The sequence below is a fragment of the Peromyscus californicus genome, unplaced genomic scaffold, assembly GCF_007827085.1.
Source record: "Peromyscus californicus insignis strain IS unplaced genomic scaffold, ASM782708v3 Scaffold_15__1_contigs__length_86483966, whole genome shotgun sequence".
Lineage (NCBI taxonomy): Eukaryota > Metazoa > Chordata > Mammalia > Rodentia > Cricetidae > Peromyscus > Peromyscus californicus.
This window is the reverse complement of record NW_026294447.1, coordinates 85,157,691-85,229,779: the sequence shown is the minus strand read 5'-3', so window position 1 is coordinate 85,229,779 and position 72,089 is coordinate 85,157,691. Positions and strand designations below refer to the sequence as shown.

At 42.9% G+C, this 72,089-nt stretch overlaps 1 protein-coding gene and 1 pseudogene across 1 annotated transcript; one reads left to right on the top strand and one right to left on the bottom strand.

Annotated features, from left to right (window-relative positions):
• Positions 1 to 27,004: 27,004 nt before the first annotated feature.
• Positions 27,005 to 37,703, top strand: Tmx1 (thioredoxin related transmembrane protein 1). Its single transcript, XM_052739658.1, has 8 exons — positions 27,005 to 27,192; positions 29,982 to 30,097; positions 30,590 to 30,635; positions 32,214 to 32,342; positions 34,008 to 34,053; positions 34,139 to 34,240; positions 34,350 to 34,416; positions 36,023 to 37,703. The coding sequence occupies exons 1-8, from the start codon at positions 27,041 to 27,043 to the stop codon at positions 36,199 to 36,201; spliced, it is 837 nt and encodes a 278-aa protein (XP_052595618.1). The 5' UTR covers positions 27,005 to 27,040; the 3' UTR covers positions 36,202 to 37,703.
• A 24,124-nt stretch (positions 37,704 to 61,827) lies between these two features.
• LOC128110583 (10 kDa heat shock protein, mitochondrial-like) lies at positions 61,828 to 62,268 on the bottom strand (annotated as a pseudogene).
• Between the last annotated feature and the right edge of the window lie 9,821 nt (positions 62,269 to 72,089).

The following is a 72,089-nucleotide window of genomic DNA, read 5'->3' as shown; positions in this document are numbered from 1 at the left end:
TGGAAAATAAAGGAACAATGATAGTGTGTTTTGCATAAGATGGTAGCTATTATGGGTAAGAATGGAAAGAAAAGAAACTGAGTGAGGCTAGTGATGAATATTATAGCGACAAATAAAAAATACAAGAGAAGAAAGTTAATGGGAGGGGAATTACAAAGAAGAAGGGAAGAGTTAATACTGTTCTAGTTAAAGGGAGAATGCAAAGAGAAAAAGATAAAGAAGTACAATCAGATGACATGAAATCCCTGAAACTGGGAGGCTGTGACAAAGGGATCCCCAACCCTAGGCCGACTGTGTCCATTGGAGAGCTTATCTCAAAACAAAACAAAACACAAGGAGAGACAAGACGAAGTTATCATTAGATATTAAGTAGTCGATGTCTTGATGTGGTCACTTGCCCAAGCCCTGGGGCAAACCATCTCTATGAAGTCACTCACCTGAGTAAAGGCACAGTGTGTCTCTGTGCCATCACCTGCACACGTGCAGTGCAGATCTTGTCTCTACCCCACCTTGTTTCCCTTTCTCTAGCCATTTTGACTAGTGTCCTCTGATGACAGCTGTGGTATTGTACTTCCTGTGTGGATCACCCTGTAGCCAGAGGCTGTGGCTCATGGTCTGGGAGACTATTATAATCAGGTCTTTCTGCCTCTCGGTGCTGGGAAGGACAGACGGCAGGCTTTCCGCTGGTGTGCTAACGCTGGAGAAAAAAGAAATCCCTGTCAGTGAGAGACCAATGCTCTCATCCTCCCCCTGATGATTTCAGTCGGAAATTCCTTCCACTTTGTGGCCTTGGTCTAGTTAACACTGCCCTGGGACTACAAGTGAATCCCTTCCTCTCTGTTCTGTATATAATCACCCATATTTCACTAATTTTATTCCTGGCTTGCTTCCAGTGGCCTCTATTCTGTTCTGAGAGAGAATTCAGTGTAAACACTGGTCCTAAGGAATTTGAAATTCTAAAGCAGTTTGACATTTGCTTTTCAAAACCATCACCAGTCATGCTTTGGGTAGTAACTTATCTCTGTAAACTTAATGTGCTGTGTGTTAGAATGCAGAGCAGATAGAATATTTATCTCATAAAGGATTTTAGGTCTGCAGCTTCAACAGTTTCCCCCAAAGAGATTACAGGGCATACTTACCACAGCCTGTCTTAGTTAGCTGTCGATCTGCCCCAGCCAGCAAGGCTAAGTCTCCGCCTGCGATCGCAAGTTACGCCAACAACCTGCATGGGATAACCAGGGAACGCTAAGCATTTTGAGCTCAAAAGTAGGACAAACAAAACACTTCTCATTTTTATTATTAAAGGAAGTAAAACATGAGGTAGCATTAACAGCTTAAACAAATACAAGTACAGTAAGTGAATACAACTGGTTGGTGTTACGTCTGATCATCTTTGGTCATGTGAAAAACGTCAAGAATATTCCTCCCAGGCCCTTGCCTTTCCCACAGAGATAATGCAGACATGCCAGAGTATTCCCTTCATGCCCTTGCTTTCAAGTACATTCGTGTATCATGGTTTATGCAATTCTTTCTAGAAGGCTGCCTCGTAAGAACATCATGCTGCACCCTCTCCCAACCATACCTTATAGTAAGTTCACAGCTTTCTTACACAGGCTCTCACAGTTACTTTTTCAATTTTGCTATGATAAGACCCCATGACCAAGGCAACCAATAGAAGAAAGTGTTTAATCTGGGAACTTAAAAGTTTCACAAAGTGAGCCCATAGCCATCATGGTGGGCAAAATGGCAACAGGCAGGCATGGTGCTGGAGCAGTAGCTGAGAATTTACATCGTCATCTACAAGCAGGAGGCAGAAAGAGCCATCTGGGGATGGCATGGGCTTTTAAAACTTCAAAGCCCATCTCCCAGTGGTACACCTCCTCCAACAAGGCCACACCTCTGAATCCTTCCAAAACAGTTCTACCAACTGAAGGCCAAGTATTCGAACATATGAGCCTAGGACGGCCATTCTCATTCAAACCACTACAGTTCTCTTTACTTCATTATCCATCCATTCCTTTTAAACTTTTAAGTATATTTTAGGAAATAATCTTTTGGCAAACGAATGTACTAGATGAATACAAAATAAATTTGAATAAATTTAAGCCTGAGGAATGCAAGATATTCTTGCATATACAGACAAAAAGTTATTATTTTTCCCTATTGAATCTATTATCTTTGGGAAATGGACTGAAAGATGACTTATCTTGTTGTCCCAGAAGTCAGTTGGAATTAAAAAATGTGGGTTAATCAGCCTCCCAACATTTCACATTCAGAATATTTCTGTGAACGTGCTTATGTTGTATCAGCAATTTGAAAAGAGAGATGGGGCTGCGGCAGGGAAATAACTCAGTAATTGTTCGCTGTACAAGTGTGAGGATATGAGTTTGATCCCTGGTACCCACAGAACCTCCAATGCTCACCAAACAAGCTGTAATCCCCGGACTGGGAAGGTGGAGACAGGAGGTTCTCTGGAGCTTGTTCCCTACACAGTTCAGCCAAACAGGAGAGCTCCGGGTCAGTGAGAGACCCTGTCTCAAAAAGTACTGTGGAAAGTGACTGAGGAAGACAGCCAGTGTCAACCTCTGGCCTTCACACACCTGCATTCCCACATGATCTCATGTTCACGCCAACACCTTACGAAGCTGTCCTTAGCTAGCCACAAAGCGCTATAGAAACAAGTATCTGGGGGTGAGCTCGGAGCTGCACTCACCGCAAACCTGAGTTTTAGCACCGAGGATCCACATCCCCTACAGGAAACATTTTTGTATCCTGTAGTCATCAGCTGTGGCCTATAGGTAAACTGCTGTGGTTATGCAGGGTGAAAAAGGAGACCATCATATTTTTAATAAATAACCCCTAGATAATAACCAGCGCACAGGCGAGTTCTGGCCTTTATGAAATTCTTTGTATGTCTAGCTGGATTCAGTTGTGTAATCTTTTAACCCTTCCCCAGAGCCTTTTGGCACAATCTCTTCTAAAGAGCTCTTCAGAAGATGAGGCTGCATGGGACTCCGGTCAGTGCTATTGACTAGTTTACTGGCTGGCTTGAAACGGGCCAGATTTCTCTCTTATCCATTATTATCCCACAGGAGGCAAAGCAAACCTTATTAAGCAAGGCAGAACCCTCCAGGGAAAACAAAGGCTCAGAGGGGTGGATGTCCAGGGAGTTTGGTTTCATAAGAAGGCTTTGAATTTCCAAGGCTTCCCACCTTTAATCCCATACTCTCTCACAGCTAATAATATCTGGCTTTTTTTTTTTCATGTATTATTTGCAGAAAGAACATTGCCTTTAACGGTAAATACCTCCACGGTGTCAGAAGAAAGAATAAGTGTTAAAAAAAATGGCTAGTGGGTAAACGTGGAGTTCACTGGCTCACACATTAATCATCCCAGGTGAGGGGGAGAGTGAGCGAGCTTAACAAGCCTTTAAAATCTGAATCTCCAGTGACATACACTCACAGCCCTTCTGAACATATGCAACATAGGTATTACTTTCATTACATGGATTTTTAAGAAAAAAACATGTTTCAAGTGTGCAGTATAACTTATTGAACATAAGACACAAGACCCCTATTGTTCATTAAGCAAGTAAGAGCCCTTGCATGTACAGTACTTTAATTCAGGGTTCTAATTTAGTGGCATTTATCAGTGAGATAAAATAGTTTGTGGTTTCCCCTCCTCAAGATATTGAATCCTGATGTCTGCTGATCCTGCTGATAATTTTCATTAATTAGTAATTTCTTTTTCAGAAGCTACAAATAAAGTTTATGTGGGACTCCATGTTTGTTCCCAGAAAAAAAACATATACAGGTACAAAATTAGTGTAGTAAAAATGTTGATTATTTTAGCGTTAGGAGAGCCTAACTCATAGGCAACCTTGAAATTCTAAAGACTACCCAACTTGGGCATGTAAAATCTTATTTAACCTTTGTTTTTGAAAATTAAGTCTTGAAATAAGGGTAGATTTCTCCCTGCACATTTGGCTAGAAAACATTTATGCAAATATATTAATGAGTCATTTCCATACCTATATTTCTTTGATTAATTATTATTCATCACTGTTATTATTTTGTAATACTTACGAACACAGAATAGATTATTGCTTATTCCTTTCATTACATTTACATAAAGAAATAACCTCCATGCTGGGAGATGTTGGAGAATCTCCATAGTTAAGAGTATATATTTATCTGTATATAGATACATCTCACTCCTTTATGAAAATCGGAGAAAGAAGGAAATATCAATGAAAAACTGAATGCAATCTGTATACATTTCCTTCTTGTTTAAGAAAAACTAATGATTTAACCAATCTACACATTTATCACATTTGAAGCCTCATACTTTATAGTGAGGAAATACTCATTTTTTTTTTGCTAAGTCAATTTGCATAGAGGGTACATTTTTATTCAGAAATCCCTGGCTCTGAGGCATGGTGAGCATATTGGTGGTGAGCTGAAAGTTAGCTGGGTGTGTTCTTGGGTTTTAATAGTCCTCGAGCTTGGCAGTTCTCTCTTGTAAAAATGATGAAAATATGATCTCTCAAAGTCACGGTGAAAACAGTGGGCATCTCTTCTTGGAGTGAGTACCTTCCAGCATCTAGCACCCACAACCAAGTACTGGGAGGCCAACATCCCACCCATAGGTGCAGAAGACATGCCAGAAACAGGTAAAGACTAGGGACAGTTCTCTGGTGAAGAACCACCCCGTTCCCATCCCCCATTGGCACTGATTCTTTCTAGGTCTTCACTATTTCTTATGACATGTTAACAAATACTGCACAGTGTTCACGCGGGCGAGTGGTGGCAAGAAGGTAGCCATAACCAAAGAAGATGGGAGAGGCGAGAAGCGAAGAAGAGTTGCATCTCGTCGTAACCAGTGATCGCGCCACAGCATGGAAGGAGGGCTTGTTATACATAAGAAAGACTTCAAATCTCAATCATTTTCCCGGCTCTCACACTCACGGCTCATCACTTAATATTTCACTTGACACCAGATTTGTGGGATTTCCCCCACACTGAGCAAGTCTTGCACAGACACCAAATGGGCATCCTACACTTCAGTTCTAACATTGTCTACCTGGAGTTCAAGTCAAATTCCTACAGCTTGAGGTCTCAGCTTTAGGAGACTGTCTCCGACTTCAGAAGCCAATTATTGTCTGGGTCTCCAGAACTTCTGACCAGCTAGCTATATGTGGGACTTCCCAAGAGGCCCCATTTCAGTTCAGTTAATTTGCCGGAATAGCTCAGAAAATTCATGAAAACATTTACCTAACTTGGTAGTTTATAAGAAAGGACCCTTTCAAGGTTATCGCTGAACTGCCGCATGGAAGAGATTTATAACAGAAGGTGTAAGGGCAGAAGCATAGGAAAAGCATCCTACTCAGACAACCACATAGACAACAACCAGGAAATGCCCCAGGGATTTTGTGGTAGCTTCATCATATAGGCCTGACCAATAACTAACTCTATCTCAAATCCTTCTCTCCTCTGGAACGTGAATGTGGAAGTTAAAGTTCTAGGCTTATAATCCTGGTTTGATCTTTCTAATGGTCAGTTCCCATCCAGGAGCTCACTCAGAGTTACTTCCTTAGGGCAAAGGAGGCCCCTATCACCCAGGAAATTCTATACAGTTAGGAGCTCTGTATTAGGAAACAGGGACTAAACCGAATATTACACCAAAAGATGGGTCCAGCACTCCCTTCACCCTTTAGGAGTTCTGTGCCATGAAAGGGAGCACAGAATGTAATTCTTATTATTCCCCAGTCTGGACCACAGTTATGATGGGTCTGCATTTCCTACATTAAGTATCTGATGTGACTGTCAATTACAGACATGACTTGCATCACATCAGAGGTTACTGACAGCGGATGATCCCTCCTGGATTTCAGACCAGAGCTCCCAAACTAATTAAAATTATCACAACTTTAAAAGAACTGACATCTCTCTAAACTTAGTTAAGAGGACAGAGGTGTCCTTTCAGTGGGTGATTTTTCTCTCAGCTTTGAAATTGCTTCTTGTGTGCATTAAATACATAGGAGCCTAAAGCAACTCCAGTTTCCGGTCATGAACAAGTACAATTTATCTTCTTTGGAAAAATACAAGGAGTATGACTTGGTTATGGCTATTTCACTACAAAGAACATGAGTTGAATTTTGATCTGTGTATCTCCTGCTTCTGTTTCAATTTATATGGCTCCAGAATGTTCTTCCTGAATCTTAATAATCACTGTTTACAGCTACTCCATGGATTCCCTCTCATTTATTTCCCAGAAGTCAAGTTTTCTTTAAAAGGGCCCCATAAATCACATTCAGCCAGCCTCCTATTTGGGCAGGATGTGTTCTTTACTAATGATAAATGTGGTGGTACAACTTGTTCTAGATACAAATGACATAAAATTGGCTGTGAGCCACTGCTCAGATTTCTATTTTTGTATCTCTCCCTGCTTTTGTAAAAGATACCTCCTTAGAACACAACGCAGATTTCTGCTCCCCTTCATGAGCCGCGTACAACATCTTCAATTTATATTTTGCTTTTAGAAATCTTTTTTAGTTCATCTAATTATAATAATCCATGTCTTCATTGGAATCAGATTCTCTGTAGAGTCATGCCATCCAACAGCCACACAGCTAATAAATCCTCGGAATGTTCTTACACTACTCATGAATGACAGCAATTGTGTTATCATCGCGCATGCTTTAAGAGAAAGCCTGACTGAGCCGCTGGGAGACTGTTCCATTTTATGAAGAAGATCAGGGGAGTTGGGCTTCAGCGCCAATGTCCTTATGTAGATGTCACGTATGTGGGGCTTCTCCCAGGGCAAGACCAAGAACTCTTCTCTTTCCTGCTCCCCCTTAGCATAACAGCAGGCTCTTCCCATGGAAGCTTGGTCTATCTCTTCCTGTGTTTCCTCTTTTGTCTCTTCTTCCTCTCTCCTGGAGATCTGGTTCCACTCCGTGTTCTTTGTGAGGAGAAGCATAGCCTGGACTATAGTCTGAGCTTCTAGATGAAACTCGCGAACTAACACTAGGTTGCTAGTGATACTTCTGCTCTTGAAAAGTGTGAGGGCATAACTGTAGTCCATCTGCACAGTCACAGACCACAGGGCCAGTGACATACGGTGTACACAACGGTTGTCCCACAAGATTGTAAAGGAGCTGGAAAATTCCCGTCTAATGATGGCCTCGCCAGATTTGTGTTTCATTGTAGCACCTTATTCATTGACTTGTGTTTGTTGTGTGAACAAATCTACTGCCTGCCATATAGAAACACAGTGTGCATTACTATGGACAACACATAATATGTGATGCTACACTTTTTTAGAGTGGAGTACCACTTCTTAAAGAAACAGGACACCGTGTTATATGGACAACAGCTGTACTCATCTTGTCTCTAAGCACAATGTAGGTCTACTTAAATGCAGGCAGTGGTGATGTTGCCCCATGACATAGCCTCATCTTTTTTTTTTTTTTTTTAAGATTTATTTATTATGAATACAGTGTTCTGCCTGCAGGCCAGAAGAGGGCACCAGATCTCACTTTTAGATGGTTGTGAGCCACCATGTAGTTGCTGGGAATTGAACTCAGGACGTCTGGAAGAGCAACCAGTGCTCTTAACCTCTGAGGCATCTCTCCAGCCCATCTTTAAATGACTCATGACTGTAGTTCCTACAGAAACAGGAAGGACCTGGAAAAGAAGACAGAAAGCTATTCTCTATTTCTGACTTCTCGCATGGGAAAGAGACTTTCTGGTATCATTTGAAGCTACAAGTGAATGAATCTGTCCATTTATTCTGGACCCAGTTGCTCCTGCCGCTCAGTTGATATTCTCCAACATATTTCCTGTATCTAAATAGTGTGTTTCCTTTGGAAACGAAAATTATAATCCATTTATAATATTTCTCTGTAGTCAACTGCTTCCTCAGTTTCTGTTAGCTGTATTTCGTGGTGGAGAATCGGGACAGTAATTTACTATCTGAAAGATGTAAAAGCAATCAGCAGATCTCCCAGATAACACATAAAATACACTGTAGTGTAGATAATGGCTGCAGATGGCCCCACACTTATGTCCCTCAAAAATAGGAATAGAAACTAAGAGATAGAAGCCCCACTCAAAGAAAGTCAAAACAAAGTAAGGCACTACGGTCATATGCTCCATTCACGAAATACTTCATTTATGAAATCAAACCCTGAATTCTGGTAACACTACAAAATTCCGGGTTAAGGATGGAAGAATCTTTTGCTGAAGCGTCATATCTCTAAGAGATGTACTTTTGGGTAGCACATCGGTTGGTTATATAAAAATGTCCATTTTTTTTTATAGAGGAAGAGTTTTACATTTTGCAAGATTAATGTCATTGGAACTTTATAATATAACAGAGGGAAAGACGGGGTTCCTAGCTTTACTCAGTAGTGTTGAATGGAAAACACGGGCTCTCACATCAGGCCCCAACAAACACAGCAAGTAATTTATGGGCTTCTTTTCTTCATTTCAGCCCCATGCTATGCCAGACACGATGACCTACAAGCGTAGTGTTAATCTAGTTCATGTAATGTATTCATCAGGGACACCCCAATGTGTCAGCAGCCAGCTGTGACCAGCAGGTGGCTGTGACCTAGCAGATGGCCCACCATTCAAACACAGGGCAGCACCTGCTCTTGAGGGGAACCCTCTAACACAGGCCTTGTCCCTAAATTCAAAAATATCTTCAACAATTGTGCAAGTCATTCTCTTGTGTTTTGTTACACACAAGAAGAGAACTTTCATCTCAGTCTGCATTGGGAATTGGAGAGGCCGAGACAAAGGGACTGGGTTTGAGCCTACGGTAGTCAATAAGTGGAAATGAAACAAGTTCATGGACAGAGAGAAAGAGACAAAGAGATTATTGTAGCCTGTGAGCACAAGCCCAGGCTGCCCCCTGCAGCTGCTCCCTGCTCACTCAACTGTCTGCTCTGCAGCTGGGACACCACCAGAGGCTGTGATGGACAATTAAATTATCGCTGCAGATGGCCACTCCTGAGCCAGATGCTGAACCATCTTCCCAGAGGATGTGTTACTGACGATCTATTACCTATTGAAAAATGACTTAGGCAGTAAAAATCTTAAGATAAAAGATGTGGAAGTGGTTTTTAAGAGACTTAGGGACCGGGTCATTGAAAGGACCTTTCCATCTTGAAATTTCTTTTCTTTCAATTCTGATTATTTGAAGGTACAAGCTTGAGTATTTAGACAAATTATCCCCAGTGGCATAAATGAAAGAACTGAGTACAGATCTCTGAACTATTTTTTATCATAAAACACCTTGGGAAGATTAATGGGGATCAAGGCAAAAAAAAAAAATCACAGGCATACAAATCCCTTGAACTCTTTGCAGTTTAGGAGTTATAAATGACTCTGTCTGCCACAAGTGTGCAGTTGAACTACATCAGTTCACTCTTTCTATACACTCAACAGCAATACAAAATTCAGGTGCCCTTATTGATTAGAATTAGGACAGAATGGCAACCTATAATTTAAAATAGAATACATCCAAGACCAGTTGCACTAAAACCAAACCTCAAAGTCATTCATTAAAAAGAAAGTTAGCGAGTGTTGAATGAGGCCACGGGACCGAAGGAGCTCTGGTAAAGTGAACCGAAGCAGGTCATTGGGTTAATCCTTGACAGTAAATGCAGCTGAATGGCAAGCCTCTGGAACGAAGCTCTTAATGAGGCATCCACTGAGGAGGAGGGCAAAGAGGAAGAACTTCCTGATGGGGGCAAAGGAAAGTCTTAATGAGGTCATCCTGTGTGCACCCTTCTTCACCCAAGAGTGTGCCATTCACAGAACATTTTCTAACTCTTTCGGTGGGTCCTGGGAGTGGCTGGGGCAGCAATGCTGGGAAGCGGCAGTTCCTAACTCCAAGGTGGACTGTCGAGAATCAAATGGATGAGGAGAGGGCCAGAGTGAAGAGAAGACTCTTGCCTGCCCTTGGGTGGATGTAGAAAACAGGGATTCTTCAGAGGCTAATGTATGGTAGTGTGTTAGTGTGCGCTGGGGTTCCAGTGCTGAGTCAAGACAGATCTACCTCGCTCTAGTGGGATGCTGGACTTGTTACCAAGGCAGTAGAGGTTAGCAGGAAAGAAAGAAAGGCAGATTTGAGCAACTGTCCTGTTTCCCCATACCCATGCTCCGTGTTAGGAGTGAGGGAATGGGTAAAGGAAGAAAAGATACAGAACTGAAGGAGAGAAATGTTGTTATTGGTTTTTTACTCTTTGGTGGCCGGGGGGGGGGGGGGGACACCATCTAGCTCCCAAAGAAATCACACATGGAGGCTTATGCTTAATGATGAATGCCTGGCCTTAGCTTGGCTTAGTTTCTAGCCAGTTTTCCTTAACTTATCCTGTCTACCTCTGGGCTTTTTCCGTTCTCTTACTTCTGTAAATCTTACTCTTACTCCATGGCTTGCTGTGTAGCTGGGTGGCTGGCCCCTGAAGTCCTCTTTCTTCTCTGACTGCTAAGTCTCAGATCTCTAAGCCCTCTTCCCAGATTTCTCCCTCTATATATTTTCTTTCTGCCAGCCCTGCCCATCCTTTCTCCTGCCTTGCTATTGGCCAGTTCTTTATTAGACCATCAGGTGTTTTAGACAGGTGCAGTAACACAGCTTCACAGAGTTAAACAAATGCAACATAAACAAAAGTAACACACCTTAAAATAATATTCTACTAGAAGAAGAAAGAATACAGACTTTAAAAGTGAGCAAGTTGGGGTTGCAGTTAAGAACTGCAGTTGGGAACTCGCTCAGCTCTTCCAGAGGACCCACATGTGGTTCTCAGCCCTACCCCATCCCATCGCTGCTCAGAAGCTCTGTAACTCCAGTTCCAGGGAATCTGAATGCCCTCTGCTGGACTCCACAAGCACTGCATGCATATCGTGCGCTTAAATACCTGTAGGCAAAATATTTGTATACATAAAATAAAAATAAGCAAAATTTTTTAAAAAATCAGAAATAATTGTTGCTAATGTATTTTGATAATTAAAATAGACAACCATACTTGTTTAATAATATACACACACTAAACATTTATATAATAACAAATATCCATTGTATAATATTATATATTTTTCTTTTTTTTTAAGATTTATTTATTTTTATCTTATGTGCATTGTATTGTTTTGCCCGCATGTACGTCTGTGTGAGAGTACCAGTGTCTGTGGAACTGCAGTTACAGACAGTTGTGAGTTGTCATGTTGGTTCTGGGAATTGAACCCAGGTCCTCTGGAAGAGCAGCCAGTGCTCTTAACTGCTGAGCCATCTTTCCATCCTCTGTATATTATATACTTATATAACATACATTTTGTATTAAATATATTATGAAAATTAAATATGTTTAAAATATTTTAAGGATGTCAAATCCTAAAAATGCTATGTGCAGTAGTTTATTGGTTAAAATTTAACAACAGCTTTCAAAACAAACAAAAGTCTGAATTACAGTGTTCACTGATTTCTTCTGGCCTCCAACCTGAGATGCCACTGAAAGTGGAAGCAATGGGAGCCTCATAGTCAGCATTCCACCATTACGTGTTATTTGTCCATCTGGATACAAAAGATGGAAGCAACCTCGAAAACACAGATATTGGCAAAAATGGTCAAATATTCTTAAGGTAATGAGTTTTGAGCATTTATTTTAGATTTCACATAATTTGTTTATGAAATTACTTATTTCTGATAAGAGTGATGCTTAACAATGACTTGAGAATCCTAAAAATTCAGCAAGAACTTTTATAAATATAATAGATTAAGTCCTAAACCAATGCCTATGTAATAAGGGCTGTTAATATCTACATTTTACATGAAGAGAAAACTGCATAACGGAGTTCATGAAAGTCCGTAAGACTCTGGAACTTGTGTGTGGCTGAGCCAGTATAACAACGGCAGGCTCTAAACTTCAGACTCCAGAGCTTGCCTGCTTGGTTGACGGAAACACAAACTTAAATCAGTTCCGGTGGCCTCAGTTTACCTCCATTTGGGGGCTCACTGCTGATGTGGCTGGAACTATTTTAATAGATTCCTCAAGTGCAAAGCCTGCGTGAGGAAGGAGCGGCTGCTTCTCTAGCCTGTGTGAGGAGAAGCTGCTTAGAAGGAAAGGCCTCGAATACAGGGGACACTGTTTCCATTCTGTGTCCCAGTGGAAGTCTGCATGCCAATCAACCTCAGTGTGCAGGAGAGACCAGCAGTGTGGACTCACCTCATTCTTAAAGTTAGCATATGACATAATTTCTGGTTAAGACAGACAGACTGGTAGAAACAGAACAGTCACTGGGCTAAACACACATTTTTGCCAGTGCAAAGGAGTAAAAAATTTAAATTAAAAAGGCAATATTTTGGAAAGAAATGTTATCATTCACCCAAAGAGTCTTTGACAAGAGTTAACTAAATATTGCTGGTCCTAACTACTATTCACATCACTCAAGCAAACAGTAAGCTTTCTGTCATGGTTTTTAGTGAGTATGATTTTCTGTATATCTCTTGAAATAATTATTGTAAAACTTAGAATAAAATAAATGCATGCTACAGGATGTAGATTGTCTAGAACATTAATACGTGTGTGTGTGTGTGTGTGTGTGTGTGTGTGTGTGTGTGTGTGTGTATGTGTGTGTGTGTGTACAATGGACCTGTAGAATAAAAAGAGAAAAGGTAAAAAATGTTTTAGATAAAATTAAAACAATAGCAAACAAAATAACAAACAAACAAGCAAAAGGAAAGCCCCAACACAAGGAACCTCCAAAGATGCCTTTGAGTTCATTTTCTGTTGGCCATCCACTGCTGGGCGTGCAGCCTACCCTTAAGAGGAGTTTGTTTCCCTAGTGAGACTCCCTTGGAGAAAACTCAATTTTCATTTGTCGTTGGTTGTCAATTAGAGACAGCTTCCCCGAGTTAGGGATGGGGCGTGTGTTCACATCTCCTTTCAGCTCTAGGGCCCATTTATATTACTTTTTGGTTGTGGCATTTTGTGATTAATTAGTGAGTAACTCTAGACTCATAAATAACATTTCAATGAATTAATTGTATGTTTATAATCTATGAGCTTTGACTACATATTTTAAAACTCAAGTAATTACAAAAAAATCCATACTCATTTTTGACAAAAATTGTAAATTGGCATTCCAAAAAGTACTATAGTGAAAAGCTATATAAAAACATTAGTTGCTTGGAAGCCAATTTATTTGAGTTATTAATTTCGAGAGATGGCACCTGTGCTGGCTAGTTTTTAAAATCAACTTGTCACAGATTGTATTTATATATAATTGGTGCATACACATACATACATCCATCATATATACATACATACATGCATGTAACAGTAATAAAGAAAAGAGGGTATCAACTTGAAAGGGGGAAGATGGGAGGAGTTCAAGGCAGGGGAGCTGCGAGGAACTGGAGGGAGGAAAGAGAGGAAGAAAAGTTATTTCTTTTCATTTCAATTAAAATGTTTCTTCTTAATTTGCCTATAGACGAATCTATAGTGCATTTTCTTGATTGATGATTGATGTGAAGAGGCTCAGCTCTTTCTGGGGGCTTGCCACCCCTGGGGCTGGTGATCCTGGGTGCTATAAGAAAGCAAAATGAGCTGGCAGTGGCCTCAGCAGAGTCAGAGAAATCTGAAGTCTCACTTTGATCATGGTGTCCATTTTCCCTCCTTTATGCCCATACGCAACTCCTGTTGGCTTGAAAGCCTCCCAGAGCCCATTTCTCAGTGAGTGGTTTACTAAGATAATTTTCCCTTATCCGTGGCTTCACTGTGTGTGGTTTCAGTTACCTGCAGTTAGCTGTGTCCTCACACTATTTAAAAAAGAAGCTTTTAGCAATAAATAATGTGGAGGCCCACAAAGGTTTCCTAGTGAGATCTGAGCTTGCTTTACCCAGCAGAGCTGCATTAGAGGATTGCTTGACCATGTGCATGATTACTAGGTGATTGGAAGGGTCTACACTTGGCTGAGCTAGGGGAAGATCTTTTGCTCCACCCCTTGGCATTCCTATAAACAGCCCTTTAGAAGAGACAGGAGGGGCCGGTGGATAAGGATCCAGGCCCTCCCGAGGCTATCCTGTCTTTCTGTTTCTCTCCCCTCTATCCTTCTTTCTAAATCTTTTATCCCTCACTCCTCAAGAGTACCCTGGGATAAAATGTGAGAGCCGGTCTCCCAGCTGGGCTTCCACAAAATAATTCATGAGCTTTGACTTGCATACTGTTCTAAGTAGCTTGATAAAGTCCCATGCTGTCCCCCTCGATCATGCCCAGGATCTGAATCATCAAGTTGTCCTTCAGATCCACACAGTGTATGCTACCTACCCATCAGTTAATACCTTATTTGTTATCATATCAATTATTATGGTCTTGTAGCTCTTATGCTCATGTGTTACTTATTTTACTGAATAATGGCTTCAAAATGCAAGAGTACAGATACTACCAATCTGGATATGTCTAAAAGAAGTCATATAATAAATGCTTCCTTTAAGTGAAAATCTGAAAAATTTTGATACGTATGTATGTGCATATAGATACATATATATATACATATATAGATACATATATATATGTGTGTGTGTGTGTGTGTGTGTGTGTGTGTGTGTGTGTGTGTGTGTGTGTATAGTCATCCATACTAGAGTTACTAAGATCTGCAGTAAGAATGGTTCTTCTGGTGAAATTGCAAAGAAAAAAAATAATGCTAGTTTATCTGTCACACCACCAACTGTAAGAACTGTGGCTACAGTGTGGAATGAGTGCTCAGTGAAGATGGACAGTGTGTGTGTAAACATAGGAAAGACAGCATGTGAAGGGTTAGTATTATCTGTGGTTTTCAGTCTACTGGGAACCTTGAAATGGATCTGCTGTTTATGGAGGAATTAAGCACAGTTACTCTAACAGTTCCAAGTGTAGGGGTGAAGTGGGGCAGGGCTATATAGGGCTTGAAAATCCTCCAGTCTCAGGATCAAAGTCACTTCGGTATAAGAAAGTCTCGCTGTGAGAAACTTCTTTTATAGGACTGCTACTACGGGCCTGGCAAAGACTACCACGTGCTCAAAACTTCCATTCCTTTTCTCTCGGGGCATGGGCTAAGCTATCACTCCCTGGCCTTCCTTGCGCATAACTCAATAGAGGCTGAGCAATGGGGCAGAACCACACCTGCCCCCCGATTCCAGGCTCGCCACACAAGCACGCCGCCGCCGCCGCGTGATCCATCATACCTTTAGAGTCCTCATTTGCCAACTGGATGCAGAGGAGCCAGCAGAGAAGCCAAGGTCCTAGCAGATGGCGGAGCCCTTGACGGGAGAAGAGTCTCCCTGAATGATGACCCTGAAGGCTGCCTCCAAACCACCACACCTTCCGCTCACAGACTGCATGACAGCAAACACAAACGGTCTGGCTGAGCGGCTGGCATTCTGAGGTCTGACTCTCACAGCAGCTAGCCCTACTTGCCTGAAAAATGGGTAAGAGGATACACTATTTGAGAAAAAAGCAAAAATTAAAACAAGCCAGGTATGGTAGCACACTCCTTTAATCCCAGCACTCGGGAGGTAGAGGCAGGTGGATCTCTGTGAGTTCGAGGCTAGCCTGGTCTACAGAGAGAGTTCCAGGACAGCCAGGGCTACACAGAGAAACCCTGTCTCAACAACAACAAAACCACCACCACCACCACCACCACCACCACACACACACACACACACACACACACACACACACACACACACACAAAGCAGAACAACAACAACAAATCCCTCTCTTCTTTATGCCTTGCCAAGGCTGCCCCCTTTTTGTTAAAATGAAACTACTGTTTCTGATAGAGAGATGATAGCTTTTGATGCTTGTTAGGTAACTAAAGCACAGCTACATTTTTAACAGAAAAAAGGGGTGGGGGACATTGGGGATATACAGAAAGGGAGAAAGGTCCTGACAGATGCACACATCATTTTCTTTTTTTTGTACAAGGAATAGAGGGAGGAAACAAAAGAATAAATAAACATAGGAACAGAGTAGAACATCCAGATAACAGGAGGACCAGCCCTAAGAGACTGCCTCTAAGTCACACAGTCCTATAAAATTCTGCATGGATTAGAACCTATAACACATGTGGAGAAACCCACTATCTTTTATGCTGGCTTAGGCACTAATTAAATAATAATATGCAAACCAGATACATACACAGACATTCCTGATCACATTGTTTCACATTTATAAAATAGTCACAGACCATATTGCCTTCAAAAGTCTCCCCCCCCCCATATCTTTCAGTTATTAATTGCTATGTGGGCAACACAGAGAAATGCCTTTTGTTATTATGGATGACTTCTGTCAGCTTGATGTCTTAGTGTATAATGCAGTTATTTGAAGACCGGCACTTCGGACTTAGAAAAATGATTTTTTAAACAGCTGTTACTTTATTTTACATATGTAAATTAAATGCGGACAATATTGTCCATCACACTGTTGCATGGGATTTAAAAATTGAGAATTAGAGAGACTGTTTTTGGTTGTATTTACTCTTTTGGGGGGCCCACCATGAAGGTCCCAAATAAATCACACATGGAGACTTTTCTTAATCATAAATACCCAGCCTTAGCTTGGCTTGTTTCCTGCCGGCTTTTCCTAATTCCAAATTTTCCTGTCTGTCTTTTGCCTCTGGGCTCTTTCCTTTTCTTACTTCTGTAGCCTTACTTTCACTCTTACTCCGTGGCTGGCTTTGTAGCTGGGTGGCTGGACCCTGGTGTCCTCCTCTCCTTGTTCTCTTGCTCTTCCTTCCTCTTCCTCCCAGATTTCTCCCTCTATACATTCTCTCTGCCTGCCAGCCCCGCCTATCCTTTCTCCTGCCTCGCTATTGGCCGTTCAGGTCTTTATTAGACCATCAGGTGTTTTAGACAGGCACAGTAACACAGCTTCACAGAGTTAAACAAATGCAACATAAACAAAAGTCACACACCTTAAAATAATATTCTACAACAAGAGACATCATGGAAAAATTGGCCTTGATTAAATAATTATCTATTTAGGAATGCAGGTGCAGTGAAAGGGGGGGTCAGGAGATGGGTTAAGCATGGTTAGAAAGATCAGAGGACAGGTTGGTTTATATGGCTGCAAGGTCCTTTATAAACTCTCCGTTCCCCAGAACATTAAGAATTAAACTCATTGGTTTTGAAGTGACATTGAAAATATGATATCATATTTGAAGACAATATACGCCTAAAACTAAAGCCATGATAGGGTGATTCTCCCTTCCAAAAATAAAATATCCCCCACTTCTGAGCCTGTGGAGATGCATCACTCATGCTTTGGAGTTCAACAGACCTTGTCTGAATCCAGTCTCCATTTACCGATGACTGGGCATGTTGCGCATCCTCCTCAAGGCTTAGCTTCCTCTTCTGGATAATGGAGATTCTTATCTAGCTGCTGTGTGGAATAAACAGCCCAAGGTGTTGGCCCCTCTTAGTCTGGGCCTGGTGCCTAAAACACACTAAGTAAATCTCGTGGCCTGGCTGTTATTATCCATACTGTTACTACAATACAGACAATAGGCTGTTTGCTCATGGTAGGGTCATTACTGGAATGACAAGCACATCTGTGACATCTGCAATGCGATTCTTAAAAGTTCTTTAAAACCCTTGCCTCCTGAAGGCCTTAAGACTATTGCAATAAGAGGGGCATCCTCTGCCCCCTAGTGGCTCCACATAATCAGTCAAGAAACAAATAAAAAATGAAATAAACGTTGTTTTAAACAAAAGAACTATACTGTATGTTTTGGGAAAGAAATGATATGTTCAAGACAATATTCCTTAATTTCAGCTACTGAACCACTATTACAGTTTTCTTCCTGATATCGTACCGATCACATAGAATTTTTATGTTTAAATGCTGCCACCATCTCCAGAGTGGTGAGGACTCTTTATAGCTTTTAGGCCACAGCTAAATTCCTTGGCTTCTTCATGGTAGAAGTGAAATGTCAACACAAGATTATATTCTCTAATATATAATATTAGGGAATAGAAACACAAACTGTAATATTTGAGACTACAAATGGAAAAGATACTGATTTAAAAAAAATGTGAGGTGCTCAAGGGCCTCTGTTTATCTCTTAACCTTTGGGGGGGGGGGAAGCCCATGTTAGTTTTACTATTCTTTAAACTGATGAAGTTCCATCTCAAAACAAAAGGCGTAGCAGCAGGGTGTGGTGACCAGGTTCCAAAGGGCACTCAGCGGACCCGGCCAGGGGTCCTCTCCTGAGGTGCAGAGGCCTGACCTCTAAGACCAGATGTGGCAGGGACAGGTGGAGAGCTGCTCCTGAGACGAGGTCATAAGAGACGTCTGTTCCTGCTTTGCTTTCTTAGGTAGCTTGCTCTGGAGGAAGCCAGTCATGAGGAGCTCAGGCAGCCCCAGGAGAGGCCGATGGGCAAAGGGCTGAATGGAGCCCTAACAATACTGATTGCCAGTCACGTGACAGTTACTTTGGGGTCTTCCAGCACAGGGTGAAGCTTTCAGGTAATGGCTCCCTAATCAACATTTTAATATCATGAAACATTCTGATTCAGACCGTCAGGATTAAGCCACTCCTCCTGACTTTTACGACACACAGAAACTCAGAGACACAATGTTGACTGTTGCTGAATTTACTTGAGGTAATTAGTGGCGCTGAAAGATAACTAATACACTATGCTTTAAAAAAAGAATGAGAAAGTCCTCTTACAAATGTTTTTATTTGTGTGTGTGTGTGTGTGTGTGTGTGTGTGTGTGTGTGTGTGTCTGTGAAACCATGTGTGTGCAGTACCTGCAGAGGCCAGAAGAGGGCATCAGATCCCAAAGACCTAGAGTAACACCTGATTTTTGAGCAGCCATTTGAGCACTGGGAATTGAGCCCAGGTCCTTGGGAAGAGCAGCTAACCTTCTTAACTGCTGAGCCATCCCTCCAGCTATAATTTTTAAAACAATTACCTCTGACACTATTGGATCCACACAATATGTAGACTGGAAATATTAAAATTCAAAGTGTGAGAGCTTCCTGCCTTGACATCCCTTAAGTAACTGGGCATTTTTTAGAATTACTGAATTTTATAAAGATAATCATCTGTAAATGGAACACCAGTTTGCACTCACGAAGTTTGTTCTTAACTAACATTGTATGCAGATATAATTCAGTATTGTTACTTATTCAACCATCCATACTCATGGACAAGGCATGTCCTGCAGAGCCAGAAGACCTACAAACCCACTTCTGTGTTGGTCCAACTCAAATATTTGTTGTTGTCGTCTTGGCTTTGCATCACTTAAATCACCTTCTTTCCCTTGGGCCATCTCCCTAGGAATAGCTGCTCCTCATGTCTGCACCTCACATGCCTCAGCCTGAGAATTTAAATCTGGTGCCTATAGCCCTGGCTGTCACCAGGCCTGCTGGACAATTACAGGAACATATCAAACTAATCTGAGCCACAAATCCCCTGCAACTTGCCTTAAGTACTGCAAAGATTAGTGAGTAAATAAAGATGGGCAAATCTTTATTTACTAACTCTAATTTAGGGATTCACCTGAAAGGATCTCTGAACCCTCAGGGTTTTCTCTAGGACAACCACTACGATTTAAATATTTTATGCATGAGTGGGAACACTGTAAAATATTTAACAAGCTTTTTACAAGTTAAATTTGAAAGCCAACCTCATAAATTTAGAATGACCCTGCCTTGCGCCTCTCCACCTCTCTGCAGGAGAGGAGAATATGCAATTAATCTTCCCACCTTGGCTTAAAGAGCCATGAGACTGGTGAGTAGCTGCATCCCGTCGTGATGACATATGGCTGGTGCTTCTCCAGCTGAGCTCTGCCTCTGGCTTCAGAAGTCTCCCTGTGCCACTAAGTGGGTGACGTGAAATAACTTCCCTTGAAATTACAAAGATGCGAAACTCTTTCCCCTTTGACTATGGTGGTATTGTGTTCCCCGAAATATTGCACACCCTAATAAACTTATCTGGGGTTAGAAACAAAACAGCCACAATATTAAACATAGATAGGCAGTGGTAGCACACGCTTTTAATCCCAGCACTTGGGAGGCAGAGCTAGGCAGAAATCCATGTGTTCAAGGATACAGCCAAGCATGGTGACTCACGCCTTTAATCCCAGAAAGCGAGCCTTTAATCCCAGGGAGTGATGGTAGAAGGCAGAAAGATATATAAGGCGTGAGGACCAGGAACTAGCAGCATTCAGCCTGGTTAAGCATTTGGCTGGTTAAGTTTTCAGGCTTTTAGTAGCACAGTTCAGCTGAGACTCATTTGGATGAGGACTCAGAAGCTTCCAGTCTGAGGAAACAAGACCAGCTGAGGATCCGGCGAGGTGAGGTAGCTGTGACTTGTTCTGATTCTCTGATCTTCCAGTGTTCACCCCAATACCTGGCCCAGGTTTGATTTTATTAATAAGAACTTTTAAGATTCCTGCTACATTTGACAATAAGGATGAAGCAGTGTGCTCCTCTGCCTGTAAGGTCAGACTCTTCCTCTAATTTACCTGGAATTGTGAGCATATACAAAGAAAGACCATTCCGTATACAGGGTGGGGAAAGTCCACATTTCTGGTTCATTCCTTATGAGAAAAAACAAAAACAAAAACAAACCTGGAGTTGGGCTCTAGAGTGCTTTGATGAAGTTCTGACTCTTGAAGTACACCATCATACAAGGATACTAAATATCCAAACATGTTACTCAGACTCATCTGGCTGCCTGTCATGCCTGATCCCTTCAGTGCTGGGGTACAGCAGGCCCTCTGCATCTGCAGGTTCCACATCTGTAGATTAAATTCATCGATCAAAAATATCCAAGCAAGGCCGGGGATGATGGGCTGGGCAAGGGTGAGGACCCAAGCTCAGATCCCTAGCATCCATTTAAACATTGGATGCAGTGCGTGTTCCTGTAAGCCTGGAGCTGATGAGACAGAGACTGGAGGCCGAGGAGACACTCGGGCCTGCTGGCCCTCTACTCTAGCTGAACCAGTGAACTCCAGTTTCAGTGAGAGACACGGACTCTGAATAAAAAAGGTGGAGAGATTGAGGAAGACACCTGACTTGGACCGTTGACCTCCACACATACATGTGTGCACACAGATGTACCCACATGAATATGTACACACACCGCACACACATGCTATTTAAAGAAAACACATCTGTACTGAACAGGAAAGGGCTTTCATCATTATTCCTCTACACAGCACAGTACATCAACTATTTACACACTTGTACACTGTGTCACATGTTGTAATTTAAATATCTGAGGGGATGGACATATAGCACATACACAGAAAATGCCGTTTCATATCAAGAATAAGAGCACTTGCTGTTCTTACGGAAGGCTTACAACCACCTGGAGCTACAGTTCCAGGGAATCCAGCACCCTCTACTGGCCTCTGTGAGCACACATATTCACATAATAATAAAAATGAACCTTAAAAAATATACGTGAACTTCATGTTGAGACTAATAGGGAGCACGTCACTCGCCCATTATTATAGTTTAATTTTGTAAGGGAATGCTCAGCTTGTGTTCTAGGAAGACTGTTTGGTTTTAGATAGGAAAATGAAAATGAAGTTGGTAGCGGGAGGCATGGGGTGGGGCCCTGGGCACAGGAAGGCGCTGGGCTCACTAAAGCTTCCCATGTGGTAATAATGTCGTTCTAGACAGCAGTGCAGAGGGCTCTGCGGCCCCACCCCTCAGCAAAACAAGTGTAACTGGTTCGTTGCATCAGACTCTGAGCACGCCCTAATACCGGCCGAGCGCCTTCCAAGCACCACACCATTTTCTCCCAGTCTTGAAGGCTGAAAGGCTGAAATCTAGTCAGGGTGATTATGGCTACCATGAAACACCGTGACCAAAGCAACTGGAGGAGGAAGGGGCTTGTTTGGCTTACACTTCCCCATCACTGTTCATCACGGAAGGAAGTCAGCACAGGAGCTGATGCAGAGGCCATGGAGAGGTGCTGCTTACTGGCTTGTTCCTCATGGCTTGCTCAGCCTGCTTTCTTATAGAAACCAGGACCACCAGCCTAGCGTGGCCCCACCCACGATGGGCTAGGCCCTCCGCCATCAGTCACCAATTAAGGATGGTCATATCGTTTATCTGATCTTAGGGAGGCATTTTCGCAGTCGTGGCTCCCTCCTCCCTGATGACCCTATAATTAGTCAGCATAGTGTTTCTCCACCCCACCCCCAACCCCCGCTTTGAGAAATCTCCAAACTTGATTTCCACAATGTTTGTATTAATTTGTACCATCGCCAGCATGAATAAGGGTTTTGCTTTCTCCGCATCCTCTCCAACATTTGTTATCAGATTTATTGATGATGGCCATTCTGATTAGGGTGAGGAGATATCTCAAAGTAGTTTTAGTTTGCAGTTTCCTGATGGCTGGAGATATTGAACACTCTTAAAAGTAGTTTATGGCAATTTGTGTTTCTTTTTTTGAAAAGTGTCTATTCAGTTCACTCCCTTATTTGTTAACTGGCAGTTTTATTTCCTTGGTGTTTAATTTCTGCAGTCCTTTGTAAACGCTGCCTGTCAGCCCCTTGTCTGAAGAGTAGCTGCTCAGATGTTCTCCCGTGCCGGGGGCTGTCCGTGTGTCCTGCTGATCGCTTCCTTTGCTGAACAGAAACTTGATTTCCGTGTCGTCCCGTCTGTAGACACCTGGGGTTAGTTCCTGTTCTGTTGGCTTTCCATTGAGAAGCTTCATCTACCCCCAGCAGCTTGAAGGGTACCATCCTCTGTGTTTTCTTGTAGGAGTTGCAGTGTTTCAGGTTTTAAATGAAGGTATTTGATCCATTTTTAGATTTTTTTGTATAAGGTGAAAATAAGAATCAAATTTCATCCCTCTGCAGGTAGATACCCCGTTTTTCCAGCGCTGTCTGTTGACTAGGTTATTGTAGTCAGAAGTTGACCTCCTCAGGCTATCGATTTCCCAATGTATATTTTCGACTCCTTTGTCAAAAATTAAGTGTTAAGTGTTTTATTTCCGGGTCCTCTATCCTATTCCATTGATCTTCCTGGCTATTTTCATGCCAGTACCAGGCTGCCTTTACCATTATAGCTCCATGGCATAATTTGGGGTCAGGTATTGGCAAGTCCTCTGCAGTGTTCTTACTCCCCAAGAATTGCTTGTGTGGTGTGTGTGCATATGTGTGTGTGTGTGTGTGTGTGTGTGTGTGTGTGTGTGTGTGTGCTTCCAAATGAATGATTATATTGCTTTTTTCTAAACCTGTGAAATATGGTATCAGACTTTTAATAGGTATTGCATTAAACCTGTAAATTAATAGTCAGCACAGCCATTTTTACAATATTAACCCTGCCGGTCCAGGAGCATGGGATGTCTTTCCATCAACTAGAACCTTCTGTGATTTCCTTTTTAACGTCTCGAAGGCTTTTGGTTTTTTTGTCTGTTTGTTTTTATTTGTAGAGGTCCTTCACTTCTTTGGTTAGATATATTCCTAAATACTTAATTGGGGGGGGCAGATTATTTTGAATGGACTATTTTCCCTCATTTCTTTCTCTGAGAGTGCAATGTTGTGATAAATGAAGGCTTTTGTTTCTTGTTTCTAAACATGATTTGATAATTGGCAACTTGACTGTATTTGTTAGGTTCGAGAGTTTTCTAGCAGACTCACTAGGGTCTTTTAAATAAAGAGTCATGTCGTCTATAAATAGGGATAGTTTGACTTCTTCCTTTCCCAATTTTTATCCCTTTTATACTTTTTTTTTTTTTGTCTAATTGATACAGCTAAGACTTGGAGCATCATGACTAAGACGGGAGTGTGGGCATCCTTGTCTTATGCCTGGTTTTAGAGAAAATGCTCTATTTGTCTCCATTTAATACAATGTTGTCTATAGGTTTGTTGCACGCAGCTTTTATTAGTTTGAGGTTTGTTGCATCTATTCCTAAAGTGTCCAGAACTTTGATGGCATACCTATGCTCTAACCTCCTTCTCTCCCAAGGATACCCTCCATCTTAGTTAAGGTTTCTATTGTTGCCAAGAAGCACCATGACCAAACAGCAAGTTGGGGAGGAAAGCATTTATTTTCTTACATTTCCACATTGTAGTCCATCACTGACGGAAGTCAGAACAGGAACTCTAACGGGAGGAACCTGAAGGCAGGAGCTGGTGCAGAGGCCATGGAGGGATGCTGCTTTTTGGCTTGCTCTCCATGGCTTGCTTAGCCTGTTTTTTTATAGAACCCAGGACCACTAGCCCAGGGATTGCTCTACCTACAATGGGCTGGGCCCTCCCCATCAATCACTAATTAAGAAAATGCCTACAGCCAGATCTGAGGGACAAATTTTCTTAATTGAGGCTCCCACCTCTCAGAAGAATTTAGCTTGTGTCAAGTTGACCTAACTATCCAGCACACCCTTTGTAGTAACTTCAGGCCCCTCGATGACCTCATTTAAACTGCCCTTTAAAAACCCCTTCTTCAAATGCACTCTCATTCTGCATTACTGAGCATTAGGACTTCAGTATATGAATTCCTAGGGACACAACTCATCCCATAACATGGCTGAAAACTATACAAGCAAAAACTCACTACAGTTTCTGGAAATTGCATACAGTAAATGATGCTTTTTTTCCCCCTTTGAGAAAACCTACTAAAATTCTGTAAGAACTTGGAGACCCTCCGGCTTCTGAACCATCTCAAACTCCTTTTGTGTCACCGCTCTTACCCCAGTTCACTTGGGTGAACACTCTACTGTAGAAGGGGGTGGCCAAGAACACAGGGCTTCATCTCCTCTCACCCCTCTCCAATCAGGAGAGAGAGTATTCATCCCATCAGGAAGGAAAGTCACTGGCATCTTAATCTCCGGGTTCCAAGGACTAATCTGTGACACATAGGCTACCATACACACAGCGAAAGCTCTGGGTACAGCAGACTGAGAAGATTGGTAGCTCCAATCACCTTCTCAACCATTTTGCTCAAGTGATAGAGGCTACACTCCGTCAGAATTAAGTCTAGAAGACTAGCTCCTGCAGGTCTGCGCGGTGCCTAGAATAATGGCTGAGGCTGCCTGTACACAGAAAAGTCAGTCCACAAAAAATGGAGAGCTCTGAGCACTCCTCAAAGAAATAGACTTTATTAAACAGAGTATGGGGGAATGTTCAAGCCTAAAGTCACACTAAAAAAAAAAAAAAAAAAAAAAAAAAAAGTGTTCCTTCATGAAGAGCAAAATGTTAATGCATAAGCCACTTAGGCCACCAGAGAGAACTAAGAAAGAAGACAATGAAGAGCCATCCTGGGGTTAAAAAAATAAAATCTCAACCACTGATTTCTAAAACTATCTGTCAGAAATTTATCAGATTATCAAACAATTTATGCTAAGAATTAAAACAAAACAAAACAAAAGCAAGCAACCATCCAGCAGCAGCACTTCATGGACTATTCCAGCCGGAAATAACGAATGAGGCAGACATATTTGGAAGAGTGATGGCCAGCAAGCCCTACCATTGTCACCCAGATGACCTGTGTACATGTCCCAGGCTATGTTCTCTGAGAAACAGACTTCACCAGAATTGCCCTTGCCAACTCACTAACCAACCAAACAACAAAAGACGGAAGGCTACAGGGGGAATCAATATCCAGAGTTACAGTCCCTAAAAATCCTCCTTTCCAATAAGAAATTTTAAGTTGTGCAAAGACAGGGGAATATAACCCACATCAGGAAGGCAAAGAGCAAGCAAGAGAAACTACCTACCTACGAGAAGGCCAGGATTTAATAAAGCCTTCCATTTACAAATGCGAGAGGAAATTCAGGGACTCGCGCTCAAAAAGTTAAAATAAGTTAATCACAAAAGACAAAATAATGTATGATGCAAATGAGATAAGAGATTCAATTTGTAAAGCTTCCAGGACAGAAAGTAGACGAGGTTTGCCTGGGGACAGGGTTTCGAAAGAAGTGAGTGGATGGGCAGAAAAGACTGGTTATGGATATGGGGTTTCTTTTCAGAGTGATGATGGTGGCACATCTGTGAATACACTAAGAACTATTGCATCATGTATCTTAAATGAAATGTTTCGACGTATGAATTATATTATTAATTATATTATTAAAAAAAATAAAGCACTATGGACTCCAGAAAAAAAAGGTAATGGTCCATGTCAAGACCCTAACAATACAAGGAAGAGATGGATTTCGGACCAACCCCAACAGGTGGTTGCTAAGTTATCAGGGTTCATTTGCTTTGATTATCTCGAATGGAACAGCATTCCCTTAAGAGCTTTTATGGCAAGCCAGCAGCACACCTCGGTCATGAAGAGATCCTTGCCTTACACCTAATTAAATTGACGCAGGAAAAAAAAAGAAAACACGTCTTCAGAGGAACAAACCCATGCTGGGGGTGGATGGTCCAGTCACCCCACCACAGTGAAGCTGTGCTGCTGAAAATATTCCCATGACGGAGGGCAAGTGGCTGCCGCCTACAACCCCCTCTTCCACTCCAGGCCGGGAAACCGGCAGCTGCTGCAGCCATCTTGGCTTCTTCCGCGCACGCCTACCTCTCTTCTTCTAAAGGGCCACCCCGCCCCATCACCCCCAAACTGGTTGGTACATGGCGTAGGGGGCCACCAGCATACTGCAGGCGCAGTCCGACCGACACTGGTTCGTAAAACTGGTGATACAGTGAAAGAGAAAACGGTCACGATGCCCCGACTAGCCCGTGGTGGGCACGCCGGGGCCCTTGCCGCCCCAGAACACCACGGCGATCCCTCCGCTCGCCCCCACCATCTTGCGCTTTCCCGCGGGCCCCAAGCCGCAGTCACCGCTGGCGTCATGCGCCCTGGGGACCGACGCACTTCCTTCTCCCCGCTCCGCCTCCCGCCGGGCTCGGGGGAGCCCGACCATGCGCACTGAGGGGCTGGGGGCGGCGCGCGCGCCCGGCAGGCTGCTGGTGCGCATGAGCGGGGCGGCCGCCCGAGCGGAAGTGGAGCTGCGGCGGGGAGGCGGGGAGGGCGGGGAGGGCGGGCGCGCGCGCGCGCGCGCGCTCGGGGCTGTGCGAGCGGCCGACATGGCGCACTTGGGGCGTCTCCTGGTTCCCCTGGCAGCCCTGGCCCTGTTGCTCTGGGCGGTCCCTGGGGCCCACGGGCGGCGGAGCAACGTGCGCGTCCTCACCGATGAGAACTGGACCTCGCTGCTGGAAGGAGAGTGGATGATAGAATTGTAAGTGCGCGGCGGTTGTCTGGGTAGGTCTGGTGGTGGCCTCGGCCGTCCCCGTCCCGTCCCGTCCCCCCCCCCCCCCCACACACACACCTGGAGCTGGGCACCTCTTCCTCGGGCAGGTCTCGGGGTCCCAGCCTCTGCCACCCCCCCCCCCCCAGCTCCAGGGTCGTTTCTTACTCGGGAATATTAGTTTTCTGTCTTAGCGTGCCCCCCGAGCTTCGTCGTTGCTAGGCACTGTGGCGCGATTAAAGGATTACGTGCCACATGGATTTCTCTAGAACAGCCTAGCGAGTTGGAGGGTGCGAGTGGGTGGAGTGGAGGTCTTGATTAGTTCTATAGACTATCTTCGTGATCTTTTATAGACACCTAGACTTTAAAATCTCCAAATTCTACAGAAGATGATGGCGAACAAAATTTCGCGTTTTAAGCTGTCATTAGGAAATCGTTGTATTTATCTATTTGTAATGTTTGAATTTAGGGCTCTTTTCTTTTTTATTTTGTGGGTTCTTTTTTATTGTAAACGCCGAATAGATTGAAATTTATTTTAAAATCGTTACTTCCTTTCCCCGCCCCCTCCTTGCATCCATTCATTTCGTTTTGATCCGAATTTCATTTTTCTTTGGGCGTGCGCTTTTGCAATTTAGAGAATGGCCTGAATTGTGACTTGTAGACCTTTAAAGTGGTATTGCGTAGGCTTTAGTGTGGTTATTAATAGGCCCTTATTATTCGAATAATAATGACGTGTCTTGTGTGATGATTCTATTCAATAATGTCCGTTCTGCTGCTGTAGGATATAAACTGCGTTTGGCTTTTGTTTTAGATGAGAAATTGATGCTGTGGTTAATTGGCAGTGTTACTGGTAGATGACATTGTTGATACTGGCAAAAGCACCATTATTGAATATTAACGGTTTACTGGGCACTACTAAGTATCTTTACATACATTTGTGTAATTAATCTACATATTCCTTAGAGCGGTTAACCCCCATCTCCTGCTTTACAGAAAAATAGATTGGTTTGTTCAGATGTTGGTATAGTGGCTTTGTTGGGCCTTGAGTAAATACGCAGGCATTTGTTAGCAACCGTTTAGAAAGATCCTGGTGTATTCCTGTATTGTGGTATATATTTCCTTACGGAAAAGGTGTTAAAAAAAAAAGAAAGAAAGAAAGAAAAAGAGAAGGTGGAAGTGGGCATTCTCGGGAGATCAGTAACCTGAGTCCTAGAACAAAAGGACATGTCTAAAACATTTTTGTGGAGGGTGAGAGTGGGGAAATGTTTAGTGAATTGACAGTCTGCTCCTCGCCGAAGTGAATTTGCAGGAAAAGAACTGGAACCAGTGGTGCCTGTTTCCCATCATTGCCATGAGTGATTTAGATTGTGCCCATAAGCGGTTTAGTGTTACAGCAGTAGTAGTTATAAATTCATATGTAAAATATGTACTCAGATGTTACAAACATTTTAAACTTTTTGTCGTATGTAGAATATATACTCAAATATTACAAACATTTTAAACTTTTGTCTCACTGTAAATGTAATATCAAGAAAAGGTATAAAGGGGAACAAAACTAGCATAATGTTGAATATGAGATAAGATGTCGATCTGAAATTACAATATCTAGTGCTTCCCTTCTCCTTGGCCAAAATTTGGGGATTTAAAGCTCTTTGAAAGCATTAAGAAACAACACACTTAAAGAGAAAGGATCCAGGTAATGGTCCTAAGTATATGTAGTTAGTGAATTGTTTTCTGTAAATCCACGCTGATGAGCTTTATTATAGAGATGCTTTCATTGTAATTTTACTGTTAAAGAGTTTAACTTTTATATGTAACACTAGTTTGTCTTGTCTTGCATGCCTGTCTTAGAAGCTTGATTTTCCTAAAACAACTTGTGAAATTGCACAAGTGTTTTACTAAGTGGAGGCTTCATTCTTCCTGGATCTGTAAGCTAAAGCAAATTACAGTATGCAGTGAAGTGGAAAATAACATTCTAAGGAAAAACTTGGACCTGGAACGATAGTGAAGTGATTGGAGTGCCAGTGTCCTTGGCCATTGAGTCTGTCAGCTCGGGGTCTTTGGACACAGGCTGACATGGTGCAGTCCAGTAGAGTTTGTCTCCTTAGTGTTTGTGTGAGAGTTAGGTTTGGAGTAATATTTGTACATAAGAACATAGGTCTCCAGCTTGGTTTGTTATGAATGGCCTGCCTTCCTGGGCAATCCCTGGTGGTAATCCTTCCCAGTCGCTTCTGTACCTGGTTGCAGCTTGTACAGCCCAAGTACTTCCTGTTTTTCCAATACCTTGCTCCTTGACCCTGCTTGTAAAATTACTGAACTTAGTGACCTTAAAAAAAAACAAAGGCCTTGAGTTTTCTCATTGCCATGTTTTAATAGAAAAAGCCCAAGGTTTTGAAAGTTGTTTAACATGTTGTAAGGCTCTTGTGTATTTCAGAACTCATTCTAAGGGTCACTGTTTTTTTTTTTTTTTAAATGTGGTTTCAGTTCATGAGTTTGGCATTTCTTGATGTCCACACTGCCAGGCTTGTACTTTCAACTCTTTACATCTGCATAAATTTCCCAGTTTGTTTCCTTGGTTAACACAGTAGCCCATGCAGGGCTTGAACTCATAATCCTCCTGCCTCAGCTTCCCAAGTTGGGATTACAGGATTACAGCTACCCTCATGGATCATTTTCTGTGTTAGAAGTATAAAGATTCTTCAAAAATTATGCTTCAAATGTCCTTCACAGTTATGCCATTAAAGTCCTTAGCTTTTTAAATCTTCAACCGTGTCTTGTAGTTACGCTCCCTGGTGTCCTGCTTGTCAGAATCTCCAGCCGGAATGGGAAAGTTTTGCTGAATGGGGAGAAGACCTCGAGGTCAAAGTCGCAAAAGTGGATGTTACCGAGCAGACAGGTACTGGAAGTCTGGCTGGCTCTGTGTCTTTGCTAACGCTGTTGATTGTATTTTCACACACGGTTAATAATACATGTCAGCTGCTGTTACGATTGCCTGTGTGTATTCACAGTGTGATAACATTTCCCATTTTTAGCAATATCAAAACTACCTTTGTTCTTGAAGACAGATGCATTTCGGTTTGAGACCTTAAGATGGTTTTTCCTTGGCTGGTCACAGCTAGTCAGTCACACTGGGGTATAAATAATTCCTCGGGTACTTAACTATTCACAAATAACCAGTATTCAGGCCTCACAAACATTTGAGTTGACTTATATACATTGATGGGTTTTTAAAGTTGCTTTAACAGCTAAATCATATTTTCATTGTTGATTACAAAGCTCGATTTTAGATGTTTTTTTGTTCTTAATAGCATTTAAATAATTTAGAATCAGTCTTAAGTAAGCAACTGTCCCTAACAAGACTCTGTGGTGTGTTCTTTGTCACTTTTAGGATTGAGTGGACGCTTTATCATAACTGCTCTTCCTTCTATTTATCAGTAAGTATTTGGAGGTTCTCAGTCGTGGAGAGGATGCCTTATAGTGAAAGAGAGCAGTAGGCCTCTGACTTGGATTATGGTTGAAGAGCTGAGGTAATCTCATTATATTCAGCAAGGACTTTAGAGAGCTCAATTTGGTTTTAAGGGTACCCTAAGTCTTGTAGATAGACAGTAAATAACTGATCAATAAAACAATCCTTGTTCTCGGAGATTTGTAATTGCTTTAGAAAGTGATATTCTCATGAAATGGTGGGGTCCTCTTCAATATTGTCAGTAACCATAAGCCCACAGTCATAATGAGTCCTATAGGAAGGCTGTAGGAAGCTGGGTGATAGGGAGAAGCTACATTGGCCAGAGCAGTTTCTTGAGAACATGAGAATTAAATGAAAACCTGGGAGTAGAATTTTCACGAATTCAGAGTGAGTGTTCTTTTCTGAGTAATCTCAAGCAGGAGGAACAGTCTACTAAAACAACTGTACAGCCGGGGGGACACCGAGTGATTGTGTGAGTTAGAACGGCTTGGCTCTGCCAACTCTGACTTTATTTCCCAAACTAAGCTGGAGGGAGACAATCTCTACTCTGTTTATGTGACCTGTACCTCGGTATAACTAGCTGGTAGCTAAGTACCAGGAAGTACTTCTTTCCTCATTTAAAGTTACGGTAACAAACTAAATCTTCCCTTTTTTTAAACTTAAAAAAACCCTCATCCCTACTTTGTATATAAAAATCAACAAGATTGACAAACTCTTAGCTAGATTAACTAAAAGACAGAAGATTAATAAAGTAATAAAAATTAAAGATGAAAATTAATAAAATTAGAGATGAAAGGTGTCTTTACCTTGATGTAAGGTGGGACACTGTTGACACCTAAAGATGTAGGAGCTGAGAGAATTGGCATCTGTTACAGAATGCTAGACACTGAGAATGTGAGAGTAGGTAGAGGAAAGAGTGCAGATGTGACCTGTCACAACTGCTGTACCAAATGCCTCCAGCAATTTCACGTAGAATGACTGAGGTGATTCAATTAGGACTCAGAGAACTAGAGAAAAACTCAGAATTGTAACTTAAAGATTAAAAAACTTGATACTGTATATCAAGCACTGTGCTAGTAACTTCCTGTAGGAATTCCTTTAACAAGTGTATTAAAGGGGATTTTCTACTTGTAGTGTTTCATGATTTTGTTATTTGAAAGAATAAAATCTTTTTTTTTTTTTTAGAGCACAGTGATATTCTTCTTTTTTTAAAGATTTATTTATTTATTATGTATAAAGTATTTTGCCTGCATGTATCCCTGCAGGCCAGAAGAGGGCACCAGATCTCATTACAGATGGTTGTGAGCCACCATGTGGGTGCTGGGAACTGAACTCAGGACCTCTGGAAGAGCAGTCAGTGCTCTTAACCTCTGAGCCATCTCTCCAGCCCGAAAGAATAAAATCTTAAAGGTTATGATTTGATATGTTTGGGACTCTGGCGCCATCAGTACGTAGTGATCTGTTTTGCTGGTGATTTTGAAGGTTAGGATTGACGGTAAAACACGGTTAGTTCTCACTGCAGCTAACACCTAGTTCTGCTCTTTAGCTGCAAAGATGGCGAGTTTCGGCGTTATCTGGGCCCGAGGACTAAGAAGGACTTCATAAACTTCATCAGTGAGAAGGAATGGAAGAGTGTGGAGCCTGTGTCCTCATGGTTTGGTCCAAGTTCTGTTCTGTGAGTATGAGGACTTTCTTACTTCAGAATTAATTGCAGATAATTGCATTTTATGTGAGTAAATCATGCATACTGTTTCTTGGGTTCTTACGGTTTATTTATTCAGATATATGTTTGCTATGACCTTTAAAGCAGATGCCTTTATTCTTGTGGTCTGGGATTAGGGTTTGCATAGGATCACTTTGAATGCCTTCTTCAGAATTTTTTAACTTTGATTTGGTTATATCTGTCATTGAGAACCTGATCCTTTAGAAACTGAGTGGCATAATGGGTAAGACTGTTGCTCGATCATAATTTTAATGGGAGTGAGTACTCAGTCACATACTTGGTTATCGTGAAGTGACTGTTTGGGTGGTTATCCCTCATAATGTGTATGAATAGGATGTCTAATCAGTGAATGATGTGAGTGCATACATAACTGGGATTTAGATCCATTCGCCATAGCAGTTAGGATGGAGAATGGCCAGCATGTTTCCTGCTGCACTGGGGAGACTTGGCAGTGTGGGCTTTGCTGAGGCTGTCATGGCCCCATCTTGGTGTGACTAAATTTCTCCTTGAACCTCATACTTGCCATCAGAGGTGGGGAGTTGGATACTAACTGTAAGAACACAATACTGCTGTGGATTCTGGGAACAGGGGAAGAAATCAGCCCTTGTGCTGTTTGGAAGTACAAGTGCATCCTTCCCTTTTTTATCTCTGGTCATTCTTCAGCCATCAGAACCCGCCCACTGGGCAACCGTGCTCAGGCTGGTCACAGAACCTGGAAGTACTTGTGCAGAGTACTTAGTGCAGACTACAGGGAGGCTTTATGTTTCAGTTCCACTTTGGTTTTTGACATGGGCTTGCTGTGTATCCCAGGCTGGCCTCCAACTTGATTCTCCGGCCTCGGCCTCCCAGGTGCCGAGATTGCAAGTGTAAACCACCACACCTGCTTGGCCTTTGAAACAACACGAGCAGCTCGAGGATCTCAGGATTCCCTCCTCACTCTAGCAGAGGAATCGGCTTGCTTTTAGTTTCTCTGAATCGTCAGTGCGGCAGGCTACCCTTTTTATTGGTAGAATGAACAGGGAGGCACTCCCAGTTCAGCAGGGCTGCTCATCTCAGCAGTTTGGCCGTTAGATGGAGCTAGCTGTAGGCTTTGGTGTGAAGAAGCCCTGGGTGGAGCTAGCTGTAGGCTTTAGTGTGAAGAAGCCCTGGATGGAGCTAGCTGTAGGCTTTGGTGTGAAGAAGCCCTGGGTGGAGCTAGCTGTAGGCTTTAGTGTGAAGAAGCCCTGGGTGGAGCTAGCTGTAGGCTTTGGTGTGAAGAAGCCCTGGGTGGAGCTAGCTGTAGGCTTTGGTGTGAAGAAGCCCTGCGCAGCACCAGCTGTACTTGTAGGAAACTAGTTGTAGACTCAACCAACACTTTTTTTTAATCTTAGTTTAAAACAAAACAAAAACCCTACTCTTCCAAACCACCTGCATCTAACAATGTACAAGTAGTTGTTTTTACTTTACATGATGGCTTACTGTTTATTTCCTACATTGGTATTTATCCCTCATTAAAGACTTGATTGATTAATACCAGCAAGGAAGTCTGTCCTTTTAGAGACTGAGAGTAGGAGGTACGGTGTATGCACACAGACAAAGCTGTATGTCTGTTCAACTTTTCAACCCTCTGTCTTTTAGGATGACTACCATGTCAGCACTCTTTCAGCTCTCTGTATTCATCAGGGTATGGATTAAGCTTTTTCTACCTTACCCATTTCTAACACTGGTTTTTAATGAGCAGGATTCTAGCTGACTTCTCTTTATTGCAGACTAGCCACAGCTACCTTGTTCACGACCTTGGCTTTCCAGCGTGGATCTCATACTTGGTCTTTGCCTTTGCCACTGTGCTTTCAGGACTCATGTTGGGACTTGTAAGTACTCCGTTTTTAGAGTGCTAAGAAAATCCTTGAAAACATGACGGTATTGTTAATATTAGTTGTGTTGCATGTCGTACATTTAGATTTCTGCTTTATTTTGCAGCTTTTGATATTTGTGGCAGATTGCTTTTGCCCTTCCAAAAGGCGTAAACCACAGCAACAGCCTACGAGTAAGTGTGTGCACGTGCATGTGTGGTCCCAGGGCTTGACTCTAAGGCTGCATGCATGCTAGGCAGGCACCCCATTGAGCTACATCCACTATACAGCCTAAACACGCAGCGTTTTTCATTGCTGTAAATACAGCCACAGGCTTATTAAATGTGGAATGATGATCCTTGCCCGCTATGGCAAAAAGGGAGAGTGAGAGATACGTATTTCATGTAAAATGATAGCTCTGGATCTGGGAACATTGTCATAATCCAGAGAATGTTGGAACTTGTACTTACTTCATAACAGTGGCCTCATCACTTTATTTGAAACTTTTACTATATCCATGGATCCATTTTTTAAAAAAAGTTAAAATATTTTCCACTTTTGACACCATTCGTTAGGATAGTGGCCATATTAGAAGATTTCTTTGTATCTAACTAATTGTCTTTTTTTTTTTCTTTTCTTTTCTTTTTCTGGTACAGTAGTAGGGATGTTGATAAGTGTTAGTTGGTATTGATGGTAGCCTATGCCACAGAATTAGTTTATATAATTAGAAACATTTTTTGCTTCCTACTAATGTAATTTCCTGCCACCACTTTTAATCTTGGAAAATCCGAGTTGTTCAGTTCACTTTACTTGGTGTGCACTGAATTCTTTCCAGTTAGTATGTAAGGCAAACATGGAAGGCCATGGCTTCAGTCCTAGAATTGAGGAAATTCTGCTGCATCCACTGTATAAAGCTGGCTTCTTGACACCTGCTCTATTCTAGACACATAATTTTGCTTGTGGTGGGCTGTCTTTTATATCTACAAAGTCGAATAAAGCTGAATGATCAGCAGGGTGGTACTTGTTGCCAGTAGTACTGTCCCCATCACACGTGACACCCAAAAAATGTCTCCAGCTGTTCTTTGAGGGGACAGAATCATTCTGGGTAGGAGACTGATGTTGTAAACTGTAGTGCACACTGAAATCCCATGGATATGACATAGGACAAGATGTAGAACTGAGCATAAAGAGGTATGCCAGGTTACCAGCACTGAGTTTCTTCCCACAGTTTGCTGTGTTTGTGAACTCTTCCCTGTGATGGCGAGTTGTCTAGGATTAGAGCAGTCTAGGGTCACTGGATACAGTGACCTTTGGCCCAGCCCTAGCTTCTGCATCTGTCTCTATAACACAGTGTACTTTGAACTTAATTAGCGTCTAGCCCTCTAAAAGTAGAAAAGATAGACATGGGTGTGTGAGATTTCTGCATTTTGTTGTTTGTAATTATACCTCAGTAAATTACACAGGGAGGGTGGGAATGAGAGTCACAGTTTCGAGAAAATCTCTCTGGGAGCTGAAACGGGATAATGCTGAAGTTTTGGTATACTTGCAGACTGAAAAATGAACATAAGTTGTTACAGAATGGTTCTGTCTTATTGCAGTATATTTTACAGTTTTTATGTTCATTACATTGACATTGATTTATTAATTTTGGGTTAGTTTATGAACACATAGATAATTAGAATTAATTTGGTAAATGAATCTTTATAATAACTGCTTTATTCTTTTTGGAAATCCTTGTATCTTGATTTTACTCTAAAGCAAATTTAGTACGTTAACAAAAGCACATTTCTGATCTTTAAGAAAAACCATCACCGGAAGTTTCTCAATCTCAGAAAAAAGTGGAGGAGAAACGAGAGGCTGCTGAAGAAGTTGCTTCAGAAGAGGGAACAGAAAATAAAGAGGGAGCAAGCCAAGACACTCTGGAGAGTAGCATAAGACAGCGCTGTGTGGGCCCGCCACTGGCCACAGATAAATCCTAATTTTTACAGATGTCTTAATATTATGGTTTTGACCAAACAGAAGATTGCTACCATTTCTCTGTTTTCAAGTGAACTGTGACTTGCTTGTATATATAGTCTAGGTTGTCATTAGGTTGGACAGTTCATTCAGAAAATAAAAGTTAGGCATAACAGTTTGAAATATGATTTAAGAATATTATGATGTTTTAAAGTTGTTTAATTTCAGAAGATCCTGGTGCCAAGCAGTAAGATTTGTGTTTATATTTAATGATCTGTTTTGTGCGAGAATCAAAACTGCCTTTCCCAAGATTTGCATTACTGGGGTATTTAAGACAATTACTTTAGAGAGAAAGATTTCTCATTTCACATCATTTTTCTCAGTTTCACTGTGTGAAAAAAGGAACATATTTCCCATAACTGGGAACGTTGCCCATTGTTTCAAGATGTCTACTTCATTGATAACGCTGCGCTTAGGTAGAGTCCAAAATTTCCTCATAGATTTTGGATTATACAGCTAACAGAACTACCTTACTTTATAGCTTTCATTTCTACACATACATATATTTAGGATATGCTGCTGATTAAAGAAGTCTTTATAAGTCTGTGATATTGTATTAATTCTTAAGGTTGATGGCCTGTTTTGGTCTCTTGTTCACTATATGATTTTTATTTGCCATGGGTTACATTTTTAAGTCGGATAAAATTAACAGTATCACTGTTGTGCTTTCTGTGGGTAAACAGTACTTTCCTGTTGTTTTAAGTTGAAGTTTACTGAGAGAACATCAGATTGAACTGTTTACTTGAAAATGTACCAATTTGGCTATACATTCCAGATTTTAAATTACTATAGTTAAGTGGTCTTCAAGTTTTCTTTGCTTTTCTCTTTTTAATGTGAAGGTGAAATTTTCTGATTTTTAAAATTTGATGTGGAAAAGCTTTGGTATTTTATATTTTGGAAATTCAGAGCTTAATTTGATGTAAAATGAAGTCTGCATTCTACTTGAGAAACATCTACTACTATGTGTTTTTCGCATATCTGTCTTCTACAGGTTCTTGATGGATTTTATAGTCAGTATATTGCTTTGTGTTTGAAAATTGTAACATTGTTATGTTTAAAGACAAATTTTGTATTATATTGTTCTTGTCTGCTAGTAAGTACTGTGCATCTCACAAATGGAAATCAGCAAGATGGACTACATCCATTTTCATCATACAGCAGGGAAGGGGATTATGAGGGCGCTCTTGATGTCTGGAAGGGGAAAGCAGACCAGGTTCTCGGAATGAGTCATCCAGCCTTTGTGGAAAGGTGGTTTCTGTGACGCCCCCTCCCCCACATTCTCTGTGAACTCCTTAGCCTTGCTGTGCTGTGTTGTGACGTGCAACAGCTTCCTTATAGGCCTCTCCTTTATGATATTAAATGTTCTGCTGTCAGAGTTGGGATATGTAGTTTGTGGTGGCTTAGAAAAACATTCTAAGCACAAAATAAATGTTTCTAAGCACTTCAATAATGTTGGAGAAAAGTATGATTTCTATTGGTTTCTTTTCAGTCTCCTGTGGCCCAGGCTGGCCAAGAGTGACAGAAGGAATGATCGATCCTCTTGCCCCTAGTGGCCGAGTAGTAGGATTACAGGAGTGCACTATCTCCAGTGCCCACCTGCATGCTAGCTGAGCACTCCACCCCTGAGCTTAGCCTCTAGCCCAGCAGGAATGCTAGGCCCATGTTGGAGAAGTATGCCTAATCACTTGCCACTCAACAGTGCTTCAGGTCTTAGATAGACATGTCCCTCCACGTGGACCTACATGTAGATCACTTTAGGACAATAATACTCCATAATCAAACATTGTTTTTAGTGTGTCTGTTGTATCTGATGTTGTCAGGTTTTTAATTAGAAAACGCTTTATTATATAGAAAATTAAAAGTATCCTGAATTAAAATGTTGGTGTTCTCATAAGCATATTTCATGATTCTCTAAGATTGTCACAATAGACATTTAATACCACCAGTGTACAGAACTACAGAGGTTAATTTACAAATGATTCTAGAATGAATATTGTGGTGCAGGTAATGTACTAGAGAATTTTGGCCCATCTCCATCTGTATCTCTTCACCAAAATGCTGTAAAATTGGTCTTTACCAGAACATGCAGTGTTCGGCCATATACGGTTTAATGATCGCTCAGCAAGACTGGAGAAAAGATGGACAGGTTTATCTAACAGCTGCCTCCCGAGCGCAGCCTGCCTGGTGGAGCTTTCTGAGATTTTTCCTATATCTGTGTGGTCCTTGTAACTACCATGTACCACAGCAGAAGCAGGTAGAATGCTCTGGTTAATCTTGTCCTTTTTGTCACGGAGAACTGAAAATTGAGCAACCCATTGTGGTTGGTTTTTTTGTTTGTTTTTTAAATCTTCTCCATAGCAACAAATGCTTTTCTACCACCATTAATTGGGAGTTGCATTCGGCAGTAAATGGTGCATTCAAAAGTAGCTGTTCTCATCAGTTAACCTTTTTTTTTTAAATCAAGTTGTTAACTTTTACCAATTAAAGATGAAGTCTGAGGTGGAGAGGTGGCTCAGTGGTTAAGAGCCTTGCTAAGGACCAGTTGGTTTCTCTGCACCTGCCGATGTGGGTCAGCTCACAACTGCCTATAACTCCAGCCCCAGGGGACGCAATGCTGCTGTTCCCCCTGGGCCTGCACTCATGTATGCATAACAAAAAAAATGGGTCAAAAATCTCAACATTTTCAGATAACAAAACAATTTAAAAACTGTAAAGGTGTATTGAGAAAAGCCAGGCTCTTTTAAGAAAGCTGTCCTTATAAGAAGGCTTCTTGGATTAAAAAAAAAAAGGTCCCGTTCCGCAGACACTGCGGTTAGGGAGTGAAATGCAAGCACTTAGGTCTTGGATGCCAATCTTCCTATTGTTGAATTTCACACTTGGATACATTGACTACACTGGGTCCTGGTAAAATGGCTTCCATTTACTCAGTCCAGAGAGCGTGGGGATCTGCCGTCGTGTGCCATCTTGTGGTTTAGTTTTCTGCCTTAGTAACCGAAGTCGAGGGCGTGCTTGATGGTGAGGCATTTATTGACCTTGGGTCTCATCCTGAATTCCCTTATCCTCTTGCCTGTCACCCTTATTAGGCTATCTTTGGTGAGGAGGGCCCCTGAGGCATTGGGGCTTGCAACCCCGCACACTGTATGTTCTTCCTTACCGTGCTGAGGGTGGGGACTGGAGGGTGATAGTGATGACAGTGCCACATCCTGGGTGTCATGGTAACGGTCTTGGCTGCCACTCAGCTGCTCAGGGTGCGTGAAAGTCTGCATAAACACTTGGGTCTTCCAAATCTATTTCGTATGTGTGTGCATGTTTGTATGTGGGTACACACACATGTGTAGGCGTGTGTATGTTCATGCGCTGGGGATCTCGGAAATCACCCTCCATAACCCAACCGGATTCACTGTGGCAGGTTCTCAATGGAGCCCGGAGCTGTTGATATGAACCCATTTGTTGATATGAGTCCTGTGCATTGAGGACCCTGGGCCTGCCTTGTGAGGTTGGACTTTCAGAAGCCCCTGGCCCACCCAGCATTTCCGTGACTTCTGGGGAGCCGACCTCCAGGTTTCACACATGCGTGAAAGCAATTTAATGGCTGCCCCAGCTCCACACAGCCCCACAGCATAACGGTGCTGCAAGGATTGCTTTAATGTGTGTGGGTGTTGTGCTTGCTTGCACGGCTATGTGCACATGTGTACCTGGTGCCCGCAGAGGCCAGAAAAGACAGTCGGATCCCTTGGACCTGGAGTTCAAGAAGTTTGTGAGCCACCATGTGGGTATGGGGATTTGAAATGCCACCCTCTGGAAGAGTGTTTTTTATTGTTTTTTTTTTTTCTTTTCCGGTGATTAATAGAAGATTTATTTATGCAAGAATAGTCATCCTTGCCAAACTTAATAGGAGATCTTTAAAGTTCGGTCCAATTTTCCTTCCTGGATAAGTCTTTCCTTTCTGTCCCTGCCTGTTTTGAAAACATAAAACTAGAAGATGTGGGGCCCAAATGCGGCCACAGCTCCTAAAAGTGAGTTCTTGGGAATGGGTCTGAAATTAGGATAAACATTTGTTAATCTAGCATAGGTCAACAATCAAGGCAGGATCTTCAATGTGAGTTTGGGGTCGTTGTACTGAAGCAGATATTCCCGTTTAAGTCGGGCCCTAATGTCAAGTGCTCACCTGTGCCTTTCGGGTCTCCAGAGACACGGGGAGAGTGGCCAGGGGCGCACTTGGAACCCAACATGTTGGCTCCCTCAACACATCTGCCTGAAAGAGTGTTCTTAACCACTGCACAATCTCTCCAGCCCCGAGATTGCATAATTTTTGAGGTAAATTTTTTAGTTGAATGTCCTTCTAAATATAAATAATTGTGTCTGGCAGGTTTTGTATTTATTTTGAAACTTAGCATTCCTAGAATTCCAATGCCATAAGAATGAAAATACCTCTTTCACACACAAGTGCACACACACCCAGACATATAGGCACATATACACACAGTCCTTAGTTACTGAACCCTTGTAATTTCCTCAGTGACAAGGATTGCAGCAGCATCTTTTGTTAAAACGTTTGGTCTCTTCCTACTTTATGATACAGGAACTTGTAGGCCCTTTGAATCACTGGAAGTGAGTGGTGAGGTTGTGCATTGATAAAGGTGAAGGCTGAGAACACCCCACCCCCCACGGTATGGGCTCATTTCTAGAGCAGCACAGTGAAGGGGTGGTTGTGCTCTACCCCTGAAGCGCCACCCAAGTAGGCAGCAGGTAACTGGTGGTACCTGCCCCCCTGGGGGCATGGCTGAGGGGGACCCCTTAAGACCTGGGATGTCTCGTGCCCTTTGATGTTAGTGCAGGTGACTTGAAAATTAACTCCACTTTATGTTCTCACTTCAAGATTTTAATCAAGTTTGGCCAGAATTTGTCATTGCATCCCTCAAGAGAGGGTGATACTTTGAGGAGAGGGGATGACTTATCACAATAATGAATGATACAGGTCTCTCTGCCCAAGTGTATCTGTATCTAACCTGTGTTCTATCTTAGATGGCCAGCTACAGCCACAATGAGCTATAGCACATGGCCAGACTCAGGACACAACAATGGCGACTCCTTCACCTGCTGTAAAAGCCTGTCCTTCCATCAGGCACTCTGACTTCCCACAATCTCCAAATGACACCCACAGGGTCCTCATGAGTCATGTTACATGGGAGCCTATCTGAATGCAAAAACACAGTGCAACTCCCCTATAACATCCTCATGCCAGAAGCTGGACAGTTGGTCTCCAAAGAGAGAGCCAGGCTAATTCAGACAAAGGTTTAAAGCTTTTCATGCTTATCCACTGAACTTTCCAACATTCTGAATAACTACAGAGAATGCACAGTGGCCCCATGGTCATGTGTGCCCAGCAATCCCCAGTGTTGTGCATCAGTCACGTTTTACACCCACCACCCCGTCATGAGAAACTCTGGAAACCTGGTGGTTGAGAGACTGCAGCTCCTGCACAGGGGAAGCATGGACTTGACAGAGTCCCAGGAAAGAGCAGGTAACAGAACGAGCTCCCAATACTGCATAAACTGCAAGTGCATGTGGACAGTGGCTTGAAACCTATCTAGACAGAATGATTATTCACACACACAGTTATTCAGGTGGAAGGTCCATTGAGTATAGGACAAGTAAAAGCAGGTGCTCCTAGGATTCTCACATCTTATTCTGGGCTCTGTCTGCAATTCATTCTACTGTGGCTCATGAATACTGTGTATTTATTCACTATCGATCTATATATTTTCGTACTGTTCCCTCTAAAACTAAGGGCCACTGGCCTTGCAGGCTAACACTCAGCTAATAACCCGCTACCCACCACAAGCTGAAAGATGAGTGGTGCAGAGGTAAATTAGGAAACGAGATATGGTTACATTTGGAGCCAGATGCAAGGGGCAGAAAATGGTACCTTGCAGGTGAGTACCAGCGATAAACCGTGATGCCTATGGAGAATCTGAGATGCTGAGGCCAAGTGTGAGTTCAGACATTTGAGATGAGGAAGCAGCACTGTCAACTGTGTGCTTCCTCTCAAGGATGAAGTGACCTCAGAAAAGATGGAGGGCTGCCACAAGATGTAAGTGATTCCCATGGAGGTGTCTCTGTGAAACACTTCTAGCTACTTCCCCAGATCTATGTGTTTCCAAGGACACTTGACACAGTTTGGGAGAGAATAAGAATGGACCAAGCTGGGAGGTAACTGAGGCCAGGATGCCCTTTGTGATTCTCAGAATGAAGTGAGGTGAGGCCTCTGAACTCACAGGTACATCTCTGCTGCAGTAACATCAGTTTCTTGCCTGAGGGCAACACAGAGTCCACCAAGGAGGGCTGGGATTTGAAGCAGGCCAAGTGTCTGGGTAAGTTTGGGCTCTTTTCTGGGACGGATGCTACCTGAAATTCATTATGGGAGTGACTCAGTCAGTGTGGGGCACTTCTTCATTGAGGCCTTAAATGGGGAGAATGAAACATAGCAAGGTCCTTGTGTGTTCCTGCCTGAGGACAGATCCTCCTAAGAACTAGATAGATCAGGGATCAGACATCTTACAGCAGTGGGACTGGTCCCTCAAGACCACAGGGAGAGAAACCCTTCGTCTCACCAGAGAGAGAGGCCTTGGGATGAAGCTGCACAGGTGTCTAGACCAGGACTCAGCACCCAGCAAAGGTAATGGAGAAGGATCCATTCCTGTTTGAATGGCCACATTAGACCAGCACTCATGGCTTCTCCAGGGAAGGTAGGAAAAGCACCCAGGGACCACCATCTGCTCTTCCTTGAAGACTCCAGTTCCTGAAGTAGCAATGTTTTCATTTGTACTCAGCTGTCACAATATGGAAACAAACATTGTCACTATCAGAGGAAACACCATGAAAGCACTCTACCCTCTAATTCTGTAATTATGTATGTTTGCACTTTGTATGTGTGCTCGTGTGTGCGCTTCTGTCTGCAGGTCCATGTCATACGTGTGAAAGTACTTATAGGGGACACTGAATGCTGTCACATATCTTTCTGACCAATGTATATCATTGTTTTATGAGACAGGGTAACTTTATGTTCAGGCTTTGTTAATAAAATGAACTCACCACAGGGAAAGCCTTCCACAGTGCTGGGACGGAGTCCTCAGCACAGTTTGGGAAAACATGGTTGTTCCTCATGCTATACTCAGGCACCAAGGAATAAGCTGGACAGAGGTGTGTTCAAGTCTCTGTTACCTCATATAATAGCTCATTGCCAAGGTAAAAGCTGTGGTGTTGATGTGAGGGAACTCAGTGTCTGCTGGGATGGGCTGAGATTCAGAAAGAGTTGCTTGCAGGTATGCAGTGAGGTTTGGGCTATGTGGTGGGAAAAATACATACAGGATTCCTGGGATGAAGGCCTAAGTAAACAGTGTGATATCCTGAAAAGTGGGAGGGTGTAATGTATGAGACACAATGTGGTCCTTGAGGTGACCTTTAACAGGACCTGTGCTACAGCAGTAGAAAAAGTTGCAGAATCAGTGGGATGTGTGCCAAGAAATTGCCAAAATGAGGACTCAGGGAGATGACACCCACAACTCATCAGACAATGAGGCCAAGGGATGGCCACACCCAGTCTGTACTGCAGATTGGTACAGGATAAAGTTCTGCTGTTATGCTGTTCTCCAGTAAGTGACATTTCAGAAGTCACTGATTTCCATTGCAGGTCCAGGTAGAGAAATTTTATGACATCTTGCTTTCTGGACAATCCTACTTCAAGCTGTGTTTAATGGTGGTGAAGGAACAGGTTGCAGGACAATTTTATCAATCAGTTTGGTACCCAGAACCCAGCAGTTGGCACACTCCAAATTTCATGATGAGAGACCCTTGCTGATAGCCAGAGCATCAGAAATGATAGACCAAGAATTACACTTTGCACATGGGGCTGAATATGCATACCTCATCCCCACTGGATTTGTTCTTCCCAGGGGTAAAGTTCCCTAGAGGAAGAGGAGGCATGGATCTGAGTTTCTTCCCTTAAAATGGTCATAAAAGTCACCTTTGGATACTTCCCATAAGTACTAGCCCAAAATATACCTATGTGCCTGGACAGCCTTTGAGATTTCCCAAACAGTGAGCCTGGCCTCTGTGACCTCACATGAAGGTCACTATCATCGTGATATGCCCTATATCTAAGGGCAACAGAGTCAGAGTAGGCAAGGAGAATGTGGGCAGGGATGCATTTCAGTTAAGTGACACAGAAAATTCTTTAGGTGAAGAAGTGATCTCACACCAGTGTATGTAGTTGGCAGGGGGATTTCTGGAAGGGGGTTTTGAAGGCACTATTCAGTGTCTTCGGGGTTTTTGATGGACAAGACAGATGCATTCTTCAGAAGAATTGCAATTCAAGGACCAGAAAGAGATCCTCACAGAGCATGGACATGCATGACATTCAGAGACAAGACACCTTATCCAAATCAGGGAAAGAGGCCTTGTGAATATTTGCACAGCCTCCAGTGCCTTAGCATGGCATCCTCTAGACACACAGAGGACTACCCTCTATTGTAACTACCTGTGATATTCCTTCATGGGAGGGTACCACAGGAAGAAAATGCAGCATGATATCATATTGGGACGCTCTTGTGGGTCTCTCAACTTAGCAGCATCAGTCATTCTGTATGAGTTCATGGGCACTCCCCACCACAGGACCAGCAGCTGTGTAACAAGAAGGGCTTTCCCAACTCTCGTTGTTCCTTATGTATTTCATCTTTCTGTTTGTATAATGTAAATTTATATCATCTGGATGGTGGGCTATAGATGTCTGTGTCTGTGCATGTTTCCCAGAGGACAGGTCAATGACATGCCATGAAAGAACACAAATATTATCCTCTATAATTATCCACAACTCTATGGTTTTGTTTTTTTCCTCTTTTTTCAGAAATGCTGACCATATATGAGCACTAATGTAAAAGTATGTTTTGACCTACAAGAACTCAGAATGATCCACTACATCAGCTGTAAAGAAACTGGTATGTTTGACCCTGAGAATGGAGAGACCCTCAATGGTAAGATATGTAGACGTGTCCCAGTGGCTCAAATGAAAGAGGCCTTGGGTACTTAAAAAAATTAGTGTGAGTGGGCCTGAGCCTGACCCTGAAAGGCCAAGCAGAATGCAAAAAGCAATGTGGTGCTGAACAATTCCTAACAATGAAGAATATTGTTATATTTGACACAGGCCCAAAATGAGGAGAGATGTGGGCCTGGGCCTACCCTTAAACCCGAAGAGTCCCAGGCCCAAAGAAGAAGAAATGTGCCAGGCAGTGGTGGCGCATGCCTCTAATCCCAGCACTTGGGAGGCAGAGCCGATGGATCTTTTTGAGTTTGAGGCCAGCCTGATCTACAGAGCAAGATCCAGAAAAGGTGCCAAAGCTACACAGAGAAACCCTGTCTCCAAAAAAAACAAAAAAACAAAAAAAAAAAAAAAGAAAGAAAGAAAGAAAAAAAAAAGAAAAAGAAATGTGAACCTAGAACTATCACTAACTCTAAAGAGGCCTGGGCCCAAAAAAGAGATGTGGGCCGAGGACAACCCATGATCCTGAAGAGACCTGGGCCCAAACAAGAACAGATATTGGCCTGGGACTTCTCCTGATTCTGAACAGACCTGGGCCCAAACAAGAAGACATGTGCTGTGGATGTCTTTCTGTATGCTATGAATATGTGTTGCTCTGATTGGTTGATGAATAAAATGCTGATTGGTCGGTAGCCAGGCAGGAAGTATAGGCAGGATAAGCAGAGAGAATTCTGGGAAGAGGAAGGCTGAGCATTAGATGCCATCCCGCCACCCAGGGAGCAGCATGTAACGGCACACAGGTAAAGCCATGGAACATGTGGCAACATATAGATTAACAGAAAGGGACTGTAAGAGCTAGTCAGTGGTAGGCCTGAGCTGATGGCCAAGCAGTTAATTAATATAAGCCTCTGTGTGTTTACTTGGATCTGAGCAGCTGTGGACTGGGTGGGACACAGAAAAATACTCAGCTACAGACATGTGGGCCTGGGGTTACACTTAAACCTGAAGAGTCCCAGGCCAAAAGAAAAAGAAATGTGGGCCTAGGCCTACACATGATTCTGAAGAGACCTTGGCCCAAACAAGAAGGCATGTGGGCCTGGGCCTACCCTTAAACCTGAAGAGTCCCAGGCCAAAAGAAAAAGAAATGCGGGCCTAGACCTGTCCATAAGCCTAAAGAAGCCTGGGCCTAAACAAGAAGAGATGTGAGCCTGGGCCTACACTAACACTAAAGAGTCCTGACTGACTCTGCCTCTTCCTCCCCCACCCCCAATGCTGGGATTAAAGGCATGTGCCACCACTGCCTGACTCTGATGATATTTTATAAGTAAAACTTCATTGTAAATAACTCACAAATTTTTTAAAAAATTATATAATGAGGTTGATCAGACCCAAAGTCTATACATGCCAGTGAACTTCTGTACAGTTAGAATAGTCATTCTGAAGCTGTAGACCTTCATATTGGAATTCACACTTCCCTCTCAATTACATTTCCGTGCACTTTCAACTACAAAAAAATGAAAAAAAAAAAAACCATGAAGTTAAAACTAGAAAAACAATTAGCGTTCTGTCCTCTTTGATGGCGTGTGTCCATTACCTGATGTCATCCCTCCTCAGCACCGTTTCCTCTTGGTTATTCTCCTTTCTACAGGTTATACTGGACTCTCATGTGCACACGTACACATGGCTATGATCTGATATGTGGGAGAACATGCTTTTTTTTCTTTCTGAGATTATGGAACCTTGCTTAATACATACTTAAAGTCTATCCATCTTCCTGAGAACTTTGTGGTTTCATTTTCCTTTAGTGCTGGCTGACTAGTATTCTTTGTTATAAATATCGGATTTTCCTGTTCGTTCATCTGCTGGTGGACAGCTGGGTTGGTTCTACTTCCTTGCTCTACTGAATCAATGAGCGATAAACATGGGGGCGCAAATATCCCTGTGATAGGGTGTGGAATTCTCTGGGTATGTGCCTAGGGGTGAAATCGTTGGGTCTTGTGGTACCCTGATGTACCAGATAGTTTGAAACAGTACAAGAATTCATATGGAATCACCAGAGACCACAAACAGTCAATGCAATTCTAAGGAGTAAGAACACTGCCTGATACCTGATCTCAAATTAACACTGCAGAGCTATAGTGATAAAGGCAGCCGGGTCCTGGCATAAGAATAAACAGATAAACCAATGGGATAGAATAAGGGGCCCAAAAATAAAATAACAAAGCTGTGCCCACTTAATTTTTGACAAAAGAGGCCGAGGCATACATTGGAAGGAAAGATAGCCTAACCAACACATGGTGCTGGGAAAACTGGCCATCCACCTGTGAAGAATAAAATTAGACTCTTACCTTTCACCTTCCACAAAAATCAGTTCAAAGTGACCAGAGATCTTAGTTTAAAACCTGGAATGCTGAAATTTCCAGAAAACATAGAAAGTCTAGTCAAGACATTAGGGTCTGCAGGAACTTCCAAATAGAACTTCAGCAGCACAGGAACTAGCCCCAAGAGTCAGCAGGTGGGATGGCATGGATATAAAAAGTTTCTGTTCAGCAAAGGAGACGATCAGCAGGACACACGGACAGCCCCCGGCACGGGAGAACATCTGACCAGCCAGCCACTCTTCAGACAAGGGGCTGACAGCCAGCGTTTACAAAGGACTGCAGAAATTAAACACCATGGAAATGAAACTGCCAGTTAACAAGTGGGCTAATGAATCAAATAGCCATTTTTCAAAGAAAGAAACACAAATGGCCAATAACTAGTTTAAAGGGTGTTCCATATCCCTAGCCATTAGAGAAATACAAATTAAAACTGCTTTGAGACACCACCTTATCTCAGTCAGAATGGTTGTAATCAAAAACCCTGACAACAAATGTTGGAGAGGGAGTCCTTGTTTGCTGCTGGTGATGGTGCTAATATCGGCATCTTCACAGACGCCGATATGAAATCTGGGGGACCGATTCAGTTCTGTGTCCTGAGTCTCTTGATGGAGGGGTTTGTCCAGCCTGAGTGGCATGCTGTAGCCATTTGGTTTTGCTCTGTCTTCCTACCTCTAAAGCCTCTTGTAAAGTAAGCTGAGAAAGCCTGATACCTGATCTCAAATTAACAGGGAGAAAAAAGAAAGCAGCCAGAATTTCCCGTGAGTGGTTAGGCATCGTTTCCCAGATCAGAGCTTGCCTTTACTCCTTCCACTGTGTCATATAACCTGTTCTCGGAGAGCTATTGGTGAATCAAACAGATCTTGGGTGGTATCGGGGACCAGAACCAGGGCAAGTTTTAATTTATCAAGCTAACAAAGCCCTGTCTGGCTTGCAGTGGGTAGCCAACAGGCGTTTGTATTACTAATCCAGTCAGCGGTGGCTAGTCAGTCTGCTTTCTATCCAAATTTCCCTACTTGGGTTGTCAAATACTTTGCTATGATATGGGGTCACCTCTGAGGAATGTTCTGGCCCAGGCAATGGAACATACAGTGCCAAGGGTATTAATTAGGTGACTGTGAGGCAAAAGAGGGCTGATGCATTTTACCTGTCAAATTGGACAGCGGAGGATGGCCTTTAACAACATGCTTGCATTGTAGGTCTGGGGCATAGTTTTGACAGAGACAGGAGCCTCTTTTTCAAGATAAGCTGATAGGGGATTTTAGATTCGTGGTTATCCTTGTGTTGTAAGCCACTGAAAGTCTAATAGGATGGCTGCTTCCAGTCCACCAATAAACAAACAAACAAATCAGTAAAATTACTTGATCTCTTTACAAGGAAACGGAACCAATAGAAACCGGGTACAGGGCCAACAGTCAGTTTTGTGTGCTTTAGCTGGGCAATGAAGAAATGAGGGGATGTGTTCAGACAGACAGACAGCCAAGTTCCTGGTTTGAAGTTGTGTAAGGTTTGTGATGAATAATTTTAAGGAAAGGCTACTCATGTCTGTTGATGTTAAGACAAGAGATCCTGCCTAAGTTCTTTCAAATATTGGCCCTGTCTACTAACATTTGGAATCTGGAATTGGACATACTATTTCTAGATGCTTGGGCAGGTCTGTTACAAGGTGAGAATTGTGATATCCCGCAGTGGATTATTAGAATAATTAGAATGAAAATTAGCCCAGAGAAAGTTCGAGATCTCTGAGAGCTTCGCGAAGTTGAGATTTAGAATTTCGTTTTCCTCTGCTTTCCCTGGATGTTGGGGGAGCTCTGTGGACAGACAACTTACTGAGTATTCCAGCTTTAAAGAAGCACCAAATAAAATGGATACCTCTGTCACTGGAGAGATGTTTGAATCCTCCAGCTTGGGGACATCAGTATTTTTTCTAAGGTAGGGAGCCCTTGCTTCCTGGTGAGGGAAAGCTTTGTTCTCTGCTGAGAATAAAGGAAAAGGTCAGAGCACATTGGAACTCAAGTGCAGAATGTGCTTCTGTGAAACCCCTTCATAGGTGCAAAAAGAGGCCAGCGTTTGGGGTTAGCAGTTTTAGTAGTTCCTCACCAGAGACCATCCAGCATAGTGGCCCATTCTCTTTATTTGGTAACTTCATCTAAGACTTTCACCGCATCCCATGCTGAAAGTTGCCGAAGGTCACCCTCATGCAAGTTGCATCTGAGCCTCCCCCAGTAACCCTCTTCTGAGTCTTGATCTGATTGTTGGCATTCTTCAGGGGCCATTTTGAACCTCTCCAAAGCTTTGCTCTCTGGAGATCTCCTAGTACTAGGATCTTAGCAGAGAATGTGTGTATCTTACATGGTGACCAGCCCGGCATTTTGTACATCCTTTGGAATGAGTTCTGACCTTTATGCTGCCCACCCACCTCAGGATGTATTGGCGCACTTAATTGTCCATTAGTCCAGCTGCCTGATGTCAGGTCGAGAACCCGACCAGAGCCAAAGCATTCTGAAAGGGACCACCTTGAAAGTGTATCCGCTACAAATGGACACATTAACTCTTACCTACACCTGGCTAACAAACTCTACTGAGAGCCATGATTTCTGCTGTCTAGGGCCATTTAGCTTCATGTCATATTCTCTTATCCACCCTGACATTTTCCCACTTATGTCTTTAAGATTTGGCCCGACCAGTAAGCTGAACTTTGGCTTTTCCATTCAGTTGTGGTATAGCCACTTCACGGTCAGTCCTCAGTCACCAGTTTCTCCTTCAGGTAAGGGCAGAGTGTCAGCATCTCGAGTGTGACAAGAGTGAGCAGAAATGTGTGAAAGACTAACAGGACCCCACATCAGGCTAATCTACAGCGTGCAACACAGGTTTAAAAGTGATAATAGACCAGGACCGCAGTTCGATTTCAATACGAGGTCAGAGGTTTCCACAAGTAAAGACAAGTTGTCTAAGCCCTTGGCTTCTAGTGTTTCTTAGGAAGCCGAGTCAAAATATTTAAGCTTGTCCAGATTTTTCTCACATAAGCAGGCAGAAAGATGTATGATAACCAAGAAATCCAAGAATCAGATGCTGAAGAGCTCAGCCCAGCTGTTTTGGCATAAACCAGCCATTTTGATAGCAAATGAGTAACTAGTTCTATTTTGGTTACACTTAATTTACCAAACTTATGGGGGACAATGGCAGTTATCTTCTTTTACTGAAGAAGTCAGTCCTTTAGTGTGTATTATGATTACTGATATATTCAGTTATTTCTACATCCTGTAGTGTACTTTCTAAGTGTCCTGATTGTTGTATTTAATTTGCAGCTTACTAGTTACTTTTTGCTGTTGTAAAATATCTGACAAACAGAGCCTAAGGAGCGAGGGACTTACTGGGGTTTGTGGTTTCATGATTGGTGGGAGCTTCTTCATGTCATAGCACGTAGAAAGTAGAGAGAGAGGAGTAGACTGGGTACCAGGCATAGCCTTCACAAGTATACCCCAGGTGACTAACTTGTTTCAACCAGGCCCCATCTCCCTAACGTTCCCAAACTTCCCTAAAGACTTCTAGGAACCAAATCCCCACATGAGCCTGTAGTGGGCATTTGCATTCAAACACTGAAGAATTTTTAGCTAACTTTTTTTTAAATTATAAATGCTCAGCTGACAGCTTAGGCTTGTTTCCAGCCAGCTCTTACAACTTAAATTATCCCATGTCTATTCATCTATGTGCTGCCCTGAGGCTCATTTACCTCACTTGTGAGCTTCCCATGTTGCTTCTCCAGAGTCTGACTCACGACTCCTCTTTAGCTAACTTTTTAAATTTTATTTTTCTGATTTTCCTAAAGGTTCTTACCAATATGCTTAACAAATTCTACCGTTGCCAGTCCTCCAAATCATATTCCGTGATTTTATTGTTGTCTTACGCAGTCAGTAGAGTTCAGATTTCTCTCCATCTTTTTTGTTCACCTTGTTTGTCTTTATTTCTTCTATCACAGCCCTTTGGGGGCTTGTTTTACTTCTGGTAATGGATCCTCTGACTCTTAGAAGCCAGTCTAAACCGATTTCTTTCTGGATGATTTGTGGTTTTCACTCTGGCTGCTGTTGGACTCTGTCCCCCACCGCCTTTCCCTTCTAGTCTGAGTAAAACCTGTTTAAGTCTTTTAGGGTTCTTCAGGGCTTTTTGATCTGAGAATTTTTGTCAACTTTCAGTTGAAAATTTTGGTCCTTATGTAATTGAATATCGTCTCTTCCTATCTTCTGTTTCTTTCTTCTGGCCTTACTAGAATGATGGTAAACATTCCTCTCTGCCCTCCATTTCTATTCAATCCCTTCATTTCTTTCTCTTCTCTTTACTTCACTCTGAGTAATTTCTTCAGAACTATTTTCAAATTTATTAATTCCTTCTTCAACCACACCTCGCTTCCATTTTACCTTCTCTACTTCTGACTTCAGTGGCATATTTGAAATTTCCAGGCACTCTATGAGATGAGCCCATTCACGCTTTGAGTGCGAGCTTCTCGCATTTAAACTGGGAACCGAGTCCCTCACATCCTTCTTTTTCTGCCGTCATTGTCTCTGGTGTTGGTTTCTGCTCAACTCTGTCAGTCATGGTGATTTGTATCATCCTGTGTGTCTGAAACATTGACCCACAGTTCCCATTTACTCATGTGTAAATCCACAGAGGCCCGAATTGCAGGTGTGCCCGTCTATTTCAGGTGTGCCCCCTAGAATTTGCACTCATGTCTACCAGTCATGTGGCAATGTTCTGAATTTCACCCCCAAGAATAGGTAGAGTTTTGCCCTTGTGTACAGGCCAAGGTGAAGTGGGATCTCAGCACCGGTGAGTGTGAGGTTCTCATCTGACTCTCCCTCCAGGTCCCTACATCTTTCTCCAGTAGCTAAAGGCCCACCCAGCAGCTCCATGGATAGCTGTCACTTCTTGGCCTCTGGAGAGGGTCTCAAATGTCTATTCATTATTTTATAGAGGTTTTTAAACAATTACTTAGATTGTTTGAGTGTGTCTATTGTAGGAGTTTTTCAAGTTTTCCCTCTTACTAAAGTACCTGGAACAGACGTATTCTCTTGATATAATGGGTTCATATTTTAACAAGCTTCCTTCCCTTTAATTTAGTATTTTGTGAACATTGAATATGAACAAAGCTCTTATTGTAGAAGATTACTCTTCCATCACATCAGGGAATCTGTATACTGAAGCATAAGGATAATGATGTCACAAACACAAAGAGTTTAAACTTAACTGCTTGCATCCTGAAATTAAATACGGCTCTCTCTTTGACTAGCAAACATTACTAAGTGAGCTGAGCGTTTGTGTTCCTGCTTTGCACTCAATTAACTATTAGCTCTAACTGATAAAATTATTGTTTTAGTGAAAATTCAAAATATGAAGTATTATGGAAATATAAATGCAGGGGTTTTCACTTCTGTATATACTTTCGATAAAGTTAGCCCTTACATGTCCTGTGTTGGTGTGTCCAACCCGTGACCTGTGAGCCACATGTGTCCCAGGATAGCTGTGAATGTGGTCTAACATATTTGTAGATGTATAATGTGAGAAGGTTGGACACCCCTGTAGAGAGTGACTTTTCTCAGAAGAGGAATTGTAGTAGAAATGCTTGAGAGCTGCTTTCTGAAGATCTCAGATAAAAATTTATGGTATATAACACAGAGCAATTAATTTGGTAAAGTTAATTAACAGAGTTCATTAATTTAGTAAAAAATAATTGTTCTTTTATCTTGTAAAAGGTACATCTGTAATTAGTTTTATTGCTGAGAGAGGATTGATGCTTAAGAAAAATTTAATTCAATTGGCAAGATGTGAGCCTTGTTTATTTGTAAAGAACAGTAGAGCTAGAGTTCTGAACTGTGATCTGGCCCTTCATATGACTTGGGTTCCCTTAATGTATGTAGAGTTTTACATATATATGTTTTGTTCATGCATTTTCTAGTACTCAACTTTCCTTGGTCCTTGGGTCCTGTACTGGCTAGTTTATGTCAACAACACAAGCTAGAGTCATCAGAGGAGGGAGCCTCAAGTGAGAAAACATTCCATCAGGTTGGGGTGGAGGCAAGCCTGTAGGGCATTTTCTTAATTAGTGATTGATGTGGGAGGGCCCATTCATTATTCCATTATTCCCTGGGCTGGTGGTCCTATATTCTATAAGAAAATAGACTGAACAAGCCATGAGGAGCAAGCCCATAAGCAGCATCCCTCCATGGCCTCTGCATCAGCCCCTGCCACCAGATTCCTGCCTGTTTGAGTTCCTGTCCTGACTTCCTTCAATGATGGACTACAATGTGGAAGTATAAGCCAAATAAACCCTTTCCTCCCCAATTTCCTTTTTGGTCATGGTGTTTCATCACGGCCATAGAAACCCTAACTAAGACAGAACCTTTGGCCAGGTTTATTGTACAATGTACAACCTGGGTAACTGATGACCTCTGTCTTACTTGAGTGGAGTTTGCTATTTGAAAGAATGTTTTAGGAAATACTATGTTTCTAACAGCTTTCATCCCACTCTTTAAGAGATTGAAAACAGTAAATAGAAGTGACATTCAGTGTGATTTGACATGCTGAGGGAACACACCTTATGCGTCTGGGACTTAGACACCCATGTGCCCCTCGGGTGGGTTAACACTGGATGTTGCGGAATATTTGTGTACACTGTAAAGATGTGTCTCTGCCTAAGGCACCTTCTGATTGGTTTAGTAAAGAGCTGAATGGCCAATAGCTAGGCAGGAGAGGATAGGCGGGACTTCTGGGCAGAGAGAGAGAGGAACTGGGAGGAGGAATTGATGCATGGTTTCAGCAGCAGACTCGGAACGAGTCGGATGTGCCGTACTAAGAGGAGGTAACCAAGCCATGTGGCAGAACGTTGATTTTAAAAATATGGGTTAATTAAGTTATAAGAGCTAGCTGGGGGAAAGCCTAAGCCAAGACCAAGCTTTCATAATTAATAATAAGTCTCCAGGTCATTTGTGGGCTGGCAGTCCAAAGATAGTCCGATAAGAAAGCTTGCTACTGCTGGAGGTAATAAAAGGAAACCTGCTGGAGTCAATAACAGTTTCACTCTAGAGTAAGATTCCCTGCGTCTCTGTGTCTCTGTGTCTCTGTCTCTGTCTGTCTCTGTCTGTCTCTCTGTTTCTGTGTCTGTTTCTCTCTCTGTGTTTATTATACTTAGGAAGGATCATTCATCATCGAAGGAGCCCTCAGGCTCAGTTACCTCAGAACTTTGCCTGGTCTCTTGAGACCAGACCTAAGGTGTGCCACATTTAGTGGCTATTCCTAACTCTCATCTATATATTTTTTTCAAGGCAATAAGGAACTTGGGCACTGGCTGAACAAACATTAACTCCCTAATTCCTGTTTTGCTCTTCTTCAGGGAAGTAGCTAATCTTCTCAATGACAAGCAGACATTGCCACAGGATAAAGAGTCCTGGGTACCTGGGGTTGGAGCTCAGTGGTAGAGTTTGCCTAGCCCTTGGCCAACACTACAGGAAATAAGGAAAAAAAACGGAACTATGAGAAGAAGCCACGCTTTGAGTGTAAACATAAAGCATCGTGGCCCTGGCTGCCAGTGCAGGGCGGCAACTGTTTGGTTAAAATCTGGATTTACTGACAAAGAATGGGTTCTACTGTGTGTTTCTCTTAGGCTCCTCTTTATAAAAAACAAACAAACACACTATCTACTATTTTACAAGTGGGGAGTATCTTTGAAAAAAATGCAGCACATGTCATTCACATATATAAGCCTCTTTTTCAATCTAGGTCAAAATGTCATTTTTCATCATTGTTGATACTCGGTGACAGGCTTCTTTAGGAGCCCAAGAAGTCCGGGAGCATTGCTGAAGGTGTCTTTTGATGTCTGTGTTTCTCTGTGTGGCAAAAAAAAGAAAACTCCACTTGACTTCCTTCCTGTGTTTTCTCTCCATGACCATGCAAAGGCCTCTTGGCCTATGCTTTCTGCCCCATGTTGGACTCTTGAGAGTTTGATCATGGAGTAGAATTATCAGGCACTGACATAGTAATGGCTCTTTTGTGGGTTTAGTAAATACTCCTACCGATTGGAGTTTATTTATCTGTATCTATAACTTGTCTTTAAGGGACAGCCTGTATAGTTTTCTTCACTTGAGTCTCCATGACCTCTCTCTACAATCCCCTAAGACAAAGACGAGTGAGCAAGCAGGTCATTTGGAAATGATCCCATTAAGCTGGCGTGAGAGACTGGAAGGAGCTGAACGGGGCCCAGAGGGAAATATTAAGATCTATCGCGGAGTTATTGGTTTGTTGGTGACTGCTACCCAATCCTTAATGGGATAGTTTCAGTTTTCCTCAGATCTGCTTGCCTGGGTAACAAGACATGGAAACATTTATTCATTGGTGTCTGTCTCCTGCTGGCTAAACCTGGCCGCTTCAGGCATTACAAGAAGTGGAACCAAAAAGATTTGTAGGCAGTCTTTGTGGTGTGTGACAGATGTTCCACAAGACACTGGGAAGTTAGTGTGACTCAGCTGAGTTCTGGGCACACAGTATGCCTTTGGTGACGACTTTCAGCCTTGAATATTACCTCTGTGAAGATAGAAACCACCCATGATTCCCGTTTTCACAGATCTGCCAAAGAGACAAATGGGCTGTGCTTTATTTTTCTGAAACTTTAAACAAAACATTGTTCTGCTGACTGGAGATGGTTTGCAGCACTCTTCTGACATGATTTACACATCAGAGTCTGAAGGTTTCAGTCAAGCAATAATAAGAAGGTATTCCATGTGGCCATTCCCTAAAGAATGGAACTACTTTGGAATATTCAACCCCGAGGCTCCAATTATTTTGAAATATGTATAGGTTCACAAAAATAGACTTGTAAAAAGAATACAAAGAGCCCCCCTATATCCTTAATCAGCTTTCCCGCATATTAGTCTGTATTCAACAGAATGATAAGGAAATTAACATTGATACCATAGTATTAATCCACAAATCTTACTCAGATTTTTAATTTTTCCCAGGAAAGTACCAAGGTTCTGCAATGCTTTTAGTTGGCACTCTGAACACTCTCCAGTCTCTCTGTGTGTCATGGTCCTAATGCTTGTGAAGGTCACTGGCTGTTGTTACATAGACTCTCCCTCTACTGGGGTTTGGGTGGCATCTTCTCACGGTTAGAGTGAGATTAGACTGTTTCTAGTCTTCAAATGTACCAGAGATGTCAACTTGTGCCCTTCTCCAGGTGTGATGTCCGGGAAGAGCTGCTTTCAGAATGTCTCACCACAGGGTGACACTTTCTGATCTCTTTGAGCTGGTGTGTGGGGCCTCAGCACTTAGGTGACCATGTCTCCCTTTGTTATCAATGGGTGCTTCAAGACTAGTGACCTGTTCCGTTTCTCGCAATATTTCAGCCCACGTTTTTATCATTCATTGCTAGTTATTTATAATAGTTATTCAAGAGATTTGCTTGATGACGATCATCTACTTCTATTATTTCTTCCTTGTTTTTTAGTTAAACTGCTAATTTATTTGGGCTGATGGGCAGAATCTACTGTGATTGTAATATGGACTGTTACTGTGCTCAGCCTTTGCTGATGGGAGCATCTCTGAGTTAGTGTCTTTGTCCTTGGAACGAACGTTCCTTTCTTACTTTGAACACTTCCTTTCTGGTATCATGTCCTATTCTGGAACTGGAATCAATCCTTTTTCCAGTGAGCTTTAATTCTGTTTATTAGAGAATTTTTGGGTTTTGTTTGTTTGTTTGTTTAGTTTTGATACTGTGTAACCCTGGCTAGCCTAGAACTCACTATGGGGACCAGACTATCATTGAACTAAGGAAAAAAAAAATCTATTTGCTTTTGCCTCCCAAGTGCTGGCATTGAGAATGTGCTTCACCACCCCATCCTGAGAGTAGCATTGAGAATCTAAGCCCTTAGAGATGTGTTCAGTGCTTCTAGGCTGTTGTGGTTTGAACTGAATGTCTCCCACAGTCTTGTGGTTTGAATGCTTGGTCACCAGACAGTGTTACTATTCTGGGGAAGTTTGGAACCTTTGGGAAGTGGAGCCTACCTGGAGCGGTAGACCGCTATGAGCGGGTCCTAGAGTATCTCGTCCCCGCCCCCTTTCTGTCTCACTCTGTGTCTTGGCAATTGTGACGTGAGCTGTTGACATGTTCTCTCCGCTGTGTAGCTCGGCCAAGCAATAACTGGACTGAGATCTCAGAAACTGGGGTTCCAAACAAATCTGCTCCTCTGAGTGTTTCCCTCAGGCGTTCTGGCCACAGTGACACAAAAATCAGTAATGCATAGACCCTCACAGAAGACAGAGCTTGGCAGTATGCGGGTGTGTACTAAATACACACATTCACACATGCACAGTTCTTTTAAACATTTTTATAGTAGTCACAATACTTGGAATCACTCTTTTCTTTCATGCGGCCATAAGATTTACCTATAATGCAATTAAATTCATTTGCTACTGTTTATCCCACTACATGCTTCCCCCAAATCGTGTCTTATTGTAGTCATTTATTTATTTGAGTGTGGGAAATACTACATACCTCCCCCCCGCCTTTTTTCATTGAGACAGGGTCTCACGCTGTAGCACAGGATGACCTCAGACTTGCAAATAGTTCATACTGATGGTCAGTCAGCTTGATAGGTCTAGAATCACTCAGGACGCATGTCTCTGGCATGTCTGTGAGGGGCTTTCTATAGTGGTCTAATTAAGGTGGGAAGACCCACCCTGAATGTGGGTGGTATCTACCCATGAGCTAGGGTCCTAGAATGAGTAAAATGGTGAGAGCAAGCTGAGCATCAGCATTCATCTGCCTCCTGCCTGACTGTGCCTAAAATGTGACCTGATTCTCAAGCTCCAGTTGCCATGATTTCCCTATCATTCTGAGTGTTTCCATCAGCTGTGAGCCATAACAAACCCCCCTCTCCTTTTTTTGGGGGGAGGGGGGCGGTTTTGAGACAAAGTTTCTCTGTGTAACAGTCCTGGCTGTCCTGGAACTCACTTTGTACATGAGGCTGGCCTCGAACTCACAGAGATCCGCCTGCCTCTGCCTCCTGAGTGCTGGGATTAAAGGCATGTGCCACCACCACCACCACCACCACCACCACCACCACCACCACCACCGGCGCAAACTCTTTCTTAAATTGCCTTTGTCAGGTATTTTGCACCACACTGAGGAAGAAACAAAGAAACAGACGCTGTAGGTTGACACTGGGCGGTGGAGTCCTTGCTGTGATCACCTGACCACATGGCTCCTGCGCTCTTGGAACTGGTTTGTGAGAGGAATGCGGAAGAGTTTGCAGCTGCAGGCGAAAGAACTCCTTAGAGCTGCGAGCAGAGCTGGCTGAGCCAGTCTGGCCCGGGTTTGGAAGGCGATAATGCTGAGAGACATTCAGACGGTGGAGGACTAGACTATATACCGGCCTTTCCCGCTACGCATTGGCAAAGACTATGGCTTTATTTTCCCCATGTCCTGGGACCTTGGTTGAAGCTGAATTTAAACGTGATTGTGATAATGAAAAGATGCGAAGACCACCCTAAATGTATGGGTAGCACCCTTTTATGGGCTGAGGTCACCGACTGTGTGAAAAGGAGCACCAGTATTCATCCCGCTCTGCTTCCTGGCCATGGAGGTCATGGATTTAATGTGACCAGTTGCTTCAACCGCCTGCTGCCCTGACCTTTCCCATGATCTTCCCTTGAACTTTAGACAAAGTCACATTTTCCTTCCTTAATTCGCATTGGTCAGCTGGGATTACAGGCGTGTACCACCAGGCCTGATTCTATGCAGTATTAGTTTGTATTCCCTGATCACCCCAGATGTTGAACAGTTTTTCAAAGTATTTATTGGCCATTTGTGTCTCTGCTTTTGAAGCTTGTCTATGGTTCAGTAATCTACTTGCTAGTTGGAATATTTGTATTGGTGTTTAATTTTCATGCTCCTTTGCATATTAGAGACATCAAGTCCCTGTTGTAAATTTGACAACTAATTTTCCCCATTTTGTAAGCTGTCTTTCACTCACGTGATTTGCCCTGCAAAACCTTGTCAGGTTCATGTAATCCCATTTGTCAATCATTAGGATTATTTCCCATGCAGCTGCAGTCTTTCCAGACAGTCCTTGCCTATGCCTGCATCCTGGGTGTTTTATCTGTGTTTCCTTCTGGCAGCTTCATAATTTGGGCGGGGGGCGGGGGGGGGAATGGGGTCTTACATTATTACTTTCATCTGTTTAGAATTGATTTCTGTGCCAAGTGTGAGAGATCTCATTTCTTCCTTCTGAGGTGGCTGGCCAGTTCCCAGCACCATTAGTTCAAAGAGGCTGCTCTTTTAATGTATGGTTTGTCTAAGTGTATGTGGCTGCGGGTGACTGCGGGTGGCTGCAGGTGGCTATGGGTGACTGCCTGTGGCTGCAGGTGGCTATGGATGACTGCCTGTGGCTGCAGGTGGCTATGGATGACTGCCTGTGGCTGCAGGTGGCTATGGATGACTGCCTGTGGCTGTCGGTGGCTGCACGTGTGGATTTATTTCTGGGTCCCTCATTCTATTCTCTTGGCATACCTGCCCGTTTTGCACTGATTATGTTATTCAGGATCTATAGTGTAACTGAGATTAGATTCTGTGATATTACCAGCATTATTCTTCCTGCTCTGGCTATTTGGAGTCTTTGAAACTTCCATATGAATCTTAGGACTATTTTCTACTTCTGTAAAGAATGTCATTAGAATTTTTATAGGCATTGCATTGAACCTGTAGACTGCTTTTGGTAATACGTTGTTACAGTATTAATTCTGCCTATTCATGAGTGGGTGGGGCTTTCTGCCTTTAATGTCTCCCTCAGTTTCCTCAGAATCATACCGTTTTCACTCTACATGTCTTTTAACTCCTTGGGTAAATTTCTTTCTGGGTTATTTATTTGTTTATTATTTTGAAGCTGTTGTGAATGAATTTTCTCATCTAATTGTTTTCTTGGAAAGTTTGTTATTAGTATATAGGAAAGCTAATGACTTTTGTATATTGATATTTGTAGCCTACTACTTTACTGAAAGTATTTATAGGTTTTAAGAGTTTTCCTTCTTCTCTTCTTCTTCCTCCTCCTTCTTCTTGTTATGGAACTTGCTCTGTAGATCAGGCTGGCCTTGAACTCAAGAGTTCCTTATGCCTCTTCCTCCTGGGTGCTGGGATTAAAGATAGGTTTTATGAGTTTTCTGGCAGTCTTTAGGGTCTTGTTAGTCTTGGACCATGTCATCTGCAAATAGGGATAATTTGACTTCTTATATTGATTTTACTTCTTTTTCTTTTTTTCACTGCTTTGTCTAAGACTTGCTGCATTATCTTGAATAAAAGAGAGTAGGCACCTGGGTCTGGCTCCAGATCTTAGAGAATGCTCTCTCAGTCCCACCCAGTCCCCATTTGATGCTGACTATGGGCTTTTACCCCAAAAGGATGTTGCACTTTGTCAAAGACCTTTTCTGGATCAGTTGAGATAAATCATGGGACTTTTGCCATAAAGTATATTTATGTATTTGTAAGCTGAATTACACTTATTCCTTTGCAGAGGTTAAACCAAACTTGCATACCTGGGATAAAAACCAGCTTGGTCATGATACACATTGTAAAATTTAATTTTAAATTCAGCTTGTATTTGGTTGAGCATTTTTGTATTTATGATCTATGGTCATTAGGAAAATTGGTCCACAGTTACTTGGTGGTGTTTTATGTTTTTTCCAGTTTGGGTATCGTGGCAATACTGGCTTTGAGTGTGAGTTTGGTGTTTTCTCTCCCGTCTCTAGTTCATGGAACAGTTCAAGAAGTACATCTGCCAGCTCTTCTTAAAGGTCTGGTAGAATTCCACAGTGAATCATCTGGACCCAGGGGTTTCTTTCAGGGAAGACTTTTCCATTGTTGCTATGGCTTCAATCTCATTGCCCATTGTGGATCTACTTAAGTTGCTTATTTATTCCTGACTTAATTTTGTTTGTTTGTCCATTCATTTACATTATTTTATTTGGAAATGTTTTAACAGGACAGTGAAACTAAATTCCAGAAACAATGGTTGTCATTAGTTTAGCATCATCGGTTTACTATAAAAGGGAGGCATGGAAAGTATTTACATGATGAAGAGCTCAGAACGTCAATGGAATGGGCCGCTTCGTGTAACACCGTTTCAATAGTGATTTCAGTCCACATACTTTCCAAGAATGTCACCATCTCTCTAAATAAGAAGTAATCCTTGTTGTCTAGAACTACTTTGGTGCCTCCGTATTCTGGGAGAAGAATTTGGTCTCCGACTTTCACACTGACTGGCTGCATCTCTCCACCCTCTCCCACAGCCACTACTGTCCTTGAGACTTTTCCGGAAGCATCATGCCACCTCTGGCTACAGTTTCCGGGGCACTCCTTTCAACCAATACTCTGTCAAAGAGCGGGGGAAACTTTCTGAAAGCCTGTCCAGCCATGACCTGTTCCACCGCAGCTCAGACTCTGAACTCAGGCCGCTGCCTGACTTAATTTTGGTAGGTCGTGATATTTAGGAATCTGTCTAGTCCTTTGGGGTTTTCTAATTTTTGAAATACAAGTTTTGAGAGTTTTCTTTAGTGATTCTTGGGATTTCGTTGGAGTCTGTTGTGCCATCTCCTTCCCCCCTGTACTTTTATTAAACCTAGTTTTCTTTCTCTTTTCCCTGATTAGATTGGGCAGGGCTTCATCAACCTTGCTTGCCTTTTCAAGAAACTAACTTGTAGTTGGAATTTTCTTTGGGCCGCCAACCAGCTCCCAAATAAAGACACGGAGACTTATTATTAATTATGAATGCTCGGCCTTAGCTTAGGCTTGTCTCATTAGCTCTTTTAACTTAATTTAACCTGTTTCTAGTCATTTATGTTCTGCCTTGAGACTTTTTACTGTTCTTTCACTCTGCATGTCCTACTTTCCTGCTTCCTCTGTGTCTGGCTGGCTGGCATCTCTTTTTCTTTCTTCCTCCATCCTAAATTCCTCCTCCTACTTACTCACCCTGCCTGGAAGTCCCACCTATACCCCCTTCCTTCATACTGTCCATTCAGCTTTTTATTAGACCAATCACTGTCTTAGGCAGGCAAGGTAAAACAGCAACACATTTTTACATAATTAAGCAAATGCAGCACATCTTTACATAGTTAAACAAATGTAATACATCTTTGCACAGTTAAACAAATTTCCACAATACTAACTCTTTGTTCAGTTCTGTGTATTATGCTTACAGTCTCTAATTCACTGATTGTGCCTTAATCTTTATTATTTTTTGCCATTTATTGCATTTGTGTTTGTTTTTTTCTTGATTTCTAAGACCTTGAGGTATACTATTAGGTTATTAATCCAAGAGCACTCTGATTTTTTAAATTTATTTAATTTTTAATCATTCACATGTGTGCATATTTGTGTATGGCTATGTGCACACGAGCGTAGTATCTGTAGAAGCCAGAAGAGGGCATCAGCTCCCCTAGAGCTGGATTTACAGGCTGTGATGTGTGTCTGATGTGGGTGCTGGGAACAAAACTCAACCTACACAAGAGCCACAAGTGCTCGTAACCACTGAGCCGTCTCTCCAGCCAACTCTCAGGGTTTTTTTTTTTTAATTAAATATTTATGACTATAAAATCGCCTCTCCTGCCTTAGCTGTATCCCAGGGGTTTGGGTAAATTATAATGTTTTCATTTGATTCTAGGATTTAAAAACATTTCTTCCACGAGCAAGTGCTTATTTGAAATGAATTGTTCTATCTTCAAGTGTTTGTGTAGCTCCTGTGGTTTCTCCCGCTGTTGATTTCTTGTTTTATTTCATTATGATCTGACTGCATAGAAGTAAGTAATTGTCTCACTCCTTTTTCATTCATGAAGTAGCTATCATTGAGTGTTGTCAGATTTCCTTCCAGAAGGGTACACCAATGCTCATTCTCACTAATTATGTAAAATCATTTCCCACAACTGTGCCGACAGACTATATTGTAATATAAATATATATATATATATATATATATATATATATATATATGTATGCTGCCCAATAAGTCAGAGATAGCACTGTAGTGTTGTTTTTGTCTGCATATTTCTATCCATCCTTATTTTCATGTACTTAAGGGTCATTGACACATTTAGGTATGATTCGTCTATTTATATTGTTTTTTCTCCGCTAATGTTCAAGAACTCTTTAGATAGGAGGGATATGTGTGGTGTAATTATATACACTGTGTTTATCAGTTGTCTCTTTACATAGGAGGTGTAATTATGTGTGGCGTAATTATATACACCGTGTTTGTCGGCTGTCTTTTGCTTGTTTCTATCAGGCTTATTTCCTTTCTCTCCACTATATCTTACTTTGTGTGGCCGGCTTATCAATATTGTGTATTGCCTTTGTATTTTAAATCTTAGTTTCTACTCCGAAATTGGAGAAATCCATGGTTTCTTTTGACTGTTTTTTGCATAGTTTTATTTGTTACACTTAAATCCCTGATAGACGTGCACTTTATTCTTTTGAGTGGCATGAAGCATAGATGTAATTTTATCCTTTTCTCCAATGGCCTCTCATTTGTCTTGATCCCTGTGCTGGCTGGTCTTATGTCAGCTTGACACACAAACTGGAGTGATCCGGAAGGAGGTAACTTCAACTGAGAGCATGCTTCCATTAAGATCTGGCCGTAAGGCATTTTCTTAATTAGTGATTGATGGGGGAGGACCCAGCCTATTGTGGGTAGTTCCACCCCTGGGCAAACAATTCTGAATTCCATAAGAAAGCAGGCTGAGCAAGCCGTGGGAAGCAAGCCAGTAAGCAGCCCTCCTCCACAGCCTCTGCATCAGCTCCTGCCTCCAGGTTCCTGCCCTGTGTGAGTTCCTGTCCTGACTTCCTTCAGTGATGAACAACAATGTGGCAGTGTAAGCCAAATAAACCCTTTCCTCCCTAAGACAATACCCCTTCTTAAAATTGGTCTTTAGGTCAGGCATGGTTGTGAATAACTTTAATCCTCACACTTAGGAGGCAGCAGGTGGAATCTCTGAGTCCAAGACTAACCTTGATCTATCTACATAGTGAGTTACAGGCCAGCCAGAGCTTTATATTGAAAGCTCATCTAAAAAAAAAAAAAAGTCTTTGTCCCACTGATTTGAGATGACATTTATATGCCTTTAAATTTCCCTTTTTCCTCTTTTATACTTTGTCAGTGTGCTTTTTCACAGTATATAGAATGTGCCAGAGGACATCATGGCGTCTGTTCATTGCCTCTGGCCATAAATGATGTTCTGATGTTTGTTCCCCAAGAATAGTCAATTATTGCAGCAATCATCTTTAAAGCTAGAGAAATTCACCTTCCAGCTGTGTATTTATGAAACACTTACCCAAACTGAACCCACAGCTATGAGACGTTATTATGCTTTCTGTTCAGCTATCAACAGTATCTGTTCATTGTAAAATTGTCAGGGCAGGAGGGATGGAGCTTTAGAAGCATGGCCTCAGTGCTGTCCTCAATCACTGTCCTGAAACGGAGCCCTGGCTTCATCAAGGTTTAAATTCCAGGACTTGCTTCTGAAATGCAGCTGCGGGATCCAGGTGGACAGATCCTAACATGGTGATTACTGCCAGAGTAGAACCGTTAGAATTATGAGGCACTTTACCTTTCCTGTGGATCTACACTCAGAGGCCAACGTTGCTAGGAATCATGATGCCTTGTTTAAAAGCTTCAGAAAACCCAAAACAAAGTCCAACGAGTGTCCTCCTGGAATGACTTTTCACTGGGGTGAGAGGAATTCCATTTAAAGGATCCTTTCATGCAGATAATGTGATTAACGGCCCAGGCAGGACGATGAGTAGAGGCCGTGTTCTATAGCATCTTTTCCTCACCACACGAGGTCAGGATTAAGTATTTGTTAGTGCCACAGATGCGGCTTTGCTTACAAAGTAAAGCCTATTTGGGGGGGGGGGGGTGGTGTCAAATTTCAGAGTGTATAGGAAGGGGCAGAGGCATAGGAAGTTTTTGCTTTTATTTTTCCCCTTCTATCTTAATACTGACTTGTTCTAAAGTGTTGAAGATACCCCACAAATTAAAACTGCAGCGGGCATCTGCTTATGAGACAGACCATGTGGCATTTGTCCTTCTGGGTCTAGGTTACATCATTCAGTATAAATTTTTCCAGTTTCATCCATTCCCTCATGAATGCCATTTTTCTTCACAGCTGCATAAAATTCCATTGTGTGCATTAACCACATGTCATTATCCACTCATCAGCTGATGGACATCTAGCTTGCTTCCATTTCTTCGCTACTTCAATAACCAGCAATACACATACACGTTCATGTATCTCGAGTGGGGTACAGAGTCCTTTGGGTATATAACAAGAAGTGGTATAGCTGGGTCAAATGGTAGTTCTATTTTCAGTTTTTTTGAGAAACCCTCATACTGACTTCCAAAGTACTTGTCTATCTTTCCACCACAGTGTAGATTGGTTCCACTCTCCCCATATCCACACCAGCCTGTAGATGTAATTCTGAATGGTCTTATTAAATAAGAAACACAGAGCCAAATGCAGAGCTAAAAGCCCAGAGATCAGAGAGCAGTAGCCAAGAGCTGAGACCACCTTCTTACCACCCGCCACCGCTGCCGTCCTTTCCCTGAGAAAGATACCTACTTCCTGTGTGTCTGTCTTTTTATTGACTTTCTGTTCTGCCTTCTCATTGGTTCTAAACCCAACTACATGACCCCCTCGTCACTGCCTGTCTATACAGACCTCCAGGTCTCTATGGTTGGTATTGAGATTAAAGGCGTGTGTCTCCAAGCTGGCTATGTCCTTGAACACACAGAGAGTCTGCCTGCCATGTGATCAGATTAAGGGCGTGTGCTACCACTGCCAGACTTCTGCTAAATGGCTTGCTATTAGCTCTGACCCCCAGGCAACTTTATTTATTAACATACAAATAAAATCACATTTCAGCACAAATAAAATATCACCATACTAGCCTTAGTTGTTGATGCTATTTGTGATGGCTAATTTTCACTGTCCACTTAACTAGACCTGGAATGAGCTAAAAGGCAAACTGCCGGGCACCTCTGTGAGGGATTTTCTTGATCAGCTTATTTGAAGTGGGGTTTCCCACCCTGAATGTGGGCAGCACCTTCCAGTGGTTGCCCAGATAAAAGGCGAAAGAAGGAATCTTTGCTTTTGTCCATCCATCCCCCCCCCCCCCTCTTGTTGGCAGGTTTATCGACCTTGCTGCATTCCTTTGCTGATATTAGGACCTAGCTTTTGCCCTCCAGTGTGAAATGAAGGCCGCTGGCAGCTCTCTTGGAATCTTCTGGGTCTTCAGTGCCAGACTGTGACTACTTAGACATCCAGCCATGGGAACTGAGTAACTCCTAGGTGCTTGGCCTCTCTGTTTTGAGACGGTCGTTGTTGGACTACCCATATCATATCCTGCAAGCCAGTCTAATAAATACCCCTTGTGGCGGTTTGCATAAGAACGTCCCCCATAGACTCATTTGTTTGAATGCTAGGCCCACAGGAAGTGGCACTCTTGGGAGGTGTGGCCTCGTTGGAGGAAGTGTGTCACTGTGGGGGCCGGCTTTGAGGTCCCCTAAGCCCAAGCTATACCCAGTGTGGCACACGGTCTCTTGCTGCCTGTGGACTAAGATGTGGAACTCTGAGTTTCTTCTCCAGCATCATGTCTACCTGTACACCGCCATGCTTCCCTCCTTGGCAATAATGGACCAAACCTCTGAAACGGTAAGCCAGCCACCACAATGAAATGTCTTCCTTTGTAAGAGTTGCTGTGGTCATGGTGTCTCATCACAGCAGGGAAACCCAAGCTAAGATGAAATCTTAAAATAGTTTAGTCTGCATTTCCCTAAAAGCTGAGGATGCCAAACACCATTTCAAGGTGTTTTCTTGCCACTGGCCTTTCATCTTTGGAGAACTCTCTCTTTAATTCCTTAGCCTATTGTTTAATTGGGTTGTTTGTTTTGTTTTCTTGTTTTGTTTTTTAAGTTCTTTGTTGAACAAGGAGGAATACCTGTGAAAGCCTAGAAACTGGGAGCAGGTCATGGGAAGATTGCCTTCAGTGATGCGGGGAGAGTAAGAACGTAGGTAAAATAAAATGATGGAGGGGGAAATGCTGTGGATCGAACGTTTTAAACAAGGCAGGAGGACTGGGGAGATGAGGACAGGGTTGAAGAAGGGAGGATTAACTTGGACCAAGAGCCAAAGGAAACCTGTCGTCTTGTCACAGAACGTATACAAGAGGACCGAAGGGCAGGATTCTGCTCGGTCCAGTGGGGGCCGCTCCGTGAAACGTGTGCCACTAAATACAGTTCCCAAATGTGGGATGCCTACGCTGGAGCTTGCCAGGGTACACTGGAGGCCCCCTAAGCAATACTGGCTCTTGTCCGTTCTCTTGGCTGCCTAACCAGAAGTAAGAGGATAAGAGCATATTGCAGAAGGCACGGCCCACTTTGGTTGTATGATGGAAAGAAGGCAAGCTGAAACTGAGCGGGCATGGCTCTCCCATCCCCACAGCGACTGGCTAGCTTTCAAAGGGTCTTAGGGAGCTGTGCAGGCTGCTGAGAGACAAAGGCATCAGCTCGAAACAAGGCATTTACGCCACTTCCTTCAAGGATCAGGGAACATTGTGGAAGAGGCGGGAGGCAGAACGTCAAATTTCAAAGACACTGTGAAGGGCAAGGAAATGCCATCGCTTAGACCAGATTCCACCCTGGCAATTCTTAACTCTTAGTAACTGCGGCTACTTGTGCCGGACCCATGCCAGAGCGTCCCAGTCCATCAATCAAGGAAGGGTTGAGGGGTCCACAGAGCCCTGCTCTTTACCACTGAACCTTAATTGTGTACCCACCGGGCTCCAGCTCATCCCACCAGACTCCAGCTCCAAATTGAGTGGGTCACAAAAATGAATGAAGACATGGACATAAAAGAAAGATTTGAGGGAAGGTTGGACATGGCGATGGACAGGGGTGGTAGGGAGATTTGGGATCAGGGCGCAGGGAGAATAGTCAGTATGCCTTGCGCGCATGTGCGAAATTGTCTAAGCACAAATTTAATTAATAATAAAGAAACTGCCGCTTTTAGGACTCTTTGGCGGAGATGTTATCCAGCTATTGGCCTCTAGAGGGAGCGCGAAGGTTGCAGTTTGTAGTAAACCGCCTGAAAATGAACTCAGCTTCCCACGTCCTCTGTAACCCATGGAAACCTGTTTCAGCAGGTGGGGCTGTTCCCTTGCAAATAGCCTTAAGTTTTGTTTTGTTTTGTTTTGTTTTACTTCTCATTTCTCTGTTCTCCTCATCCTTGCCTGGCAATCAGGTTAAAGAGGTCTATGAATTCTTTTCTTCCCGATCCCACCCAACAAAAAAAACGTGAAGGTGCAGCGCCCTAAACTAAACCCTGGGATATTTTGAGTAGCTGGAGAGCTCACCCTCCAGATGGCTTCTGGCCTAGAATGTGCGTGTGTTAAAATCCTTTCATCGCCGGGCGGTGGTGGCGCACGCCTTTAATCCCAGCACTCAGGAGGCAGAGGCAGGTGGATCTCTGTGAGTTCGAGGCCAGCCCGGGCTACCAAGTGAGTTCCAGGAAAGGCGCAAAGCTACACAGAGAAACCCTGTCTCGAAAAACCAAAAAAAAAAAAAAAAAAAAGAAGAAGAAGAAGAAGAAGAAGAAGAAGAAGAAGAAGAAGAAGAAGAAGAAGAAGAAGAAGAAGAAACCTTTCATCGGAGCCGAGCGTGGCAATGTACACCTTTAATCCCAGCACTGGAAGACAGAGGCAGGCAGATCTCTATGAGTTCGAGGCCAGCCTGGTTTACAAAATGACTTCCAGAACAGCCAGGGCTGTTACACAGAGAAATCCTATCTTGAAAAACAAAACAAACAACACAATCCTTTTATCTGCTGCCAGGCAAAGCCTCTGGAGTGGGCATTGTTCCTTTCCTACATCCCGCTTCCCCGGATATTTTTTGTGCCTGATTTTTAAATCTTCTGTGAAACCTGAGAGCTTGCCTTGGGGTAGACTCGGGGTCTGGTTGAGATTTTATTTTTCCCTCTTTGTCCCGAAGAGGTGATCCACATTAACTTTGGGTCCTTCGTAGCCAGAAACTGTCTTCGTTCTGTTGTGCTCAACGTTAAGACACCATCTGTATGCTGGCGGCTCCCAAATTTCCGTCCCCGTCTCTTTCGCTGGAATTTCAGGTTGTTTGAGAACAGAGCCCCTGCTTTGCTTCCGTTAGCCTGTTTCTGCCCTAAGAGTCCTCACTCCAGAAAGCGGCCCACCGTGTGATTATCACTCCTACATGTTTCCTTCATACCCACTGTCGTCAGGTGCATTGGCCAATTCTGGAGGTTCTGCTCGGGAAATATTTCCTAATCTGCTTCCTCTCTCTCTTTCCTGCTCTCTACTCCACTGCAGCTGTCCCACCCAGAACATCCGGATACCTTCCCACAGGAGCAAAGATAGCCGTGATTTGGAAAAAGCAATGTGCTTTTCTCTTTTTCCTGATTCTGTCTTCAAAAATGTAAGAAAAAAAAAGTGGGAATTTGCTTTCTGATATTAAAAAAAATAGAGTTTTGCAGAAAGACAGGAGGGGTCAGAGTTTGCCTTTGAGGGAGACAATAGCTTATATAAATGTTTTCGGTTTCCATTTACGAAGCAAGGATTAGCCTGGAAGATTATACATTTCTACCATAAAATAGGAAATGTTTATTATACCAATGCCCAGTGGTAAGACTACAGTTCAGAAGTGGAGGGCTATGGCCACTGGAGCCTGCCCTTCAGTCTGAATGAGCCATTGGAGAAGGGAGGAGGAGGGGGAGGAAGGGAGAGGGAGGAGGAGGAGGGGCGGGGACACAATCTTGTGGATGTCTGATTTTCCTTTCCGGCTGTAGTCTGGGGACCGGCAGCAAAGTGGAAGGGAGGTTCCCTCTTAGGCATCAGGCTGGTCACCAGGAGGCCAGCTAGGGGACCTTCTTGGCCACCCTGGAGGGTGACGAGATGAAATAAGCTCAGAGATGTCACAAAGAATGACAATCTAACCACGTCCCTCTGTCTTTCTCTTCTTTCCCCCCCAGAGGGAGCTGAGAGCCATCAGTGCCCCTGTGGGCCTGGTCACATGGGGTATAGAGGCACCGGGGCCTGGGAAGCCAGTGAGAGCTGAACGGAGGGAGGCAGGGGAACCACCAGGGACCCATGCCACTGAAAGAGAGGACAGGCAATGATGTTTACCAGCTGCACTCTCAGCCATCTCCCCTAATGACACCACTGAGGACCCGCAATAAAGAGGAGGAAGAACACAGCTCAGGAGCCAGGGGACCCCAGCGGTTTCGAGGACTCTTTCCTCCTAAATCCAGGAGTCATCCCTATCCTTAGGGACAGAGCTGGCAGTAAAAGTAGATTCAGCACATTGCCCCCTAGGGGTGATTAGAACTGTGTTGGCCTGAGGGCTCTCCCCTGCCCCATCTGTCTCCTTGGACTGCCAGCAAGAGCGGATCTAGACAAGTTTGGGTCTCGTTTCTGAACCCTGGAGTTCTGGGGTGAGTTTGTTACACCCCAGTTCCTGTCTGCCTTCACCCTTCGTAGGGCGCACACGCCACGCAGCAGGCACAGGACCTTTAAAAGTGTGAGAATCGGCTCTCCCACCCCAACCCTAGGCCCTTCCAGTTGGACACTGAATGAAAGACCCGCACGTCACCGCGGCATCCATGGACCTGTACCTGAGCTTGTCTTCTTCCCATTGCCCTCATCCTGCCCCTCTGTCTGCTAGACACAGATGGCGCCTGCGCCTCAGCAGGGAGTGATGCTCGTCCCTGCCTGCCAGCCGGCCCCGTCTCAGCCTCTCATAGTTCTAGACAGCTAGCTTCATGAGCTAGCTCACATCCCCAGCGCCTGCTCTGTTCTTTTATGGTGCTTCCTGCCAGACCAGCCGTCTCCAGCCAGCCACTCTGCTTCTTCTGCAGCCCGCCTCCCCACCGCCCCAGGCCATTTCCTTCACCCTGCATTTCAGCTCTGGTGCTCTGGAGAGCACTCCTTAGGCAGCAGCATGGAAATAGTTCTGTGAGCCGCTTAGCATCCAGGCCTCCCCGAGACAGGGTCTAAAGGTTGGGTCGGGAGTCTGCACTCTATAAAAGTTCTGCAGGTACATCCGGGATACAGCCAGCCTGATAGCCGCTGGACCAGTCAGAGAAGGACAGACTCTGTTTAGCTCCATAAACTCGGGGAACTAATTGCATTGTTTTAAATGTCTCAGTTAGCACGAAGCTGGTGATTCAAACACATTTTACATTTGAGTCAATAGACATTGGCTGTCCTGTCTTGGGAAGTATTTCTTGGTAGCAGTTGGAGTCTTCAGAATTTGCCATTTGAATGCTATTATCAGTTTCAGTTTATAAAGTAAGGAACCAAAATTGAAAAGGCTTGCAAGCATCT

What these genes read in the sequence shown, in the direction of transcription:
- Tmx1 (XM_052739658.1), top strand. Translation starts at nt 27,041, where the DNA reads ATGGCGCACTTGGGGCGTCTCCTGGTTCCCCTGGCAGCCCTGGCCCTG. An exon ending in CAGGACTCATGTTGGGACTT is followed by an intron (nt 34,241 to 34,349) that starts GTAAGTACTCCG and finishes TTTATTTTGCAG; the next exon opens with CTTTTGATATTTGTGGCAGA. An exon ending in ACCACAGCAACAGCCTACGA is followed by an intron (nt 34,417 to 36,022) that starts GTAAGTGTGTGC and finishes CTGATCTTTAAG; the next exon opens with AAAAACCATCACCGGAAGTT.